The sequence below is a fragment of the Phocoena sinus genome, chromosome 17 (assembly GCF_008692025.1).
Source record: "Phocoena sinus isolate mPhoSin1 chromosome 17, mPhoSin1.pri, whole genome shotgun sequence".
Classification (NCBI taxonomy): Eukaryota; Metazoa; Chordata; class Mammalia; order Artiodactyla; family Phocoenidae; genus Phocoena; species Phocoena sinus.
Genome location: NC_045779.1, coordinates 28,827,041 through 28,899,129, shown reverse-complemented (window position 1 = coordinate 28,899,129; position 72,089 = coordinate 28,827,041). Strand labels below are relative to the sequence as shown.

Below are 72,089 nucleotides of genomic sequence, written 5' to 3'. Positions count from 1 at the left end.
AAGATGATGATACAATTTTAACTATTAAATTGATTTGCACAACTAATACCTCAGAAATGTGAAAGTTCATGAGATTACTATGAATAATTATGTGCTAATAAATTGGACAACCTAGAAAAAATGGACAAATTCCTACAAACACATAATCTACCAAGATAGAATAATGAAGAAATAGAAAATCTGAACAGACCAATTATTAGTAAGGAGATTGAATTGGTAATCAAAAACCTCCCATCAAAGAAAAGCTTAGAACCAGTTGGTTTCACTGGTAAATTCTCCAAATATTTAAAGAAGAATTAATGTCAATTCTCAAACTCTTCCAAAAAATTGAAGAGGAGGCAACACTCCCAAACTCATTTTAAAGGCCTGATACCAAAGCCTGATAAAGACACTACAAGGAAAGAGCTAAAATCCAATATCTTTGATGAATATAGTTGCAAAACTTTCAACAAAATACAAGCAAAATGAATTCAATAGCACATTAAAAGGATCATTCACCATGATCAAGTGGGACTTATTCTTGGGTTACAAGGATGGTTCAACAAACACAAATCAATAAGTGTGATATACCATATTAATAGAAAGAAAGATAAAAATCATACGATCATCTCAATATATGCAGAAAAATATTTTTTACAAAATTCAACATCCTTTCATAATTAAAAATTCTCAACAAATTGTGTGCAGAAGGAACATACCTCAATATAATAAAGCTCATATATGACAAACCTACAGTTAACATCACACTCAATGGTGAAGAGTGAAAAGCTTTTTTACTAAGATCAGGAATAAGACAAGGATTCCCCCTCTCACCACTCCTACTCAGCATAGTATTGGAAGTCCTAGCCAGAGCAATCAGGCAAGAAAAATAAATAAATAAATAAAAGGTATACAAATCAGAAAGGAAGAAGTAAGATATCTTCAATCTGTGGTTAGTTGAATCCACAGCTGCAGAACTCCCTAAGACAGAGGGGTGACAGTAGGCAACTGATACTTGACAAAGAAGCAAAGGGAATACAATGGAGCAAAGATAGTCTCTTCAACAAATTGTGCTGGAACAAGTGGACATCACATGCAAATAAACAAATCTAGACACATAACTTACACTGTTCAAAAAAATTAACTCAAAATGGATCAGAGACTTAAGTGTAAAATGCAAAACTAGACAACTCCTAGAAGATAACATGGGCAAAAATCTACATGACCTTTGAAATGGCAATGACTTTAGATATAACACAGAAGTCACAATCTGTAAAAGAAATAATTGATATCTGGACTTCATTAAAATTAAATACTTGTGCTCTGTGAAAGACAGTGTCAAGAGAATCAGAAGTCAAGCCATGGACTGGGAGAAAATATTTGCAAAATACACATCTGATAAAATATGTACTGTTATCCAAAATATAAAAAGAACTCTTAAAACTCAACAATAAGAAAATAAACAGAAGGGAGGAGCTTCAAGATGGTGGAAGAGTAAGAGGTCGAGATCACCTTCCACCTCACAAATGCATCAGAAATACATCTACATGTGGAACAACTCCTACAGAACACCTACTGAACGATGGCAGAAGACCTCAGACCTCGCAAAAGGTAAGAAACTCCCCACGTATCTGGGTAGGGCAAAAGAAAAAAGAAAAAACAGAGACGAAAGAATAGGGATGGGACCTGCAGCAGTGGGAGGGAGCTGTGAAGGAGGAAAGGTTTCCACACACTAGGAAGCCCCTTCACTGGCAGAGACTGTGGGGGGTGGAGGGGGGGAGCTTTGGAGCCTCTGAGGAGAGCACAGCAACAGGTGTGTGGAGGGCAAAGCGGAGAGATCCCCGCACAGAGGGTGGGTGCCGACCAACACTCACCAGCCCAAGAGGCTTGTCTGCTCACACGCTGGGGTGGGTGGGGTGCGGGAGCTGAGACTTGGGCTTCAGAAGTCAGATTCCAGGGAGAGGACAGTGGTTGGCTGGGTGAACACAGCCTGAAGGGAGCTAGTGTGCCACATGTAGCTGAGAGGGAGTCCGGGAAAAAGTCTGGAGCTGCCGAAGAGACAAGAGGCATTTTCTTGCACAAGGAGAGGGGATTAAGAGTGACACTAAAATGAGCTCCAGAGAAGGGCGCAAGCCGCAGCTACCAACGTGGACCACAGAGATGGGAATGGGATGTTAAGTCTGCTGCTGCAGCCACCAGCCACCATGAAGCCTGTGTGCGAGCACAGGTCACTATCCACACCTTCCCTCCCGGGAGGCTGTGCATCCTGCCACTGCCAGGGTCCCGTGATCCAGGGACGAATTCCCCGGGAGAACGCATGGCGTGCCTCAGGCTGGTGCAGTGTCACGCTGGCCTCTGCCACTGCAGGCTCGCCCCGCACTCCGTACCCTTCCCTCCCCCCGGCCTGAGTGAGCCAGAGCACCCGAATCAGAGGCTCCTTTAACCCCGTCCTGTCTGAGCGAAGAATAGACACCCTCAGGCGACGTACAGGCAGAGGCTGGGGCCAATCCAAAGCTGAACCCCAGGAGCTGGGCGAACAAAGAAGAGAAAGGGAAATCTTCTTAATCAGCAGCCTCAGGAGCAGCGGATTAAATCTCCACACTCACTTGATGTATCCCGCATCTGTGGAACACCTGAATAGACAACGAATCATCCCAAATTGAGGAGGTGGACTTTGAGAGCAATGATACATATATTTATTTCCCTTTTTCTCTTTTTGTGAGTGAGTATGTGTATGCTTCTGTGTATGATATTGTCTGTATAGCTTTGCTTTTACCATTTGTCCTAGGTGCTGTCAGTCCGTTTTATTGTTTGCTTTTTTTTAGTATAGTTTTCAGTGCTTGTTAACAGTGGTGGATTTGATTTTTGACTTGGTTGCTCTCTTCTTTATTTTTTCTTTCATTTTTTTTATTACTTTAAAATGTTTTTAATAATTATTTTTTATTTTAATAACTTTTATTTTATTTTACTTTAACTTCTTTCTTTCTTTCTTTCTTTTTCTCCCTCTTATTCTGAGCCATGTGGATGACAGGCTCTTGGTGCTCCAGCGAGGTGTCAGGGTTGTGCCTCCGAGGTGGGCAAGCCAAGTTCAAGACATTGGTCTACAAGAGACCTCCCAGCTCCACGTAATTTCAAACAGTGAAAATCTCCCAGAGATCTCCATCTCAATGCCAAGACCCAGCTCCACTCAACGACCAGCAAGCTCAAGTGCTGAACAACCTATGCCAAACAACTAGCAAGAAAGGAACATAACCCCACCCATTAGCAGAAAGGCTGCCTAAAATCATAATAAGGCCACAGACACCCCAAAACACACCACCAGATGTGGACATGCCCACCAGAAAGATAAGATCCAGCCTCATCCACCAGAACACAGGCACTAATCACCTCCACCAGAAAGCCTACAGAACCCATTGAAGCAACCTCAACAACTGGGGGCAGACACCAAAAACAACAGAAACTATGAACCTGCAGCCTGAGTAAAGGAGACCTGAAACAAAGTAAGTGAAGCAAAATGAGAAGACAAAGAAACACACAACAGATGAAGGAGCAAGGTAAAAACCCACCAGACCTAACAAATGAAGAAGAAATAGGCAGTCTACCTGAAAAAGAATTCAGAATAATGATAGTAAAGATGATCCTAAATCTTGGAAATAAAATGGAGAAAATACAAGAGGACCTAGAAGAACTAAAGAGCAAACAAACAGTGATGAACAACACAATAAATGAAATTAAAAATTCTCTAGAAGGGATCAATAGCAGAATAACTGAGACAGAAGAATGGATAAGTGACCCCGAAGATAAAATAGTGCAAATAACTACTACAGAGCAGAATAAAGAAACAAAAGAAAACAATTGAGGACAGTCTCAGAGACCTCTGGGACAACATTAAATGCACCAACATTTCAATTATAGAGGTCCCAGAAGAGGAAGAGAAAAAGAAAGGGTCTGAGAAAAGAGATTATAGTTGAAAACTTCCCTAATATGGGAAAGGAAATAGTTAACCAAGTGCAGGAAGCACAGAGAGTCCCATACAGGATAAATCCAAGGAGAAATATGTCAGGGCACATATTAATCAAACTATCAAAAATTAAATACAAAGAAAAAAATATTAAAAGAAGCAAGGGAAAAACAACAAATAGCAGACAAGGGAATCTCCATAAGGTTAACAGCTGATCTTTCAGCAGAAACTCTGCAACCCAGGAGGGAGTGGCAGGACATATTTAAAATGATGAAAGGGAACAACCTACAACTGAGATTACTCTACCCAGCAAGGATCTCATTCAGATTTAATGGAGAAATTAAAACATTTGCAGACAATCAAAAGCTAAGAGAATTCAGCACCACAAAACCAGCTTTACAACAAATGCTAAAGGAACTTCTCTAGTCAGGAAGCACAGAGAAGGAAAAAACCAACAATAACAAACCCAGAACAATTAAGAAAATGGTAATAGGAACATACATATTGATAACTACCTTAAATATAAATGGATTAAATGCTCCTATCAAAAGACATAGACAGGCTGAGTGGATGCAAAAACAATACCCATATATATGCTGTCTACAAGACATCCACTTCAGACCGAGGGACACATACAGACTGAAAGTGAGGGGATGAAAAATGATATTCCATGCAAAAGGAAATCAAAAGAAAGCTGGAGTAGCAATTCTCATATCGCACAAAATAGACTTTAAAACAAAGACTATTACAAGAGACAAAGAAGAACACTACCTAATGATCAAGGGATTAATCCAAGAAGAAGATATAACATTTGTAAATATTTATGCACCCAACATAGGAGCTCCACTTTCACCAATGAACAGATCAACCAAAATGAAAATAAATAAAGAAACACAAGCTTTAAATGATACATTAAACAAGATGGACTTAATTGATATTTATAGGACATTCAATTCAAAAACAACAGAATACAGTTTCTTCTCAACTGCTCATGGAACATTCTCCAGGATAGATCAGATCATGGGTCACAAATCAAGCCTTGGTAAATTTAAGAAAATTGAAATTGTATGAAGTATCTTTTTTGACCACAACACTATGAGACTAGATATCAATTACAGGAAAATATCTGTAAAAAATACAAACATATGGAGGCTGAACAATACACTACTTTATAACCAAGATATCACTGAAGAAATCAAAGAGGAAATTTTAAAATGCCTAGAAAAAAATGACAATGAAAACACGATGACCCAAAACCTATGGGATGCAGCAAAAGCAGTTCTAAGAGGGAAGTTTATAGCAATACAACCGTACCTCAAGAAACAAGAAACATCTCAAACAAACAACCAAAACTTACACCTAAAACAATTAGAGAAAGAAGAACAAAAAAACCCATAGTTAGAAGAAGGAAAGAAATCACAAAGATCAGATCAGAAATAAATGAAGAAGAAATGAAGGAAATGAGAGCAAAGATCAATAAAACTAAAAGCTGGTTCTTTGAGAAGGTCAACAATATTGATAAACCATTAGCCAGAATCACCAAGAAAAAAAGGGAGAAGACTCAAATCAATAGAATTAGAAATGAAAAAGAAGTAACAACTGACACTGCAGAAATACAAAGTATCATGAGAGATTGCCACAAGCAACTGTATGCCAATAAAATGGGCAGCCTGGAAGAAATGGAGAAATTCTTAGAAATACACAACATTCCAAGACTGAAGCAGGAAGAAATAGAAACTATGAACAGATTAATCACAAGCACTATAATTGAAACTGTGATTAAAAATCTTCCAACAAACAAAAGCCCAGGACCAGGCGAACTCCATCAAACACTTAGAGAAGAGCTAACAGCTATCCTTCTCAAACTCTTCCAAAATATACCAGGGGGAGGAACACTCTCAAACTCACTCTACAAGGCCACAATCACCCTGATAGCAAAACCAGACAAAGATGTCACAAAGAAAGAAAAGTACAGGCCAATATCACTGATGAACATAGATGCAAAAATCCTCAACAAAATACTGACAAAGAGAATCCAACAGCACATTAAAAGGATCATACACCATGATCAAATGGGGTTTATCACAGGAATGCAGGATTCTACAGTATACATAAATCAATGTGATACACCATGTTAACAAATTGAAGGAGAAAAACCATATGATCATCTCAATATACAGAGAAAGCTTTTGACAAAATTCAACACCCATTTATGATAAAAACCCTGCAGAAAGTAGGCATAGAGGGAACTTACCTCAACATAATAAAGGCCATATATGGCAAACCCACAGCCAACATCGTCCTCGATGGTGAAAAACTGAAACCATTTCCCCTAAGATCAGGAACAAGGCAAGGTTGCCCAGTCTCACCACTATTATTCAACACAGTTTTGGAAGTTTTAGCCACAGCAATCAGAGAAGAAAAGGAAATAAAAGGAATCAAGTCAAAAAGAAAAAGTAAATCTGTCACTGTTTGCAGATGACATGATACTATACATAGAGAATCCTAAAGATGCTACCAGAAAATTACTAGAGCTAATCAATGAATTTGTAAAGTAGCAGGATACAAAATTAGTGCACAGAAATCTCTTGCATTCTTATACACTAATGATGAAAAAGCTGAAAGTGAAATCAAGAAAACACTCCCATTTACCATTGCAACAAAAAGAATAAAATATCTAGGAATAAACCTACCTAAGGAGACAAAAGGTCTGTATGCAGAAAATTATAAGACACTAATGAAAGAAATGAAAGATGATACAAAGAGATGGAGAGATTTACCAAGTTCTTGGATAGGCAGAATCAACATTGTGAAAATGACTATACTACCCAAAGCAATCTACAGGTTCAGTGTAATCCCTATCAAACTACCAATGGAGTTTTTCACAGAAGTAGAACAAAAAATTTCACAATTTATATGGAAACACAAAAGACCCCGAATAGCCAAAACTATCTTGAGAAAGAAAAACGGAGCTGGAGGAATCAGGCTCCCAGACTTCAGACTACACTGCAAAGCTAGAGTAATCAAGACAGTATGATACTGGCACAAAACAGAAATATAGATCAATGGAACAGGATAGAAAACCCAGAGATAAACCCACGCACATATGGTCACCTTATCTTAGATAAAGGACACAAGACTATACAGTAGAGAAAAAACAGCCTCTTCAATAATTGGTGCTGAGAAATCTGGACAGCTACATGTAAAAGAATGAAATTAGAACACTCGCTAACACCATACACAAAAATAAACTCAAAATTTATTAAAGACCTAAATGTAAGGTCAGACACTATTAAACTCAGAGGAAAGCATAGGCAGAACACTGCATGACATAAATCACAGCATGATCCTTTTTCACCTACCTCCTAGATAAATGGAAATAAAAACAAAAATAACAAATGGGATCTAATGAAACTTAAAAGCTTTTGCACAGCAAAGGAAACCATAAACAAAACAAAAAGACAACCCTCTGAATGGGAGAAAATATTTTCAAATGAAGCAACTGACAAAGCATTGATCTCCAAAATTTACAAGCAGCTCATGCAGCTCAATATCAAAAAAACAAACAACCGAATCTAAAAATGGGCGGAAGACCTAAATAGACATTTCTCCAAAGAAGATATACAGATTGCCAACAAACAGATGAAAGTATGCTCGGCATCATTAATCATTAGATAAATGGAAATCAAAACTACAATGAGATATCATCTCACACCATTCAGAATGGCCATCATCAAAAAATCTACAAACAATAAATACTGGAAAGGGTTTGGAGGAAAGGGAACCCTGTTGCATTGTTGGTGGGAATGTAAATTGATACAGCCACTATGGAGAACAGTATGGAGGTTCCTTAAAAATCTAAAAACAGAACTAACATACCACCCAGCAATCCCAGTACTGGGCATATACCCTGAGAAATCCATAATTCAAAAAAGTCATGTACCACAATGTTCACTGCAGCTCTATTTACAATAGCCAGGGCATGGGAGCAACCTAAGTGTCCATCAACAGATGAATGGATTAAGAAGATGTGGCACATATATACAATGGAATATTACTCAGCCATAAAAGGAAATGAAATTGAGTTATTTGTAGTGAGGTGGATGGACCTAGAGTCTGTCATACAGAGTGAAGTAAGTCAGAAAGAGAAATACAAATACCGTATGCTAACACATATATATGAAATCTAAAGAAAAGTGATAAAATGGTCATGAAAACCTAGGGGCAATTCGGGAATAAAGACACAGACCTACTAGAGAATGGAGTTGAGGACATGGGGAGGGGGAAGGTAAGCTGGGACAAAGTGAGAGAGTGGCATGGACATATATATATACACTACCAAAGTAAAATAGATAGCTAGTGGGAAGCAGCTGCATAGCACAGGGAGATCAGCTCTGTCTTTTTGACCCCCTAGAGGGGTGGAATAAGAGGGTGGGAGGGAGAGGGATGCAAGAGGGAAGAGATATGGGGATATATGTATATGTATATATATAACTGATTCACTTTGTTATAAAGCAGAAACTAACACACCATTGTAAAGCAATTATACTCCAATAAAGATGTTAAAAATAAAGAAGAGATAAGAAGGTAAAAGCCAAAAAAATAAAAATAAAAAATAAACTCTATTTAAAAATGTGCCATGGGACTTCCCTGGTATTCCAGTGGTTACAACTCTGCACTTCCACTGCAGGGGGCATCGGTTCAATCCCCGGTCAGGGATCTAAAATCCCACATGCTGCGTGGTGCAGCCAAAAAGAAAAAAAATGGGCCAAAGACCTTAGCTTACACCTCACTAAAGAAATATACAGATGGCAAAAAACATATGAAAAGATTCTTCACATAATATGTCATCAAGGAAATGCAAATTAAAACAACAATGAGATTTCACTACATATCTATTAGAAGAGCCAAACTCCATAACACTGACAACATCAATTGCTGGCAAGTAAGTGGATCAACAGCAACTCTCAATTATTACTGATGAGAATGCAAAATGATACAGCCACTTTGTAGGACAGTTCGGTAGTTTCTTATAAAACTAAACATACTCTTACCATTTTAACCAGCAATTGTGCTCCTTGATATTTGTTCAAATGAGTTAACTTACATCCACACAAAAACCTATGCATGGATATTTATAACAGCTTTATTCATAATTGCCATAACTTGGAAGCAATCAAGATGTCCTTCTTTACATAAATGCATAATTAAACTGTGATTCATCCAGACTATGGAATATTATTCAACACTAAAAAGAAATGAGTTATCAAGCCATGAAAAGATATGGAAGAATATATATATATATATATATATATATATATATATATATATTACTAAATGAAAGAAGCCAATGTGAAATGCTTAAATATATATTACTGTAAAGTGAAAGATATATATATATATATATATATATAACTAAGTGAAATATATATTAAATATATATTACTTAAATATATATTACTAAGTGAAAGAAGCCAATCTGAAATGCTACATACTGTCTGATTTCAACTATATGACTTTCTGGAGAAGGCAAAACTATGGATACAATAAAAAGATCAGTGGTTGCCAGGGGTTAGATGGGGGAGAGATGAATAAGCAGAGCACAGAGTATTTTTAAGACAGTGAAAATATTCTGTATGATACCATAATGATGGATATATGTCATTATATGTTTATCCAAACCCATCAAATGAACATAAACCCACAACATCAAGAGTGAACCCCAATGTAAACTGTGGACTTTGGGTGATTATGATGTGTCGATGTAGGTTCATCTATTGTAACAAAAGTACCACTCTGGTGAGAGACGTTAATAATGTGGGAGAGAGTATGTGTGTCTGGGTAGAGGATATATGGAAATTTCTGAATGTTCCCCTTAATTTTGCTGTGAGCCTAAAAGTCTCTTTAGAAAGTAAAATCTTAATGATAAAAAAATTAAAAGGGTCATTAAAAAAAATGGAGGCTTACCGTTGGTCATCATGATCTAAATGCTGTGGTTTCTCCCATCAAAGCACCCATATCCAATATTGTTGAGATGACTGAAGACAAAGGCACTTGGGAAATATTTTGCTGTCATTGACCTAGCCAATGTGTTTTATTCTGTTCTTATACTGAGGCTTCACAGACTCAATTTGCCTTCTTTCAAGGTACGCAATATACCTTTACTTATTTGTCTATGGGATATTTAAACAGCCTTGTCATGGCCCATAACCTTTGTCACCAAGACCTGGATAATGTACCTACTTTGTTTCTACTCACCGCTGTCATTATATATGTGATATTCTCTTAAAATCTCAATTACTAAAGGTCATCCAGGAAGACCTGGATGCCACGGTGACTTGGTTTCAAGTCAGAGGTTGGCTATCACCCCACGTAATGTTCAAAGACCAACAACTTTTATAAAATTCCTGAGTAATAGCCAAAGTTCTTGCTTTTGGTCTGGCCAATAGAAGAAGAACAATTTCATTATCCAGGATAATGAGCCATAGGGGCCATCCATTTGACAAGAGCTGATGAGTATTGTCTTAAAATCTGGGTCACCTATGTCCCTGCTCATAACAAGGCCAACAGTACTGAGGCTCTTTTCAATGAACAAGCTGACCCATCCATGATAGGTTGTCCTACAGGCTCAGCATGCATCCCCTTGCTAGGGGACCCATTTGAACCTAAATTTCCATCACCTAAAAATTTTCTATACTATTCAAGCTATAATGAATGGATGATTAATCCAGCCTTTCAGTCTCAACCCCTCAAGGAAATTGAAATTATTGCTCCAGGGCCATTTCCACAGATGATGTGGAATACCAAGAAGGGAGATGAGAAATTCCACTTGATAAATTAAAATCACACTTAAAAATAATGTTAGAACCAACACTCTACCCCATCATGATAAAACTAGAACCCCCTCCTTGGTAATAATTCATGCCAGACAGAAACACCAAGCAACAAAAAACCTTTAAGATGTAGCTGTACATCATTCTGTTGGATCTTGGTCTTATTATGGGTTTAGGTACTTTCATTGGTTTGCAATCCAGACACACAAACCCTCCAAATAAGCCATTATTTCAACCAAATATGGCAAATTCTGAGGCCCAATGCCATTGAATTTCAATAATGCAAATCCTGTAGCCCCAAATCTCAATGGTTTGCCCAACACCAACCAAGAAAAAAATAACTGAGACAAAAACCCCATAGTAATTGGTTAAATTGGGGGGCTTGTCTGAAGCTAATACTGGAGCTCCAACCTCAGCCATGGATATTTTAATTGTCAAACCATCTAAAAGCCTATTAACCACATGGACCCAAATCAGGCCTTATGATTTAAAACCTGTTTGCAGCAGAACTCCTCTCATCACCTATCTGGGCAAAACCTTGGACAACTGAGAATTTTTAGATTCAGCTACTTTTAAGTGGAGCTTTAATTATGCCTGTCATGTTCTGGCACTTTGCTCTAATGACAGCAGTATCATGGATGCCAGCATCATGCCAGCTCTGCACCCACAAAACTTTTGACTTAAAAGATATTTGAAAATGAAGCTTCCAGGGTCCAACACTATCTTCAAATTCTACAAGCTGCTCAGCCTCAGTTTAAAACCATAGAGCCACAAAGATATGACCCACCGCAACATGAGTGCATATCTACATGGGAAGGATACTGCAGTATCACAGTGCCCAAGAGATGACTTCACCTCTGCCTCTCAACCAACTACCAGGAGTTCCAACTACACCAGAACTGGGAAAGCCTCACCACCCACAGAAGACCCAGACTCTTGATTTTCCAATGATTTATTACTATTGAGTCCTGCTATAAAAGGTGGGACCCACCAGACTGGAGTGACTTTCCAGATATAGCAATTTGCTTGTTGCATGACCCAACTCTACATTTTGATACTTGTAAAACAATAAGTTCTATCCCTATGATTATAATTCAACCTATACCATGCTAAGCCCCTATGGGACCAAGTCCAATATCTTCACAATGCTCCCAAGATTCAGGTTGCTCTAATACCATCCACCGCTCCTTCCTAAAGGGCAGCCTTACCAAAGTATCCACACTGTGTGCTCTCCTAGCTTTAACAGGAGAATTCTGCTGGCCTCTCAGTGTTCAAACCATGCATTCCCCTTCATCCTCTTCCCCTCCCCCTCCACAGTTTTCAGCACCCACACCCACACCTTAGTCTGTCTATGCCTAAGTGTCTATGCCTCTTTCCCTCTAAAGGACTATAAGGCAAGTAAAATGCAAAACCAATACCCTAGACTCTTGAATATTTACACATCTAACATAGGCATACATTTGACTGAAATAGCCTCTCAGGCACTGACTACCCATAACTGTCAGACTTGCTATCAATCTGCTTCCACATATACCACACCACACATTTATTCAGGTGATATCTGGCCCAGAGAAGGAAAATATTGGGAAGTAGCCATCTCCCCTGATTCTGGAGCGCTCCCTCATGGCAAGTCACTGCTGTCATATTTCCTCAGTACATACCATGTAGGCGCTACTGACCCTCAACATATACTCAGCAAAAATTGCTGTCTTCCTCCAGTCCCATTCTTTGATAGTTACCATTTATCAAAATCAAGGTACAACTTTTCAATTTAAAGGCAACAGCACAGAACTACACTGTGGTCCTACGAACGAGGGCCTCATCTCCTCTACTTTGCCCTTCCATTACCTCCCAGCCAAAAGACACATGGATGAACTCCAACCTCTAAGGATCTTCAATTTATATAAACTTTAATAATTTTTCCTGACCCTGGCCAAGCATCATCGACGTGCAGCATTTATACCTGTAATATTGGGATTCGCCACTACTCTGGGACTTGCTGGAATGGCCACATGGTTAAGCCATTGCTCTAACCCAACAGTCAAAAATCATTGAAACTAATCTACCAATGTCTGAAACTCTAGTATTTCATATTTCTAAAGTACAACAAATATTAAGCCTGCTTAATCAAGACCAGAGAACCCTGGCAAAAATAGTTTTTGACAATAGATTTGCCCTAGCTTGTCAAGAAGAAGTTTGTGATGTTATTAATACTTCCCTTTGTACATGGGGTAAGAACACTAATCTAGTGTCCACTCAACAGAAAGCCTGGACCACAAAATCAACATCCTAAAAAGCATAACTTGTGCCTTTAGCGTACTCTGTAATTCAACCAAAATATTACTGGAGGCCTCTTTCATGACTGATTTATTCTTCTGGTTAACGTCAAACAAACGTGGAGCCTGGCTGCAAACCAGCCTTTAGGGACTCTTCATATTTTTCTTGCTTCTGCTTTCATTTCCTCCTTTTTACTGTCATAATGAAATGTTTTCTGTGCTGTTTAGGGCAACTTATATCCTACTCTCTAGAGGTCTCCTCTGCTATTCAGGCCACTCAAATACCCAAAATAATTGAGCTCAAAACTGATGTCAATCAATATATTTTTTCATTTACTCAGTCCTATAAAACACACAATGCAGTGTCAGAATTATTACACCCCTATCACTGTGAACAACAAGCTTACTAATTAGGGCTCAATATTTTTTAAGTTCTTTTTACCCTTAGACTGAGGGAATATAGTCAAAGTGCTGTGTTCAAAATTATTTGTTTTTGTTTTCTTTTTCTATGTGAGGTGTTGTTCATTGGAAATACACTTGGGGTTTTTTATATTTACATTCAGTTTTACTTTTTTCTCCAGTTTTGTTGATTTAATTTATTTTATTAATATGCATATTTAAAAATTCCAAAATCAAAATTATGCAAAACACACATGTAAAGAAGTATCATTCACTCCTCACTCCTTTCTCCTTATCTACAAATCACCAACTGTTGGTAACCAATTTCTTATTATAATACCTTTCTAGTTTTCATTTGCAAAAATAAGGACTATATATGTATAAACAAACATGCGTACATGCATATTTCCTCTTAATTTCTGACATTAAAAAGCATGCTACGGCTTCCCTGGTGGCGCAGTGGTTGAGAGTCCGCCTGCCAATTCAGGGGACATGGGTTCGTGTCCCGGTCTGGAAGGATCCCACATGCCGCAGAGCGGCTAAGCCCGTGAGCCATGGCCACTGAGCCTGCGCTTCCAGAGCCTGTGCTCCGCAACGGGAGAGGCCACAACAGTGAGAGGCCCACCTATTGCAAAAAAAAAAAAAAAAACATGCTAACTTTACTTTTTAAAAGAAAAACAACAGTATATGCTGAAAATCACAAATAATTAATAATTCATACACATCATGCTCTTTTTTTGTATAGCTTCATAATATAACATCTCAAGTATGGGATTCAGATTATTTTTGATGTTTTGCAGTTAAAAATAATGCTACAATTTCAAAAAAAAGAAAACTGATGTCAAAACATTAAGGGCTCAACTGAGATATATATAGGTATAGACAAAATTTTAAATTTTAGTTTAATAAACTTTTAATTTATTGTGCTGTCTTGACTCAGTTTTGAGGCCCTGGCTAGAGACTAGACAGCTCCCCTTCTTGAACAACTGATTAAGTCCACACATCAACCACTTTCCTTATCAGGCTCACACACTCTGGGGCCACTATACACTTATCCTAATCTCTACCAGGCCAGGTACCAGACAACTAGGGGACAAGCCCATGCCCCAGGGCCCACCAAACTTATTAAAATTAGCCAATCCATAGAGAGCCCGGGAAACCTAGCTAACCCCACCCTGCTTGTCATACATTACCTGCACCTACAGCTCAAGCTTGCTGTTACATTGTCTCCAGGTACAACCCACTGTGCCACCCTGCCTGGCAGCCTTCCCTCCTTCGGAGCTGTAAGTAACAGAAAGTTCTGCCTTTCAGTGTGTTGTGCCCCACCACCAAAGGAATCTTTAAATCTTATAAAATATAGTTCTACATAGGCTTTAATTACCATTTAATATATTAAAGCTGCCAAGTTTAAAAACTACTTTTTCTAAAGCTTTTGTATTTTTAGGTGGAAAATACAAATTATACTTAATCCTTGATGAATATTCAATCTAATGTTAATTCCCCTAAACATACAGTGGAATTGATAGGCCTGGTTAACTAAAAGTTGCTTTAAATATTTTAAAATATATGAATTATAAATTTAGTTTATTGGAGTCTCTCAAATATTTCAAATGCCTGACATGTTAGTCTTTTACACACTTGACAAGTTAAAGGCCAGGGTAGGGGTGGGGGGAAGACTTTTCTAATAATTAAAGTAACTCTGGTAAAAGTAATAAATCAAATGTATGCATTAGTAAATTATGTTCTCTTAAATGTTTAAACACTGTAGAAACTTAAGAAAGTTCTCTTATACCTTTGAAATAAAATGGCTCTTATATATAATATTCTAAAATGTCAAGTTCTATTAACTGTTTTGAGCACCTTAAAAATAATATTTCATAGATTATTCCAATGGTTAAAGTATTCCTAAACTCAATACAAACATGTTAATACTGTAGGTTTTATTAATTTCAACTTTACTGTTTTCACTGTTTTGCATAGTTGCTGACTAAAATAGAGAGTAGAGACATATGATCTCATTGGGCTGAGGTTACTGTATCAGAAAATCAGGGTCAAGGTTGAAATGTCAATTAAAGAATTTGAGGGCTTCCCTGGTGGTGCAGTGGTTGAGATTCCGCCTGTCGATGCAGGGGACACGCGTTCGTGCCCCGGTCCGGTAAGATCCCACATGCTGCTGAGCAGCTGGGCCTGTGAGCCATGGCCGCTGAGCCTGCGCGTCCAGAGCCTGTGCTCCACAATGGGAGAGGCCATAACAGTGAGAGGCCCGTGTACAGCAAAAAAAAAGAATCTGAGAGAGGAGCAGGGACACAGTTAGGTATTACCCAGGGCCAGGGGTCCTCCTCATGAACCAAAGGTCAACATGTGGGTGTGTCCTTGAGGCAATGGAACTTTTCAAGCTCACACCATTTTGTACAACCTTGTACATTATATGTATCTTTCCCCAGTTTTTAACGTTAATCTCTTTTACAACTTTTAATTGTCTGATTTGTTAGTCGATACTCCCTCTACAGGCTAATATTCTTCATCACTTGGCTAAATTTATCTCTTTATTGCATGATTGGAGTCTGCATGTTTTTATACTTTACGTATCTTATTCATTATCAATAACCCTATTGTCATTTTATTGACTATTCCCTACCTGATTAACACAATCAATTTGATACTTATTTTAGAATATTACCTCTAGGGTTGCATCAAGCTCACGATCTGTAGCTCACCTACATACATCCTTCCGTCTCTGCGGTTTGGGCTAGCAGGTGCCAGGATACAGTCATCGTACGGGAGTCTCCACTGTACCTTGGAGTTCCTGGCTGCAGTTCATCCATCTTATCCAAACATCCCCTCAATACCATGCATCTTATACCTCTTGAAAAGACATAAATCCATTGAAAGCATGGAGCTCTTGCCTTGGGAACTTTTGCCTATTTTATTCTTTGCTTCTGTCATGCCAACATTTGTTTTAATCTTTTAATTTGTTGTAAATATGTGTTCTAAACATAAATCTTTCTTTAAAAAAAGAGGAGTAAACAGATCTTTTATGGCACCATTGGGCAGGATAAGGCAGGTGGGCAAGATGTGGAATTAGAGGTGCTTAGTGTTAATTTTCTGAAAGTGGAGATGAAAGTCTTGAAATACAACAGTGCTATCCTAGTAAAGGTCAGCACAAGGTAGGTGAATTCCTCCAAAGCCTTCCTTGACCCAGGCTGTTCTATGTGTCCTTTGTTGGTGTGACTTTAACATCTAGTTAGGTTTCTCTTGTTGCCTTTGCCTCACTACTTTATAACTGTCTGCGGTGGAATAGTATTGTTTTGAGAAGCAAAAATGTTGAGACTTGGGTAGAGGTGGTGTTAATGTGAAAATATGATGCTTAAGCTTCAGGGCACTCCACTTGCTTGAACCCACTTCCAAGATCCTGGAAAAGCCCTAGAAATGTCTATAGGTGGACATATGTTTACATAAAATTTACAAAAGATATTTAACCACAATTATACTTTGACATCTCACTATCGTCAGATTTCCTGTGTCAGATGTTGTTAGAGAGGCTGCAGGTATTTTGAGATCCAGATGAGGGAATGTTGAATTTTAGTTTGGGTTTAATGTGATATATTTATGTGGTTCACAGTCATTTCTGTATATTGATAATTTATTGCTAGCCCTTATGGTAGCATCCACTATGCCAAAACAAACATACAGAGCCCAAAGTCTTATCAAAATGCAAAAGTGTTCTAACAGCTCCCAGCTCTGGAAATTGGTAGACTGTGGAAGAGAGACTGTGAAATGTAGAGACAGAGCAGACTGTCGGAAAAAAATTTCAATCACCAAATATATAAAATTGTAGACAGAGAATTTGGTTCTCATCCTAGTCAAGGCAGAAATTCTTTCCACTTAGGAATAGATCTGATAGTGCTTTATATACAACTAAAACCACATCATATTTTTTGATGGGAATAATACAAAATTAAATTTATGAGAATCCTGCTTGTAAGGCACAAGTGTGAAGCAGAACTTCAAATGTGTGTGAAGTTTTATGCATTCCATTATCAATAACCAAAAAATTTAATCAACCAGTCTGGAAGACTAAATTATCTTTCTATTCTCTCTATAGAAAATGATATACTTTTTGTCATATGAAGAGGTAACTGAAGGTTATGAAACAAAAATGTAAAGAAAAGGTATTACAGAGTTGTATCAGGCAGTTTAATATAAAATACTCTATTATTTTTCTGGATTTTGTGATGTTTTGATATTTGCTAAATTTTTTAATGTTTGTTATGATTTTTTTTGTCCTGAGTACATATTCACCTTAGTAACTAATTTTTATTATTAATTTTGTATTCTTTTTTGTGAAAAAATTAAATTTACCATTTTAAGTGCACAGTTCTGTGGCATTAAGTACATCGCATTATTGTACAACTGTCACTACTGTATCCATCTCCAGACCTTTTTCATCTTCTCAACCTGAAACTCCATATCCATTAAACAGTAACTCCCCAGTTGCTCTTCTCTCAGCCCCTGGTACCACTATTGTACTTTCCAGCTCTGTGAATTTGACTATTCTATGTACCTCTTATTAGTGGAATTATATTTGTATTATTCCTTTGTCCTTTTGTGTCTGGCTTTTTTCACTTAGCATAGTCTTCAAGGTTCACCTATGTTGTATCATTCCTTTTAAAGGATGAATAATAATCTATTGTACGTATATACTATGTTTTGCTTACCTACTCATCTGTCAACAGACATGTGGGTTGTTTCTACCTTTCGGCTATTGTGAATAAAGCTGCTATGAACATGGGTGTACAAATATCTGTTCAAGTTCCTGCTTTCAACTCTTTTAGGTTTATACCCAGAAGTGGAATTGCTAGATCATATGGTAGCTCTATATTTAATATTTTAGGAACCACCATACCATTTTCTACAGTGGCTGCACATTTTATATTCCCATAAACAATGCACAGAGGTTCCAATTTCTCCACATCATTGCCAACACTTGTTATTTTCTGTTCTTTTGGTTTTGTTTTGCTTGGCTTTTGATAATAGCCAACTAATGGGTATGAAGGGTATTCCATATTTCAGAGGGTCCCCAAAACTTGGGTCTTCCTTGGACTCAGGTCTGAATTTCAGTTCCACCATGGTATATGGTCCATTTACTCAATTTCTCTATGTTTTTTTTTCCTCATTTATAAAATGAGGGTAATAATAAGCCAGACTCTAGAATTGTTTTGAAGATTTGGTGAAGTAATATATGTGACACCATTAACACAGTGCCTACACTTAGAAAGTAGCAGTACTTTTACTATTATTTATTTACACATCTTTCTCCTGTACTATATTTGAGCTCCTCACTCATATTTTTATCTATAAAACCTAGCTTGGGGCCTGACACACAGTCAGCATTTAACAAATATTTCATGGTTGAGCTTATATTAGTCTGTAGAACACAGGTCACAATTCTTTTAGCCACTGTGAATATAGGAGTTCAAAAATTCCTTAGTGCAGAACTGAAAGTACATATCAGAATTTTGCTACTCTGTAATTCACTCTATGCAATTAAGGTCTTATCAATATAGTAAACTCTGTATTGTTCTCCTTCTGTAATGCTCACTCATGCTCAGCAAATAGTTTTATTTTTCTCATAAAGTTATAAGTCAAAGAGCCTCTCTGTGTATTACTTTAGACAAATATTTGTCCTGGGTGGACTCTACCTGACTATTGCTCACAAGATTTTGGTGCCCCAAGGGCAGATGAGATCAGTAGCATGTGTTTTAGGGTACCACTTCAGCTGAGCTGATTTCTGCTTAGGTGCACTATATGTGATACAAAACCCTACAAGATTTGGGGATCCCATTCCTAGGTGGGCCTTAGAGTTCAAAAAAACCCTAAAACTGTATTTGAAATTGAGGAGGGTATGTGAGTCTGAGAATATGTGCAGACATAGATAGGACTTTTATCAGAATCTCAAAGGAGTTCATGACCAAAAAGGATTAAAAATGACAAATCTAGAAGGCCTGGGGCACCTGACCCATTATCAAGTCAGAGTCTGAAGTTTAGGGAAAAAAATAGAGCTCTTCATACAAATTGTGATTTAGGTTCAGGCCTTAGGCAAGATAGGACTAAGCCACAGAATCAGCTCCCAGCCCCAAGTGTCATTGAAACTGGAGGGATAATTTAAATCTCCTTTAAACTTCCTCTACCTACACGTGGGATTGGTCCAGAGCCTGTAGATCGATGCTAAAGATGGTAATAAAGTCATAATAGTTGGGGGCTATTCAAAGAACATGCAGGGATCACACAAGTAAACATAACTTCCAATCAGTAAGGAACATAATAACATGAGTAATGGGTGGAGGGTGAATGGAGGACGTTGAGATCAATTCATCACAGTGCCAGGGTGCCCATTCATTTCCTCTTCAGGTAGAGGCTGAGAGTATGTTTTTTAAAAAGAGCATTGTTCACTTGTTTCCTGTCAAGTACAACCTTTGCAGCATCTCAAATTGGGGTACCTATTACAATGTGAGGGACCCTGAGAAGCGGCTGTGGCCAAAGATCTCTCCTTTGCTAGCCTGTGCTAGTCCATGAAAATGTTGTTGAAAATATATTCTTTCACTTGAGTTTAAAATCACTATATAAAATGCAGATGTGACTGAAAGAAGTTAACATATAAAACCATTTTCTGCCATTAACACACTGATGTGAATTTATTTCAAGATGGTTAACTTGCTAAAGTTAGACAAACTTGGATACAGTGTTGGAAGGTAGAGAGATGTGTCCTAGGCAGTCCAATGTCCAAAGTAGGATAGACAAGAGGTAGTATTAGAAAACCATAAACTTGGAAAAGAGAGAATACCATGACAGATAAAGTGGAAGTGAACAAGGAAGTAGGACGGCAAAGCCATTTCACAAATGTGTCAACAAGCTGCAATCTTGACCTCTGGTTTCCCTAAAGTAAGAGCTTTCACAAAGTAAACATGTTATTTTAAAGTGTATCTGAGATGGCCTTGCAATTATGATGTACAGTTTAATTGGAACAGGGGAGAACCTCAGAGGGAAGAGCACAGAGAACAGGGTACATACAAGGCTGTGAGAGGAGAAGAAAAGTGGCTACTTGCTTCAAAATATTCTTAGCTGTCCTGGTCTGCCACTGAGCTGCAGCCTTCAAACTCCAACTGCAAGGGAAGCATTTTCTGAGCCTCCTTGGAGAAAACCCATGACCTCAAATCCTCCCATTAAAGCTCTGTCCAGAGACTTGGTACTGGCTCAAGGAGAAAGTCAGATTTAGTTTCTGGGAGGCAGGACTTTGTTGGGAAAGTTGTAAGATTGACATGATGGTGACGAGCCTGGAACTTCCTGGTTTGATGCATAGCTATTAGACCTTTTAAGGAATAGGACACTACCCTTCCCCCTCCAGATATTACATAATTATATCTATCTGGAGTTTTCTAACATGTTTCTCTTTTTCAAAAATATTTAAATTTTAAGAAAGACAGAGGGTGAGTCTTGAAAAAATTATAAGGAAACCCAAAAGAGCTTACTGTGCATGTCAACTGCCTCAGTTAGAATAAAACACAATCATCAAAAGGGTATTTATGTTTGTTTTATAGAAATAAAATGGAAAAAATACTTCCATATGCTTAAAGCAGTTATGTACCACAACTAAAGATAGAAAGGATTTTTTTAATTGCAAATGCAATTCACAAATAATCTGCCTTCTTTTCCCTCCAATACTCTGTGTTTTTATTTATTTTCTAATGTGAGTAGCTGTAAAAGTTAAGTCCTTCATCTCCTGTTCTTTCCAATCATATTCCCTTCAAGGTAACAAATGTTACCAGGTTGGTGTTTTTCCACTCACTCTTCAATGAATGCATAAGCATGTATACATGCAAAACATGTGTTATATACAAAATCAGGATCATATTATGCTGTTGCTCTGCAATTCACGTTTTTATTTTTACATCTTTATTGGAGTATAATTGCTTTACAATGGTGTGTTAGTTTCTGCTTTATAACAAAGTGAATCAGTTATACATATACATATGTTCCCATATCTCTTCCCTCTTGCATCTCCCTCCCTCCCACCCTCCCTAACCCACCCCTCTAGGTGGTCACAAAGCACCGAGTTGATCTCCCCCGTGCTATGCGGCTGCTTCCCACTAGCTATCTACTTTACGTTTGGAGAGAGTGGCATGGACATATATGCAATTCACTTTTTACACTTAAAATATTACAAGCACGGTTGCCTAGGAACATTATTTCAGTCTTTAGGCTACTTTGAAATGCCTTCTCTCACAAACTCTGATTCAATTAGTGTCCTTATACTTCAAATTATTTTGGTCAATTCTTCAGTAGCATAGAGTTCTAAACATGAGATTCAGGGACCCAAGTCTATATCCATTTATAATTCAAATGAGTATACAAACTAATGACTGTACCACTTTATGCTTCCATAAGAAATATTATCAATGCTTTGCATTTTACCCCCCATTCTGTTGGTTTCTCATTGCTTTGAATTTCATTTTCCTACACAATGGTCACATAGTCTTTTCACACACTATTGCCTATTGGTGAGCAGAGTCTAAAAACTCTTCTTTTGGATGCAAAAGGCAAAAAACACCTCTTTGTGTTTCGTGAGAAAGGGAATGGTGGGCTTCTCCCCTCCTCAACTCTGTGTATTTGCAAATTCTGCACAAAGTTGCAGTTCTTCCCCAGAGCTTCTAGAGTTGATCTCCAAGAAGCAGGCTGCACACTGGAAACTGGCTGATCAAATTTTCTCCAAAGACCAAGGGGGATCCACTGGGCTTAACTGGTTGTCTGCACTCTGGGAGCCAAAGTTTCTGAGTTTTTCACCCTAGTACATCACGCCTGTTTCCAGCCAGAAGCCACTGCCTTCCCCAGTTCTGTAAACACTGATGCCCACGTTTGTGTGTGTTCTTAAGACTTTGTATTTTGGAGACCCACATACATTTCTCATCAACTGGTTGAATCTTGCCAGCAAGGCATTGACAAGGAGAGGGGGTCATGGATTTGAAATCAGATTTTCATCTTTCCCAATTTTTTGTTTCTTCTTCATCTGTGTGTTAAGAGATTATGGCCACAGTTGTTCTCCATGAACTTAAAAACAAATTAACAAGTCCAGGCTATACTGAAGGTGAAAAGGAGAAAATGTTTTAAATATTAAAAGTGGATCAACCCTTTATATATTTATCTAGAATAAAACCCACACAAAGTCTATTAAGTGATTTACCAATTCTTGCAAATGCTAATCTTAAAGTAATATCCTGTGTATGGATGGGTGCAGGACACTGTGATATGAAGACCATATTTGGCTTCCCCGACCTGCAATGTAAAAAATTCCTTTTACCATAATAATATTAGGGAGGCTGTGTCCAACTGAGCAGGGTTCACTTTCTTTTTGTTGCAGTACGCGGGCCTCTCACTGTTGTGGCCTCTCCCGTTGAGGAGCACAGGCTCAACGGCCATGGCTCACGGGCCCAGCCGCTCCACGGCATGTGGGATCTTCCCGGACCAGGACACAAACCCGTGTCCCCTGCATCGGCAGGCGGACGCTCAACCACTGCACCACCAGGGAAGCCCCAGGGTTCACTTTCTTAAGTGATAGAGGTTTATCATGTCAGGTAAAGTTTCAGAATCATTTAATCTCACTTTTCATCATCCATTATGGTGGAGCCGAAGCTATCTATTTCTAGATTTATGTGCCTTTAATTTTTTCACATTGCTACAAAATGAGGCACCTGTAAGTTTACACCCCAGATAATCCTCTGTTTCTGGAATGTAGAAGTTATTCTTTTTCATAACAGATGCAATATAGTCTGTCAAGCAGATATTATGACTCAATTTAGAGATCGTCACCATTGCATAGGCTGAAGACGATCTAACGAATCATCCTGCTTCATGCAGCTCAGCTGCACTTCTGAGGCTAGAATCTTCCTGGAGCCCCTGCCCCATCTGTACACCCACCTCCCCATCACTTCTTTGATCTCTTAGCTGTTGTGACTTTTCTCATCCACCTCTTAGCCAAAGAGGGAGGGCAGAAGGCTGCCTTCAGAGCCAAGTAGCAGCTGTTGCTGCCAGTACCATGACCAGAAGCTGAGGACCCACCCTCCCCAGCCTTCTCTAGCTGCTCTGTCACCACATACCCCTTGGCTGGCACAGTGGGGTGGCCAATATTCAGGCTAATATGATACTTTCACCTCTGTCACAATTTATGACATATTAAAAATTGAAACATTTATTCTCCAGTTAGGAGGTTTCAGGTTTCTGGTACTAAGATTAGACCAAGTCTTAGGTAAAGAAACAGTATCCCTTTCCTGAAAATGGAGTGCTAAAATTCTGGCCAATTTTCCTGAGACGAGATGATTCTTAGCTTAGTGTATATTACAACAGTCTCCCTCAATTGAAAATGCTGTCATTCCAGCTCCAGGCACATATTCTGGTGGCCTGACATTGCTTGTTCCCAGCATCACACACATCCCATGGAAATAAATGAACAAACTCAACTTCCTTGTTTATCCATCCAACATCTGACAAATATTTATTGAGGATCTGTTAAGGATAGTGGAAGATTCCTAGCCATCCTATCATCTAGTGGAGAGACAAGTATACACATAAATGTAACCAAGGTTTGAATATGAGAAGTGTCATAAGAAAGATACAAAACAGGGCTTCCCTGGTGATGCAGTGGTTAAGAATTCACCTGCCAATGCAGGGGACATGGGTTTGAGCCCTAGTCCAGGAAGATCCCACATGCCGCGGAGCAACTAAGCCAGTGCGTCTCAACTACTGAGCCTGCGCTCTAGAGCCCACGCACCACAACTAATGAAGCCCACACGCCTAGAGCCCGTGCTCCACAAGAGAAGCCACCGCAATGAGAAGCACGGGCACCGCAATGAAGAGCAGCTCCCGCTCACTGCAACTAGAGAAAGCCCACGCGCAGCAACAAAGACCCAATGCAGCCAAAAAACTTGGGAGAGTATGAATTTCATGAAAGTCTTCATTAAGGAAATACTTATCATCTGAGATGCACTTTGAATAATAGGTTGGATTTTCACAAGTGGATATGTGTGTTTGGGCTGAGAAGCTGGGTGTTTCACATGAAAGAGCTGCACGTGGCAAAGCCTGAAGGTGGAGAGAGACACAGAATCAACTTGGGAATAACATATAATCCTCTTTGACTGAAACATAAACAATATGAAGGGAACTAGCAAGATACAAGACTAGAAAAATAAATTTGCAGCCCTTGAATGCCAGGCTGTGCTATTCACGTTTTATGCAAAGTATTGGGAAGCTGCTGCAATTTAACAGACCAGGAGTGAGCTGATTGGTACTAGGCTTCAGGGCCATTATTCTCACAGGAGGACTTGAGCTGGATTGGAGGGGAGAGAGGCTCAGGCAGTGAGGCCAGGTAGGATGCAATTTTATGTCAGCAGGTGAGAGGCAGTGGCAATGAAAAGGAAGTGGAAGGGAGGAATGCCAGAGGTGTTGTGGAGATAAAATGGACAGCATTCACATGAGGAAGCTTAAGGAAAGGGAGGGAGAATGTGAGAAGTCCAGGCCTGTGGGCTTAGACTCTGACCCTGGGCTTTGGTGGCAACATTAACCAACATACTGGAGGCAGGAGAACGAGCATATCATCTGGAGGCAGGAAGAGATCAGAGTGAGGGCAAATCATTCAGTTAGTGCTGATCTTTTAGCAGAAAGATCAAGTAGATAACTTTTTAGTTAAAGAAGTAACATTTTCATAGCTATGCCTCGCAAGTATGTAAGTCTACACTTCTTAAATGATTAACAGATGGAACACTTGACAACATTCATCACCTGCATGAACAGAAATATTTATTGTGCTGTGCTCCTGTGTGTGGCACTCCACCAGGAGCGGGAAAGATATGGGTAAAAGTTAGTGTTTATGGGGAGGGGGAAGGGTAAGCTGGGACAAAGTGAGAGAGTGGCATGGACATATATACATTACCAAATGTAAAATAGATAGCTAGTGGGAAGCAGCTGCATAGCACAGGGAGATCAGCTCAGTGCTTTGTGACCATCTAGAGGGGTGGGATAGGAGGGTGGGAGGGAGAAGCAAGAGGGAGGAGATATGGAGATACATGTTTATGTATAGCTGATTCACTTTGTTATAAAGCAGAAACTAACTCACAATTGTAAAGCAATTATACTCCAATAAAGATGTTTTAAAAAAAAAGTTAGTGTTTAAATTAACTACTAAGAAATTGGAGTTTCTCCCATTAGTAGTAAAAGTAACAAGGGGCAACCTGAAGCCAAAGTGTTGAAAAAGAAAAGTGTTCCCTTTACTTTTTCCTTAAACTGTGAGGGGATGAACATGCCACAAAACACCAACCATGATGATTAAGGAAAGCTGTGTAGACTTAACAGCCCTTATAAAATAAAACTCACATTAAAATCAATCTGACTTACCTTCGTGCTATTGTGCCGCAGGGGAATTAAAGGTGAACAGTGCACATAAATGACTTTATTGATAATCATTTTGCCAAAACATACATTTTCAGCTCTCCTTAACCACTTCCTCTTATGTGTCTCTTATTGATATTTTCTTCAAATATCAGCACTGATATTTTCTTCAAAATAATATATGATATGTTATCTGCCTAGAAAATCTGATAGAATCAATGGGTGACCAAGTAGAACTTAGAAAATCCAGTAAGATCACCAGACGAAATAGCAATGTAGAAAAATCTACTCCTTTCTGCTATATCAACCACAGTCGATTAAAAAATATCCAAAGAACAATACTTTTTACAGTAGTAATGAAACTATTACTTTATCATATTATTTCAAGCACCCCTATCCCCGCCCCCAACACACCCAAAACACACACAATTATACCTGCATTTTAGAAAGCAAAATCCCTGGATCATTTTAAGCTCAAGATGAAGCTAATTTCCCTGACTCTCCTTCCCTAAATGTGCCAAGCCCATCATGCCCAGGGCTGAAATTCATCTCTTTTCCCCATTTAGCCACTTTCCTCCACCACCACCACCACCACCACCACCACCAATCTCTGCCACTATTCAATGAATCTTTGAGAAGCTCCTCTCTGCTCCCTAACTGTGGTGGGCTGAATAACGGCCCCCAAAGATACCCATGTCCTAATCCTCAGAACCATTGAATTTGTTACTTTACTGGGACTTTGCAGAAGCAAGTAAATTAATGATCCTGAGATGGGAAGGTTATTCTGAATTATCCAGGTGGGCCTGATATAATCACAAGGTTCCTTATAAGAGGGAAGCAGAAGAGCAGAAAGAAAAAAGATGCTAAGCTGCTGGCTTTAAAGATAGAAGGGGCCATGAGACAAGAAATCCTGGCAGTATCTAGAATCTAGAAAAGGCAAGGAATCAGATCTCCCCTAGAGCCTCGAGAAGGAATGCAGCCCTGCTAACATCTTGATTTTAGCCCCTAAGACTCATTTCAGACTTCTGACCACATGAAGTGTTAAGAGAATAAATTTGCATTGTTTTAAGCTATTAAATTTTGGGTAATTTGTTACAGCAGCAGTAGGAAACTACTATATTACCTCCATGCATCTTTTGCCATGAACCCCGAACCATGAAACTGTGGACTGCCTGCTCAGAGTGAGGTAACTTATATGATCAGTGCATAGCTCAGGATGACAGTAGCTGGAGAACCAGTGCTGAGAGCACTGGTTCAGAGAAGAAAGGAAGAAGTGAGATCCAAATAGAGCTTCTAGTAAGGAGCCCCCACTGCATTTCAGACATTGTGCTAAATGCTTTACATATATTACCTCTTTGACTTTTTCTCCTTTATTACCTTTTTAAATGTCTTTGAGATATACAGTGCTTGTCTTCTTGAGTATATGTAGTCTTTGATTGTAGTAAGCTCATCATCTGATCATTATTTGTGGGAGTCCTAAATTCTAAATTGGGCAATCTTTCCTTCAAAGAGGTCAGTATACAGTGGCTATCACCCCCGACATGGGCCAGTTCAGTTCCCTTGAGTCTTGGCTCAGCAGGAGAGTCATGGGTTCAGATTCAAGTGGCCCAAGCCTCAGAATTGTCATTGGTACCGATTCTAAGGGTGAAGCCATGCCTGTCCCTAAGACCCAGTTCTCAATTTAGGGGTTTGTTTAGGAGACAGAGTGTGAATTTCCTGAAAGGATCAATTACCTCTTGCATGACCGGAATTTTCTCCAAGAGTGAAATCTCTCCAGACCTGGTAGTTCTGCAAGAGAGAACTCGTGGCAAAGGGGTAGGTGCTATGAAGTTGGGCAAAAGTAGATGGACTTAATATTTAAAAGGAAGAAAATATTAAACCTGCTAGTGTTTTTTTAATAGGTTTTATGAAAGGAAATGCTCAAAAAAGTCTCCCAGGGTTCTTCCTCAAGAAATAGGGAAGGTAGTAGTGCCACTTATAGGTGGAATACTGAGAGGAAGCATTGTGAGGGATGGGAGATTAGAGTTACATTTTGAACATGTTAACTTTGCTAGCTTCTGTTACATTCTAAAAAGAGCTTTAATGTTGAGTGTCCAGGCCGAATTTTTAGTTATATATGTTTCAGGTGAACAGTGTTATAGTTCAACACCTATACACATTACAGGGTCATCATCACCACAAGTCTGGTTACCATCCATCACCATACAGTTGACCCGTATCACCCACTTTGCCCACCCTCCAACCCTTTTCCCCTCTGGCAACCACTAATCCATTCTCTGTATCTATGAGTTTGTTTTTTGTTTTGTTTTATTTTATTTGTGAAGTTTGTTTTGTTTTGTTTTTAGACTCCACATAGGAGTAAAATCATATAGTAATCAATACTTATCTTTCTCTGTCTTATTTCACTACCATAATATCTTCAAGGTTCATCCATGTTGTCACAAATGTCAGAATTTCATTCTTCTATATAGCTGAGTAGTATTTCATTGTGTGTGTGTGTGTATATATATACATATATATATATATATATATATATATATATATATATGTATATATATACCACATCTTCTTTATCCATTCATCCATTGATGGACACTTAGGTTGTTTCCATATCTTGGCTATTGTAAATAATGCTGCAATGAACATAGGTGTATATATCTTTTTGAATTATTGTTTTCATGTTCTTTGGATAAATACCCAGAAGTGAAATAGCTTGGTCATATGGTATTTTTATTTTTAATTTTTTGAGGAATCTTGGTATTGTTTTCCATAGTGGCTGTACCAGTTTAAAGTCCCATAAACAGTGTACAAGTGTTCCATTTCCTCCACATCCTCTCCAACACTTGTTATTCCTTGACTTTTTTAGAACAGCCATTCTAACAGGTGTGAGGTGACACCTCATTAAAGTTTTGATTTGCACTTCCCCGAGAGGAATGTTGAACTTTTCATGTGCCTGTTGGCCATCTCTATGGCTTCTTTGGGAAAAATGTCTTTTCACATCCTCTGTCCATTTTAAAATCAGGTTGTTTTGGGATTTTTGTTGAATTGTATGAAGCCTTCATATATTTTTGATATTACCACCTTATTGAATACATGATTTGCAAATATCTTCTTGCATTCAGTAGGTTGCCTTTTCATTTTTTTTTTTACATCTTTATTGGAGTATAATTGCTTTACAATGGTGTGTTAGTTTCTGCTTTATATCAAAGTGAATCAGTTATACATATACATATGTTCCCATATCTCTTCCCTCTTGCATCTCCCTCCCATCCTCCCTATCCCACCCCTCTAGGTGATCACAAAGCACCGAGCTGATCTCCCTGTGCTATGTGGCTGCTTCCCACTAACTGTCTATTTTACATTTTGTAGTGTATATGTGTCCATGCCACTCTCTCACTTCATACTAGCTTACTCTTCCACCCACCATGTCCTCAAGTCCATTCTCTAAGTCTGCGTCTTTATTCCTGTCGGACCCCTAGGTTCTTCAGAACCTTTTTTTCTCTTAGATTCCATATACATGTGTTAGCATATGGTATTTGTTTTTCTCTTTCTGACTTAACTTCACTCTATATGACAGACTCTACGTCCATCCACTTCACTACAAATAACTAAATTTCATTTATTTGTATGGCTGAGTAATATTCCATTGTATATATGTGCCACATCTTCTTTATCCATTCATCTGTCAATGGACACTTAGGTTGCTTCCATATCTTGGCTATCAAAAAGAGTCATGTACCACAATATTCACTGTAGATCTATTTATGATTGCCTTTTCATTTTGATGATGGTTTCCTTCACTCAACAAAAGTCTTCTATTTCGATGTAATCTTGTTTGTTTATTTTGGCTTTTGCCCCCTTGCCTTTGGAGTCAGATCCACAAAAACATAACTAAAACTGATGTCATTGAAGTTACCACTTATGTTTTCTTTTAGGAATTTGATTGTTTCTGGTCTTACATTCAAGGTTTTAATCCACTTTGAGTTAATGTTTGTGTATGGTGTGAGATAGCAGTCTACTTTCATTCTTTTGCATGTAGCTGTCCAGTTTTCCCAGCACTATTTATTGAAGAGACTGTCCTTTCTCCATTGTATGTTCATTTCTCCTTTGTGTAGATTAATTGTCCATATTAGTTGTCCATGTGTGTTGTTTTATTTTGGGACTCTCAATTCTGTTCCATGGATCTATATGTCTGCTATTGGGTCAGTACTATATTGTTTTGATTGCTATAGCTTTGTAGTATGATTTGAAATCCAGGAGCTTGATACCTCTGGTTTTGTTCTTCTTTCTCAAGATTGTTTTGGCTATTTGGAGTCCTTTATGTTTTCATACAAATTTTAGAATTGTTTGTTCTAGTTCTGTGAAATATGCCATTGGCATTTTGATAGATATTGCTTTGGGTAGTTTGGACATTTTAGCAATATTAATTTTTCTTATCCATGAGCACAGAATATCTTTGCATTTTCTGATATCTTCTTTAATTTCTTTCATCAGTGTTTAATAGTTTTTAATATACAAGTCTTTCATCTCCTTGGTTAAATTTATTCCTAGATATTCTATTCTTTTTGTTGCAATTGTACGGGGGATTATTTTCTTAATTTCTCTTTCTGTTAGTTCATTATTAATGTACAGAAACCCTACAGATTTCTGTATATTGATTGTGTATCCTGCAACTTTCCTGAATTCATTAGTCCTAACAAGTTTTGGGTGAAGTTTTTAAGGTTTTTCTATATATGGTATCGTGTCATCTGCAAATAGTGACAGCTTTGTTTCTTCTTTTCTGATTTGGATGTCTTTTATTTCTAGCCTAATTGCTGCGACTAGGACTTCCAATACTATTTTGAATAACAGTGGCAAGAGTGGGAATTTTTGTCTTGTCCCTGATCTTAAAAGGAAAAGCTTTCAGCTTTTTGCTGTTGAATGTGATGTTATCTGTGGGTTTGTCATATATGGCCTTTATTATGTTGAGTTATGGTCCTTCTATACCCATTTTGTTGAGAGTTTTTATCATAAATAGCTGATAAATTTTGTCAAAAGTTTTCTCTGTATCTATTGAGATAATAGTATAATTTTCATTCTTCGTTTTGTTAATGTCATGTATCACATTTGATTGGTTTGCAAATGTTGAACCATCCTTGCATCTGTGGAATAAATTCCAGTTATTCATGGTGTATGATCCTTTTAATGTATTGAATTCAGTTTGCTAATATTTTATTGAGGATTTTTGCATCAATGCTTGTCAAGAATATTGGTCTATAATTTTCTTTTCTGTGTTGTCCTTGTCTGCTTTTGGTAATAGGGTAATGCTGGCTTTGTAAAATGTGTTTGGAAGTTTTCCCTCATCTTCAATTTTTTGGAAGAGTTTGAGGATAGTTCTTAAATCTTCTTTGAATGTTTTGTAGAATTTGCCAGTGAAAATTCTGGTTCTGGTCTTTTGTTTCTTGTGTGCCTTTTGATTACCATTTCAATCTCCTGATTAGTAATCGGTCAATTTAGATTTTCTATTCCTTCATGGTCCAGTCCTGGAAGACCATATGTTTCTGGAAATTTATCTATTTCTTCTAGGTTGTGCAATTTGTTAGCATATAACTGTTCATAGTAGTCTATTCTGTGGTATCAGTTGTAACTTCTCTTTTATTTCTGATTTTATTTGAGCCCTCTCTTCTTTTCTTGACTTAGTTTTATTGATCTTTTCTATTGTAGTTTTGGCCTCTATTTCACTTATTCCTCTCTGACATTTATTATTTTCTTCCTTCTACTAATTTTGGTCTTTGTTCTTTTTCCAGTTCCTCTAGGTGTATAAAGTCAGATCATTTATTTGGAAATTATTTGTTTGCTTCTTTCTTGAGGTAGCCTGTATTGCTATGAACTTCCCTCTCAGAACCACTTTGCTGCATTCCTTAAATTTTGGTATGTTGTATTTCTGTTTTCATTTCTCTATAGGTATTTTTTAAATTTCTTCTTTGATTTCTTTGACTCACTGGTTATTCAGTAGCGTGTTGTCTAATCTCCATGTTTTTGTGGTTTTTCCAATTCTTTCCCTTGTGATCGATTTCTAGTTTCATACCATTGTGGTTGGAAAAGATGCTTGATGTGACTTTAATTTTCTTGAAATTATTGAGACTTGTTTTGTGACCTAACATGTGATCTATCCTGGAGAATGTTCCATGTGCACCCATGAAAAATGTGCATTCTTCTGCTTTTGGATGTAATGTTCTATATCTATATATATATCTATTAAGTGCATCTGATAATGTGTTATTTTAGTCTGCTCTTTCCTTATTGATTTTCTGTCTGGATGGTCAATCTATTGATGTAAGTGTGGTGTTAAAGTCTCCTACTATTATTGTAATGGACCCTTTAGGTCTATTAATATCTGCTTTATATATGTTGGTACTCCTATGTTGGCAGCATATATATTTATAAATGTTATATCTTCTTGCTTATTGACCATTTTATCATTATGTAATGCTTTTGTTTTTTATTATAGTCTTTAAAGTCTATTTTGTCTGATATGTGTATAACTACTGTAGCTTTCTTTTATTTGTGTTTGCATGGAATATCTTTTTCTAACCCTTCACTTTCAGTCTGTGTGTCCCCACTTCTGAAGTGAGTCTCTTGTAGGCAGCATATAGATTTTTTTAAATCTATTCATCCATTCTGTGTCTTTTGATTGGAGAATTTTGTCCACTTACATTTAGAGTAATTATTGAGAGGTATGTACTTATTGCAAATTTGTTCACTGTTTTCTGGTTGTTTTGTGGTACCTCTCTGTTTCTTTCTGCTTCTCTTGCTCTCTTCCCTTGTGTCTTGGTAGCTTTCTGCAGTGTTATGTTTAGATTCCTTTTTCATTTCTTTTTGAGTATTTACTATAAGATTTTTCCCTGTAGTCAACCATGAGGCTCACATATAACATCTTATGTAAGTAGTTTATAGCAACTTAAATTTGAATACATTCCAAAGCTTTATTTTCCCCCCTATTATACTTTTGATGATACACTTTACATCTTTTTAGTTTATGTACCTCTTAGCTAATTCTTGTAATTTTAGTTAATTTTACTAGTTTTGTCTTTAACTTGTATGCCTGCTTTATAAGTGATTGATACACTACCTTTATTATATATTTACCTTTTCCAGTGAGATTTTTACTTTCATACATTTTCTTATTATTAATTAGTACCATTTCTTTCAGCTTAAAGAGCCCCTTTTAACATTGTCGGGCCAATATAGTGGTGGTGAACTCCCTTAGCTTTTGTTTGTCTGAGAAACTTTTAAACTTTCCTTCAGTTATGAGTGATAACATTGTTGGGTAGAGAATTCTTGATTTGAAAGATGCTTTTTTCCTTTTAGCACTTTGAATATGTCATGTTACTGTCTCTGGCCTGTAAGCTTTCTGCTGAAAAATCTGCTGATAGCCTTACAGGGTTTCCTGTGTATATAACAAATTGTTTTTCTCTTGCTGCTTTTAGGATTGTCTCTTTATACTTCATTTTTACCATTTTAATTATAATGTGTCTTGGTGTGTGTCTCTTTGAGTTCATCACATTTGAAACACTCTGGGCTTCTTGGGCCTGAATATCTGTTTCTTTTACAGATTAAGGAAGTTTTCAGCCACTATATCTTCAAATAATTTTTCTTCTCTCTTGTCCTTCAGGGACCCCCTATAATGTGAATGTTATTCTGTTTGATGTTGTACCAAAAGTCCCTTAAAGTATCTTCCCTATTTTAAATTCTGTTTTTGTTTTGCTGCTCTGTCTGGGTGAGTTCCATTGCTTTGTCTTCCAGCTCATTGATTCATTCCTCTACTTCATCCCATCTGCTGTTGAATTCCTCTGGTGTATTTTTCAGTTCAATTATAACTTGTTTGGCATTTTCTTATATTTTCTGTCTCTTTGTTGAAGTTCTCACTGTGTGCTCCATTCATTTCCTAAGTTCAGTGAACATCTTTATGACCAATTACTTTTAGCATTTTACCAGGTAGATTGCTTATCTATGTTTTCTTTAGATCATTTTCTGAGGTTTTGTCTTGTTGTTTTGATAGGAACATATTTCTGTGTCTCCTCATTTTGCCTAATTCTCTGTTTTTGTTTTTATGTACTGAGTAAATCTGCTGCCTCTCCCAGTCTTAAAGGAGTACACTTATGTAGGATATGTCCTGTGAGGCTCAGAAGTGCACTCCCAACTATCCACCAGAGCCAGATGCTCAAGTGATGTCTCCTATGTGGGCTGCATACACTCTCCTGTTGTGGTAAGGCTGAAGCTGCTGCTGCAGTGCACTGGATAGCCCCTGGAATGGCTCTGGAACCCAGCCATGACAGCTGCTGGGCATTGGTGGGCAGAGCTGGACCTCAGAACTGCTATGGGGCCTGGCCATGGATGCTGCCAGGTGCTGGTGGATGTGGTTATTGCCCAATCAGCTGTAAGTCCTGGCTAGGTTGCAGGGGTGAGCAAGACTCTCTGCAGGTGTGCCCACTGGGGCTAATATGTTAGATGGAGATTTCCAAAATGCCACCTGTGCTGACATTAACAAGGTGGCTCCTGTCAGTGTCTCAGTCCCCAGAGAGAGCATTCCAACTGGTCCCTGCCTCTCCAGCAGATACTTCAAAGTTAGTAAGTGGATCTCCTTTACCTATGGTCCATGCAATTTTCAATCTAATGCTTTTGTGCTGGTTTTGGGGTCAAGTCTGTGTGCAAGCCCTTTAAGAGTGAGTTTCCCATTCCCTGTAGTTTTAATAGTTTTCCTGGATTTCCCATTGATCTTCAAAGCCAGGTGTTTTGGAAGCTCATCTCTTCTGTGCAAGATCTAAGGGTTGGGATGCCTGATGTGGAGTTCAAATCTCTTTCTTCTCAGGGAAAATAATCTTACCTTTGTGATCCTTCCTGACTGTGGATCACCAAGGCTGGGATATGGTTTTTTCCTCAGCATGACCATATCTCAATTTTTCCTACCTATCTCAATGATACCGTTTTACCCTTTGTTGTGGAGACTCTGTTCATCTAATTTTCATGTCCTATTCAGAGGGAATTATTCCATATGTAGTTGCAGATTTGTTGTGTCTTTGGGAGAAGATGACTTCAGGATCTTTGTAGGCCACCATCTTGAACCCACCTCCTGGGCCAATTTTGATATTTAATTTTCACCTGATAGGTTGACAAGTAAAGGTGAGTAGTGTCTTTAAAACACATGTATGCCTACTTTCAGGGGATGCTGGTATTTCAACTTATAAATAAAATCTGGTTGGCTTAATTTTCTATTTAATATATGAAAAAGTGACTATTTCATGCATGTAGGGTTGCAGGTGATTAAAAAAACCTATAAAATCTCATATTTTTTATTTTCCTGGAAGAAGTTATAGGAAAAGGACTATGTAATTTGTTCCCAAAGACTGGCTGACAAAAATTTAATGGAGCTTAAACTGTTCTTTCTGTATCTTTATGTCTTTTGTTTTTTAATTTCTTCCATTTAACCAAATGCTACAACCAAGAAACATAATCTGTCTGGAACATTACCACAAGCTCTCTGGTTCCTCCAAGGAATTTGGTCTCCTCATTGGTATGTCATATATAACACTAGTAAATGTTTTTTTAGCCAGTTGTGCTTACTTTAGGGCTCAGTTTTCAGAGAATCTGGGTATTCCAGAGTAACTGAAGGAGGCCAGTGTTCATCATGGGCCATGGTAAAATGAGCTTTACTATAACTTTCACTAAGTTGTCAACTAGATGTAAAGTACCACTGTAAGCAGCTTCCACTGGGTTCTTGCAAAGCTGAAGAGAAAAGAAAATAATCTTCAACAAAATTGGTCTTCTGTTTCTCCAGCAACACTTTCTGCCTCACTTTTATCTCCATGTTAACCTTTCTTTTAGTTTGAGGCCCTTTGTTTTTCTCCTTTCAAACCCTCTCCACCAATTATAATTAAAATTCAAAAGGTCCTGATGTTATCATTTGCATTTGGTCAAACCTCATTTTTCTTTATGTTAACTAATCCAGGTTTTTCTATTTTTAAGTATAACTTATATTTCCCTAGGCCTCACCCACCAACCTATAAGGCAAATTAAATCACTGATTTCTTGATCTGACCTGCTAGAATAAGATTCTCTATACTCCCACCTCATTCAAAACCTCACCCCATTTTCACCCTTGGAGTCTTTCAGGATGTTTTGTATGTTTAGAGGCAAGTCTGCTCATGTTCCTTCATCTGTCTTCCTGTTATATTCTTACTTACCTCAAAAGCAGTTTGAGAGGTGTCATCCCACTACCTTGGCTGCTGAAAACCTTTGTGGGAATGCTACATCCCTGACTAGGGTAAAATCCATGCATTTTTTTCCCCCAACTGCACTACTTCAAGGTATCAAGGTATCAAGTTACAGTTTACTTCTTTCAGTTCCCACTGTGTTCAAGGTACTATGTGGTATTTTGTGAACTAATGGGTCGAATGTCTCCCAAGTTTTGTGAACTAATGGGTCGAATGTCTCCCAAGTTGTCGCAATTTGTCAGCTGGGCCCTTAGACAATTTTGCTTTGGCCTCTGATCTTACAAAATCCATTTTAAAGATAGTTTCTTTGGCTTCTACCTGTCATTTTGCTTTTTTTTTTTTTTTAAGGAAATAAGAACTTATTGATACAATTAAAGCTCTTAATCTATACCTCCTGTTCTTTTTCTATTTTTTCCTTCCTAGAGGTGACCATGATCACCTGAAATTCATGGTTACTTTCCTCAATTATATTGTTTGTTATTACTACATAGTATAAATCCATAAATAATATTTTGCATTGTTATGTATATTTTACACTTTATGTAATTGGTGTTATACTATATCCATTGTTATCCAATTTAACTTTTTTTGCTTAGTTTGCTTACATTTTTGAGATTTATCTGTGTTGATGCATATAGTTCTGTTTATACTCCATTGTAGGGCAATGTCACAATGTATTTGCCCATTTCTCTGTTAGATGATATTTGTTTCCAGCTTTTAGCTATTAACTACTGCAAAAAAATGTTTTAATAATTCTGTTTTCCTTCTAAAGGGATTTGAAGCAATTGTAGTGTGGAAAACTTAGAAGGAGGTATTCTTCAGCGATTGTGGTTATAGCTGTCACTGAAGGTACTTGGGGTGGGGTATAGTTTGGGAAAAGAGCGGTGAGAAGAAAGAGTTGCTTTCCTAGAATATTCCTTCCTTTTCTCTTATCTTCTCCCTGACTGTAACAATGTTTGCCTCTCCTCTTTCTGCCATTAAGGTTCTCGTATATTACCAATCCAGATCCTATCTAATCTCTTATAGTAGAAATAGTCTGCTTTTGGAATTTCTACCTCTATGAAAGTTTAAACAAAGTGGTATAACCCAACTAAACTTTATTTTTCTGATCCATAAAAATTAAAATGATATTAATGACTTAAGAGTGTTATTGTGAGGAATGAAAGATAATATCTGGGGCCTTATGGCAGACTGGACTCTTCCCAAAGATAGCTAGAGTAGATCCCATCCTGTTGAACCTGGGGGGCTCTGTGACTTAGGACCTCTTAACATGATTTCTACAGCAGAGGATCAACTTTTTAAATGGAGGCTCAGGCCTCCAAGAGATTATTTCTGGAGAAAGAAAGTAGAAGGTGTCAGTCTCGAGGCCTGAGCCTGGAAATCAGTAAAGATTCTTTCACCATATTCCATTAGTCAAAACATCAATAGATGACTGGAATAGCCCCCTAAATGATCCCTTCAATCATAAATTCTTTCTTTCTTTCAAGCCTATTAATAATTTCCCATCACATTTAATATAAAATAACTTTACATGTTTAAGGCTCTGAATGATTGTTTCCCTGTCTACTTCTCTAAACCCATTTCATATCACTTTTCCCTGCTCACTGTGCTTCAGCTTTGGTCCAGTTCTTTTGCAGGTAACAGATCACCCAAAAACTCTGTGATTTAAAGCAACTATTTTTTATCTCACATTTCTGTGGTGTGGGCGTTCAGGGGATTAGGAGGGTTGTTCTTCTGGTTTTGCCACTCATGCAGCTGTATTTAACCAGAAGATCAGCAGGAAGAAAAGTTTAACTGGGACTCTGGGATGACAGGGCTTTGCTCTCCAAGTGGTATTTCCATTTGAAGGAGGCAAGACCAGACAGGGCTCTCTCTCATGGCTCATCTGTGTTCCGAATAAGCACTTATCAAACTTATGTTGTTCATGGATGCCCCATTGGCCAAAGAAGTCATGTGGCCAAGCCCAAAGTCAATGTGGGAGACAGCTTCATAAGAGCATGGATGCCAGGAGGCAAGATTCATTGGGGGCCATTAATGTGACAAGACCCAAAGGCCTGATTTCATTTCCTAGAATACACCAAGTTCTTTTATACTTTAGGGTCTTTCCATAGTTTCTTTTTTTAGGCATTCAACAAATATTTAGATACCCACAGGTACTAGACAAAGTGCTCAGGACTCTTATGAGGTTTTCCTTCTAAGGAGGGGAGACACACAGTAAGCAAGTGCAACGACAAACAAGATAATTTTAGATGGTGATAAGAGCTCTGAAGAAATAAATCAGGGTAATGGGTAGAAAGTGACTGGCAAAAGTGAAGAAGTTAAGTTTAGAAAGGTCAGGAAGATCTGAGTGGATGGCACTGAATCTGAAATCCGAATGATGAGAAGGAGCCAGCAACAGGGCGTTACAGGCAAGGAGTATTTCAAGCAGAAGAAACAGCTCCTGTATTTCCACCACTACCCCCCCCCCCCCCCCCCCCCCCCGCCACCTCCTGACTTCCTCTTTACACAGCTGGTGCTTTCTCATCTCAGCTTGAAGATCACTATTTTCAATAGGCTTTCTTTGTCTGCCTAATCTAAAGCATCCTATTCTTGCCCTCACTACTCCCTACCCAGTTTACTCAAAGAATTTACGATTTTCAGTAATTTTCTTGTTGTTTACTTATTTATTATAAGTCCCCAATAAGCTATAATACCCTAGGGTCATGTCCCAACATTTCCTGAATATTTTCGTACAACAATGATTATTCAGCATTCAAATATAATTGCTAAATGAATAAATAAATGAATTAACATAGTAAGTCCCAGTCTGAAAGTGTGACCACAAATGCCTGGAGTAGGACATCTTCATATGTCCGATTCCTGATGGGTCCAGACTACTGTTGTCCTTCTCGTTCCAGGTTAGTTTGGGACTATCCACTTTCTGGGGATTTCATTTTCCGAAGCTCTTTGGAACTTCCAGGACTCTGAGCTTAGGTCAGCACTGCCCTGTCTACCCTAACAGGTTTCTATAAATTTAAATTCCAGAAAGGAAGCTTTGGGGTATTGATCCTTATTCCTTAAGGAACTCTCCTGGGATTCTTATACTAAATTCCTACCTCTCTCTCCTGCTACTTTCAAATTCTTCATGAAAAATAAAAGATTTAAATTCTATTTCATTAGACTTCACCTCCATAAATAATGATAACAGCTGTCATCCTAGTTTGCTTACCAGGTACCAGATACTTGAAACATAATTTAGCCCTCACTACAGTCCTGCAAGGTAGGAATTATTTTCCTCATTTTTCAGATGAGGTAACAGAGACTTACAGAGGTCAAGAAACTTCCACAGTGTCATCTAAGGATTAAATGGTAGAGCAGGTATTTAGACCCTTGAGTCTAGATCTGACTGTTTTCCTACCACTCACATTGCTGTTGTGTTGACCCGCTCAACATAGGAGAGGGAAATACAGGTCCACTATGACTTGCTTCCAACCCTGAAATCCCAAACTTTCTGAAAACCAAGTTTTTCTGCAAAAATCTGACCCGACTTGACCTGAACTCATTTGTGAACAAAACTTGACCTGAACTGATATGAAGCTAATTATAGTCCTTATTTATTCCACTTATTATGACTGCTTATACATTTTGTTATAAAAATAGTAATGTGTTAAATTACAGGGTGCTCCACCAGGCACCACTGAGGGCATTACTTATATAATATTTGCATTGTAATGCTCTTATAAGATCTGAAACATTCTACAGTCTGAAGCACATGTGGTCCCAAATGTTTCAGATGAGCAACTGGTAATCTGTTATATTTGTGAATGACTCTATAGTCCACAAAGCTTTTTCAAAGTTGAAGTAATTTTATATTATTTTCCTCTCGTGCACAAAGAGGAATTTAGGAAATTTTCTAATGTGCCTTATCTTCTTGCTTTCTTTAAAGTAACTTCATTCTGTGATTCCAAGGTATTATCTGTACTTGATCCCAAGAGAAGTGTGGGGTTATTTGTTCAAGCAAAAAGACATTTAATTTTAAAATTAAATAATATGTTAAGGGGGAAAGGTGAGGGCCAAAAAGGTATACCAAGAATACTATCTGTATTTTTTTGAAAGAGAAAATATATGCAGTTATTTTCATGTATATGCATCAACTAGAAGAGTATGAGCAAAACTGATAGCTTTATTTCTCTCTGGGATGATGGGAGGGAGATTTTTTTACTTTGTACCCTTTCATAAGTTTAGAACAAAATGAACTTATTATCCATTCAAAAAATTAAAGTCATAAATAAATATATCCATGAATGATTTTTCACAATGTGTGAGAGACTTAAGACACAAATGCTACCCAAGTCAGCTGAGTTACAAGTGCACAGCCTGGCATTAGTCATTAGTGTGGCACATAATAAATGGCTCATGTTCTTCTTGCTTTCACCTTTTTCCCATTTAGGCCAGATGTTTTTCCACACATTTTTGACCACTGAAGAGCACACACTGGCCTTTGTTTTTGGCTCATGCCTGGCTGCACTATCCCTCGGTCGCTTAGGTCCCCAGACAGTATTCTTCTCTGGCAAGTACTCTCAGCCTGTGGCCTAAGTGGTTATCTGAGCCTGAATTCAACTAATGGTCACAGAACAGGATAGAATAAAAGGATTCTGGATGAGAAGCTGGGCTAAGCTGGCAGGCAGGGGATGGGCAGAGAAGACACATGGGTCCTGAGGCAGGCAGCAGTCCATCTGTGATGGCCATCCCCAGACAAAGGCAAGGTCAGAGTCCAGGTGGGAGGTCCAGAGAGCAAAGCTTCTCTGGATGGCATTGGATAGAACTGAACCTGGGCGTACAAGTGTAGGTTTGACATTCAAGCCAGGCACTAAAAACAGAGTTAAACTTCCAGAAAAGACAGGTTCACACATGTTTACTCCAGAATGGAACTATGACATCCCCTCTGGACTGGTTTTAAGCACTTTTCCTCCTGAGGACAAATCAGAGAGAGGCAGGAATCTGTAAGTGTTACTTGTCACATGTAGTGAATGTGATTCTCTCCCTCCCACATGCAGTGCTGTCCAGCCCAATTTTATACCCTAAGAAGTGATGGATCACCGAAGTCCCAACAAACTTTCACTGTCCATTGCCTGGAGTTGGGTTGAATGATCTGGGGGCAGCCCTGATGATTAAGGAGGCAGGCTGGTGACCTTAATTGATGTGTGTGAGTAATTGTGAGTCACGAAGTCAATCCATAGCTCATTTCGACAACCATAATTTGTGGTGCCCGACTGCCGTGGTACCATTTGTCTTATGTTTTGTTCATATTATGATGAGGGGATTAAGTTGTGCTCAATGTAGCTTTCTCTAGACACTGCAATTCAAGTCTTCGGTGAGTAGCTGCATTTCAATCCTACTAAATTTAATAGATTTAAATATTTTTTCAGGTGCATGCATTTATCATCAATCTTTGCATTGGCTCAAGCAGCCTTACCAGTAACAAAAATAATATATCACTACCTTAACTCTAGGTTCTCTGAAGAGGTAGTGGAAAGAATTGGATTTTCAAGCTCACTTTGGAAGAGGCAAGTAGGAAGGAGACTGAAAGCAGATCGTAAATCAGTTGGTTTAGGCAGGACACCTGCCCCGTCAGTCTCAGCTACATCCAAATGGAAAAATGGGTGATCTAGGATTACCCTCGCGCAATGCCAATGGCCAAGGCACTGAAAGGTCACGTCTATTATGGTTGGCATTTCTCTCCCCACTGGGCTGTTTTTTGAGTGGATGTCATACTCATCTCATATAGAAGGCATGTTCATCATGCCAGAACATTGCTGCTAATATTTGATCTAGTAAAAGTCACCTTATCTTTTCTTCAAGCTTTATGATATTTAACGGCTGCTAAATGATGATTTCCTTTCTTCCTCACCACTCCAACTTTATGTTTTAATGCCTTGAATCCTTAAGCAAAGTTTTATTTGCCACCTCTTATTTTAAACTTAGAATGATTCTTTTAAAAATGTAGTAACCAAAATAAATGGCACAGTCAGCCTTATTTCCAGGAGTGATTTTATGTTAATAGTTGATGCTCCTTTGAAAGGAGCCACTGGCCTTTATTAATAATATCATGCTCACCAGCAAACAACTTGGCACTATATTTGTAGTATCAGAAGTTGGGGGAGGACTAGAAACACAATCTTAAGCAAAAAACAAAATTAGGATTGAAAAGTGTAGCAACAGCTGGTGCCAACTGCAAGCAACCGCACAGTTGAATCTTGTCCAACTCTGAGGGAGATCTCTGAGAACTCTTGGAGCCTGCAACAGGAGCAACAAAAGACCACATTGTAAGAACGTCAAATGTAAACCCAGCTAGCTAGCACCCCCAAAAATTACCAACAGGAGGAACTGATAACATTGCCAGGATTTCATCTTCCCCAGATCAAATCACTGCATAAAATCAGCCCTATTTGTTCTAGGAAGTTTATGCTCATAAGCTTCATTCTAACTGGAGATTTGTTCATAGCCGCTAAGGCCCTTAAGGAGTCCTTTGGACTCTGTGGGTCTCCATTTTAAAAGCATTACTGACATGAACCTGGGGAAGTGTTTTTCCTGGAGTTCTTTCTCACCGGACTGGTTCCGGCTGCCTCCTGGGTGATGACGGAAAACTGAGGCACTAACCTACATGTCATTGCCTCATTTTGTAATCCTCAGGCAGTTGCACAAAGGTTGTGTGGAACTTTACCAAGTAGTTAAAGGCACAGTCTGGGACAGTCTTAAAGGACTTAGGATTGTTACTGAACTACCTAACTATTGCATACTAAGGAGCTCCACCACAGACCAGATAAATGAGGTGTAAGGGAATGCAATCAACACCTTTTCACTCTCAACCCTGAAGTTTGGAAACCCAAGGCCTCTCAAGTCACAGTTGAGAACTGTTGCCCAAGTAGCCTCCCCAAAGTTTTCTGATTCCAGAAAGAAGCCCTAAGAAACTATAGGAAAAGACCCTGTGCACTCTCACTATGTGAGTCAGTGCTAAAGGAAGAGTTATATTTTATCAGAGATCTTCAAGAATTCTTAATATTCTTCACTTACTTGTAGCCAAGTCTATCTTTGAGATCAGCTTAGTATAAGTTATATAGTTAGGTAGCTCTCATTTGCCTAGAGCAACATTTTTTTTTTTTTTTTTTTGCGGTACACGGGCCTCTCACTGTTGTGGCCTCTCCCGTTACGGAGCACAGACTCCAGACGCGCAGGCTCAGTGGCCATGGCTCACAGGCCCAGCCGCTCTGCGGCATGTGGGATCCTCCCAGACCGGGGCATGAACCCATGTCCCCTGCATCAGCAGGCGGACTCTCAACCACTGTGCCACCAGGGATGCCCCCTAGAGCAACTTTTTTAAAAATTTAAAGAAAAGCAGAGAAAAGTCAGAATAAGACATATGGCCTTTAGCAACTAAATTACACAAGTAATCTCTTTACAGGAGACAGGATCTGGAAGGACTTTCATTAAAATCTTGCTATTTAGCCTTTAGCTAAAAGCAATGATTGTTTTTGAAATCTTGTTGTAGGGAGAATTTAATATAAATTTACTTTTTCTTCCTCCAGCCCTAGAAATATAAGGGAGGAGGATCTCTTATGTTCCATCCTGTGCTCTGATCCTTCACCCTAGGACTAGAAGAAATAAAGTAGATTTTTGTGGAAATGTGGAGATATATGTTCATGAGTTACACTGCAACCAGGGAGTTGAAATCATGTGTAGCTTGGTTTCTCTACAGAAATATTAGAAGGGTAGACACCGAAAGAACATCAAGAAGGATGTGTGATAGCTCTGTGGGCCTGGACAGCCTGGCTGTGGAGATGCAAAAACCCACAGCAGCCATCATTCAGGAAAGATGATGGCCCATATAGCACCCTGACCCCTTCCATGGACAAAAAACCAAGCCCTGTCTGTGTTGACATTAAGAAGTCTATTTTAAGGAAAATACAAAGACTGTTTGGGAGGTAATAACTAACCATATCACTGAACTCTTTTTTATTTTTTATTTATTTTTTTTTTTTTAAACATCTTTATTGGGGTATAATTGCTTTACAATGGTGTGTTAGTTTCTGCTTTACAACAAAGTGAATCAGCTATACATATACATATGTTCCCATATGTCTTCCCTCTTGCGTCTCCCTCCCTCCCACTCTCCCCATCCCACCCTTCCAGGCTGTCACAAAGCACCGAGCTAATATCCCTGTGCCTTGCGGCTGCTTCCCCCCAGCTATCTACCTTACTACGTTTGTTAGTGTGTATATGTCCATGACTCTCTCTCGCCCTGTCAAAACTCACCCTTCCCCCTCCCCATATCCTTAAGTCCGTTCTCCAGTAGGTCTGCGTCTTTATTCCTATCTTACCCCTAGGTTCTTCATGACATTTTTTTCCCTTAAATTCCATATATATGTGTTAGCATACGGTATTTGTCTTTGTCTTTCTGACTTACTTCACTCTGTATGACAGATTCTAGGTCTATCCATCTCATTACAAATAGCTCAATTTCATTTCTTTTTAAGGCTGAGTAATATTCCATTGTGTATATGTGCCACATCTTCTTTATCCATTCATCCGATGATGGGCGCTTAGGTTGTTTCCATGTCCTGGCTATTGTAAATAGAGCTGCAATGAACATTTTGGTACATGACTCTCTTTGAATTTTGGTTTTCTCAGGGTATATGCCAAGTAGTGGGATTGCTGGGTCATATGGTAATTCTATTTGTAGTTTTTTAAGGAACCTCCATACTGTTCTCCACAGTGGCTGAACCAATTCACATTCCCACCAGCAGTGCAAGAGTGTCCCCTTTTCTCCACACCCTCTCCAGCATTTATTGTTTCTTGATTTTTTGATGATGGCTATTCTGACTGGTGTGAGATGATATCTCATTGTAGTTTTGATTTGCATTTCTCTAATGATTAATGATGTTGAGCATTCTTTCATGTGTTTGTTGGCATTCTGTATATCTTCTTTGGAGAACTGTCTATTTAGGTCTTCTGCCCATTTTTGGATGGGGTTGTTTGTTTTTTTGTTATTGAGCTGCATGAGCTGCTTGTAAATTTTGGAGATTAATCCTTTGTCAGTTGCTTCATTTGCAAATGTTTTCTCCCATTCTGAGGGTTGTCTTTTGGTCTTGGTTATGGTTTCCTTTGCTGTGCAAAAGCTTTGAAGTTTCATTAGGTCCCATTTGTTTATTTTTGTTTTTATTTCCATTACTCTAGGAGGTGGGTCAGAAAGGATCTTGCTGTGATTTATGTCATAGAGTGTTCTTCCTATGTTTTCTTCTAAGAGTTTGATAGTTTCTGGCCTTACATTTAGGTCTTTAATCCATTTTGAGCTTATTTTTGTGTATGGTGTTAGGGAGTGATCTAATCTCATACTTTTACATGTACCTGTCCAGTTTTCCCAGCACCATTTATTGAAGAGGCTGTCCTTTCTCCACTGTACATTCCTGCCTCCTTTATCAAAGATAAGGTGTCCATATGTGCGTGAGTTTATCTCTGGGCTTTCTATCCTGTTCCACTGATCTGTCTTTCTGTTTTTGTGCCAGTACCATACTGTCTTGATTACTGTTGCTTTGTAATATAGTCTGAAGTCAGGGAGCCTGATTCCTCCAGCTCCTTTTTTCGTTCTCAAGATTGCTTTGGCTATTCGGGGTCTTTTGTGTTTCCATACAAATTGCGAAATTTTTTGTTCTAGTTCTGTGAAAAATGCCAGTGGTAGTTTGATAGGGATTGCATTGAATCTGTAGATTGCTTTGGGTAGTAGAGTCATTTTCACAATGTTGATTCTTCCCATCCAAGAACATGGTATATCTCTCCATCTATTTGTATCATCTTTAATTTCTTTCATCAGTGTCTTATAATTTTCTGCATACAGGTCTTTCGTATCCTTAGGTAGGTTTATTCCTAGATATTTTATTCTTTTTGTTGCAATGGTAAATGGGAGTGTTTTCTTGATTTCACTTTCAGATTTTTCATCATTAGTATATAGGAATGCCAGAGATTTCTGTGCATTAATTTTGTATCCTGCTACTTTACCAAATTCATTGATTAGCTCTAGTAGTTTTCTGGTAGCATCTTTAGGATTCTCTATGTATAGTATCATGTCATCTGCAAACAGTGACAGCTTTACTTCTTCTTGTCCAATTTGGATTCCTTTTATTTCCTTTTCTTCTCTGATTGCTGTGGCTAAAACTTCCAAAACTATGTTGAATAAGAGTGGTGAGAGTGGGCAACCTTGTCTTGTTCCTGATCTTAGTGGAAATGCTTTCAGTTTTTCACCATTGAGGATGATGTTTGCTGTGGGCTTGTCATATATGGCTTTTATTATGTTTAGGAAAGTTCCCTCTATGCCTACTTTCTGGAGGGTTTTTATCATAAATGGGTGTTGAATTTTGTCGAAAGCTTTCTCTGCATCTATTGAGATGATCATATGGTTTTTCTCCTTCAATTTGTTAATATAGTTTATCACATTGATAGATTTGCGTATATTGAAGAATCCTTGCATTCCTGGAATAAACCCCACTTGATCATGGTGTATGATCCTTTTAATGTGCTGTTGGATTCTGTTTGCTAGTATTTTGTTGAGGATTTTTGCATCTATGTTCATCAGTGATATTGGCCTGTAGTTTTCTTTCTTTGTGACATCCTTGTCTGGTTTTGGTATCAAGGTGATGGTGGCTTCGTAGAAGGAATTTGGGAGTGTTCCTCCCTCTGCTATATTTTGGAAGAGTTTGAGAAGGATAGGTGTTAGCTCTTCTCTAAACGTTTGATAGAATTCACCTGTGAAGCCATCTGGTCCTGGGCTTTTGTTTGTTGGAAGGTTTTTAATCACAGTTTCAATTTCAGTGCTTGTGATTGGTCTGTTCATATTTTCTATTTCTTCCTGATTCAGTCTTGGCAGGTTGTGCATTTCTAAGAATTTGTCCATTTCTTCCAGATTGTCCATTTTATTGGCATAGAGTTGCTTGTAGTAATCTCTCATGATTTTTTTTATTTCTGCAGTGTCAGTTGTTACTTCTCCTTTGTCATTTCTAATTCTATTGATTTGAGTCTTCTCCCTTTTTTTCTTGATGAGTCTGGCTAGTGGTTTATCTATTTTGTTTATCTTCTCAAAGAACCAGCTTTTAGTTTTATTGATCTTTGCTATTGTTTCCTTCATTTCTTTTTCATTTATTTCTGATCTGATTTTTATGATTTCTTTCCTTCTGCTAGCTTTGGGGTTTTTTTGTTCTTCTTTCTCTAATTGCTTGAGGTGCAAGGTTAGGTTGTTTATTCGAGATGTTTCCTGCTTCTTAAGGTGGGCTTGTATTGCTATAAACTTCCCCCTTAGAACTGCTTTTGCTGCATCCCATAGGTTTTGGGTCGTTGTGTCTCCATTGTCATTTGTTTCTAGGTATTTTTTTATTTCCTCTTTGATTTCTTCAGTGATCACTTCATTATTAAGTAGTGTATTGTTTAGCCTCCATGTGTTTGTATTTTTTACAGATCTTTTCCTGTAATTGATATCTAGTCTCATGGCGTTGTGGTCGGAAAAGATACTTGATACAATTTCAGTTTTCTTAAATTTACCAAGGCTTGATTTGTGACCCAAGATATGATCTATCCTGGAGAATGTTCCATGAGCACTTGAGAAAAATGTGTATTCTGTTGTTTTTGGATGGAGTGTCCTATAAACATCAATTAAGTCCATCTTGTTTAATGTATCATTTAAAGCTTGTGTTTCCTTATTTATTTTCATTTTGGATGATCTGTCCATGGGTGAAAGTGGGGTGTTAAAGTCCCCTACTATGAATGTGTTACTGTTGATCTCCCCTTTTATGGTTGTTAGTATTTGCCTTATGTATTGAGGTGCTCCTATGTTGGGTGCATAAATATTTACAATTGTTATATCTTCTTCTTGGATCGATCCCTTGATCATTATGTAGTGTCCTTCTTTGTCCCTTTTAATAGTCCTTATTTTAAAGTCTATTTTGTCTGATATGAGAATTGCTACTCCAGCTTTCTTTTGGTTTCCATTTGCATGGAATATCTTTTTCCATCCCCTTACTTTCAGTCTGTATGTGTCTCTAGTTCTGAAGTGGGTCTCTTGTAGACAGCATATATAAGGGTCTTGTTTTTGTATCCATTCAGCCAATCTGTGTCTTTTGGTGGGAGCATTTAGTCCATTTACATTTAAGGTAATTATTGATATGTATGTTCCTATTTCCATTTTATATATTGTTTTGGGTTCGCTACTATAGGTCATTTCCTTCTCTTGTGTTTCGTGTCTAGAGAAGTTCCTTTAGCATTTGTTGTAAAGCTGGTTTGGTGGTGCTGAACTCTCTCAGCTTTTGCTTGTCTGTAAAGGTTTTAATTTCTCCATCAAATGTGAATGAGATCCTTGCTGGGTAGAGTAGTCTTGGTTTCAGGCTATTCTCCTTCATCACTTTCAGTATGTCCTGCCACTCCCTTCTGGCTTGTAGGGTTTCTGCTGAGAGATCAGCTGTTAACCTTATGGGGATTCCCTTGTGTGTTATTTGTTGTTTTTCCCTTGCTGCTTTTAATATGCTTTCTTTGTATTTAATTTTTGACAGTTTGATTAATATGTGTCTTGGCGTGTTTCTCCTTGTATTTATCCTGTATGGGACCCTCTGTGCTTCCTGGACTTGATTAACTATTTCCTTTCCCATATTAGGGAAGTTTTCAACTATGATCTCTTCAAATATTTTCTCAGTCCCTTTCTTTCTTTCTTCTTCTTCTGGAACCCCTATAATTCGAATGTTGGTGCGTTTCATGTTGTCCCAGAGGTCTCTGAGACTGTCCTCAGTTCTTTTCATTCTTTTTTCTTTATTCTGCTCTGCAGTAGTTATTTCCACTACTTTATCTTCCAGGTCACTTATCCGTTCTTCTGCCTCAGTTATTCTGCTATTGATCCTATCTAGAGTGATTTTAATTTCATTTATTGCATTGTTCATCGTTGCTTGTTTCATCTTTAGTTCTTGTAGGTCCTTGTTAACTGTTTCTTGCATTTTGTCCATTCTACTTCCAAGATTTCGGATCATCCTTACTATCATTATTCTGAATTCTTTTTCAGGTAGATTGCCTATTTCCTCTTCATTTGTTAGGTCTGGTGGGTTTTTATCCTGCTCCTTCATCTGCTGTGTGTTTTTCTGTCTTCTCATTTTGCTTATCTTACTGTGTTTGGGGTCTCCTTTTTGCAGGCTGCACTTTCGTAGTTCCCGTTGTTTTTGATGTCTGTCTCCAGTGGCTAAGGTTGTTTCAGTGGGTTGTGTAGGCTTCCTGGTGGAGGGGACTAGTGCCTGTGTTGTGCTGGATGAGGCTGGATCTTGTCTCTCTAGTGGGCAGGTTCACGTCTGGTGGTGTGTTTTGGGGTGTCTGTGGCCTTATTATGATTTTAGGCAGCCTCTCTGCTAAAGGGTGGGGTTGTGTTCCTGTTTTGCTAGTTGTTTGGCATAGGTTGTCCAGCACTGTGGCTTGCTGGTCGTTGAGTGAAGCTGGGTGCTGGTGTTAAGATGGAGGTCTCTGGGATATTTCCACTGTTTAATATTATGTGGAGCTGGGAGGTCTCTTGTTGACCAGTGTCCTGAAGTTGGCTCTCCTACCTCAGAGGCAGAGCCCTGACTCCTGGCTGGAGCACCAAGAGCCTTTCATCCACACAGCTCAGAATAAAAGGGAGAAAAAGTAGGGAGAATTAGTAGAAGTATGAGTAAAGAAAGAAGGAAAGGAGGAAAGGAAGGAAGGAAGAAAGAAGCAAAGAAGGAAAGAAAGGAGGGAGGGAGGGAGGGAGGGAGGAAGGAAGGAAGGAGGGAAAGAAGGAAAAAAGACAGAAAGAAAGATGATACAGTAAAAATAAAATAAAGTATAATATAGTTATTGAATTAAAAAATATTTAGAAAAAAAAAAAAAAAAGGGACGGATAGAACCTTAGGACAAATGTTGGAAGCAAAGCTATACAGAGAAAATCTTACACAGAAGCATACACATACACCTTCACAAAAAGAGGTAAAGGGGGAAAAATCATAAATCCTGCTCCCTGAGACCACCTCCTCAATTTGGGGTGATTCGTTGTCTAAAGGAGGGAGGGAAGGAAGGAAAGAAAGAAAGAACGAAGGTAAAGTATAATAAAGTTATTACAATTAAACTTAATTATTAAGAAAAAGAATTTTTAAAAAAAAGTCATGGACGGATAGAGCCCTAGGACAAATGGTGGAAGCTAGAGTATACAGACTAGATGTCACACAGGAGCATACACGTACACCTTCACAAAAAGAGGAAAAGGGAAAAAAATCATAGATTTCGCTCCTAAATTCCACCTCTTCAATTTGGGATCATTCCTTGTCTATTCAGGTATTCCACAGATGCAGGGTATATCAAGTTGATTGTGGAGCTTTAATCCGCTGCTTCTGTGGCTGCTGGGAGAGATTTCCCTTTCTCTTCTTTGTTTTCACAGCTCACAGGAGCTCAGCTTTGGATTTGGCCCTGCCTCTGCGTGTAGGTCGCTGGAGGGCGTCTGTTTTTTCGCTCAGACAGGACGGGGTTAAAGGAGCCGCTGATTCGGGGCCTCCGGCTCACTCAGGCCGGGGGTTGGGGGATGGGGGAAGGAGGGGCACTGCGTGCGGGGCCGGCCTGCGGCGGCAGAGGCAGCGTGACGTTGCGGCAGAGGCCGGCGTGACGTTGCACCAGCCTGAGGCCCGCCGTGCGCTGTCCCGGGGAAGTTGTCCCTGGATCCCGGGAACCTGGCAGTGGCGGGCTGCACAGGCTCCGCGGAAGAGGGGTGTGGAGAGTGACCTGTGCTCGCACACAGGCCCCTTGGTGGCGGCAGCAGCAGCCTTAGCGTCTCCCGCCCGTCTCTGGGGTCCGCGGTTTTAGCCGCGGCTCGCGCCCGTCTCTGGGGTTTGCGCTTTCAGCCGCGGCTTGCGCCCGTCTCGGGGGCTTGCGCCCTCAGCCGCGGCTCGCGCCCGTCTCTGGGGTTTGTGCTTTCAGCCGCGGCTCGCGCCCGTCTCGGGGGCTCGCGCCCTCAGCCGCGGCTCGCGCCCGTCTCTGGGGTTCGCGCTTTTAGCCGCGGCTCGCGCCCGTCTCTGGAGTTCCTTTAAGCAGCGCTCTTAGACCCCTCTCCTCGCGCACCAGGAGACAAAGAGGGAAGAAAAAGTCTCTTGCCTCTTCGGCCGGTGCAGGCTTTTCCCCGAACTCCCTCCGGGCTAGTCGTGGTGCACTAACCCCTTCAGGCTATGTTCAAGCCGCCAACCCCAGTCCTCTCCCTGAGCTCCGTCCAAAACCAAAACCCGAGCCTCAGCTCGCAGCCCCGCCCGCCCCGGTGGGTGAGCAGACAAGCCACTCGGGCTGGTGAGTGCCGGTCAGCACCGATCGTCTGTGCAGGAGTCTCCCCGCTTTGCCCTCCGCACCCGTCGCTGTGCACTACTCCGCGGTCCCGAAACTCCCCCCTCTGCCTCCCGCAGTCTCCGCCCGCGGAGGGGCTTCCTAGTGTGTGGAAACTTTTCCTCCTTCACAGCTCCCTCCCACTGGTGCAGGTGCCGTCCTTATTCTTTTGTCTCTGTTTTTTCTTTTGCCCTACCCAGTTACGTGGGGAGTTTCTTGCCTTTTGGGAGGTCTGAGGTCTTCTGCCAGCCTTCAGTAGGAGTTCTGTAGGAGTTGTTCCACGTGTGGATGTATTTCTGGTGTATCCGTGGGGAGGAAGGCGATCTCCGCGTCTTACTCTTCCGCCATCTTCAAGGTCCCCCCTCTGAACTCTTTTTTAATAATGAAGTACAAAGTGATGAAACACTATTTTTAGTTTGATTTTATAATTCGTCACTGGAAAGGATGCTTGATACAGAGCTTGAAGACACTGTTCTAACACTTACATCTAACTTTGGTTAAGTACCTTAACTTTCTCATCTGTGAAAGCCTCTTTCTTCATTTTGAAAGAGGGATACTAACATTTGTTCTACTCAGCTCACAATCTTCTTAAAAGTTATAAGTAAGATCATGTGAGTATAATTACAGTGAGTAAAAACCCCTTTCTATGGGCCTGTTCTAGAAGAAAGGGTTTTTTCTTGAAAAGCATCTATAATCATTTCATTTATTTCTTACCCATTTCTTAGAGAAAAAAAAAACAAACCCTAGGGAGGATTATGTCCCATGGTTTTAAGGCTGATTAGCTAATATACTTCATCAGTCAAAGTCCTGGAAGTTCTGACACAGACCTGTGTCCTCAACTCTCAGGGTCATTTAACTCTCCCATCCAATTTAACCACAACCCATACAGTTTTCTATTATTAGTAGTACACTCAGTGAAAATATAATAGCTATGTTTTACTGTGCATCTGCTATGTGCCTTTATCTCTAATCCTCATAAAAAAGCAAAACCTTCAAGGTAAGTACAATCATTAACCCGCTTCACAATAAAGAAATAGAATGACTCAGAGAAATTAGGTTAGACAGACAAATTTTGGTTAATGCTAACACCTGAAAATAGCTGTGACTCTAAAGAAAGTCTTTAGAGACCAAAGGAGCATTGTAGCTATGGCTTCATCCACATAGGTGTCTGTATTCACTCTTTTTTTTGTTTTTAACATCTTTATTGGAGTATAATTGCTTTACAATGGTGTGTTAGTTTCTGCTTTATAACAAAGTAAATCACTCTTTTAAGATCAGTAAAGGGGTTCACTGTAATGTACTTCTTCTGTACACTCTGAGTCATTTTGCAAACCAGTATTTCAATTACTGGTCTTGCCGCTTTTCTTTGGTAGCCCTACTAGGACAGGAATCAGTTAAGAGAGAACTAAAATGGCAACCTCTTGCATGTAGGCATGGATATTTCCACTACTAAAAGGCATTTGGTTATTATGCTTGTCTTCACTTAACCATGTATCCGACTTGAGCATTTGATTCAAAAACCCCTGCAGAGAACGTCACCACCCTGTTGTTAGCACATTGACCCAACAGATAAAAAAGCATCAAAAAAAAAAAAAAAAGAATGAAAAAAAGATTTTCTCCTCTGGAGTCAGGTACTAGTAAAAGCATTAAAGGATTTTTAAAATCTTATGAGGATAAAAACTAGTAAAACAGTAAATAATTTTTCAAGTGGCTGCTAATATTTGGTATTCTTCCTAAAAGAGGAAGGCATGTGAGGAAAATGACATTCCACTTAAAAGAGTGTTTGTAAAACTGTCCAGATGTGTTTTAAAATGTCACCTTGGAATGTTCGTTAAAACAGATTCTCAGGCCTCCTGTGAAGAGATTTTGATTCAGTAGTTGTTACTTCAGTATTAATAATGTCTTTGTTAATATAATCTAATGCTTAATAGGAATGCATAATAGCATCCTAATCAGGACCTAGGATCTTCAGAATGACTACTTATCATATCTACAGCTAACGCAACACTGAAAGGTTAGTTATATACTATAAAGGATGTTAGAAATAATTTTGTGCTCATGAAATTAGTGGTATCAAGAGTAATAAGTGACTAGAGAAAATTTGCTAGAACATGAACAAGATATATGAGTGGACAAGTACAACACTTGAATGCCATTGATGTAGTATGTAAGTCTAGGCCCCATTGGGTCTCAGTGGACCCAGCTGCCTGAACCAACAACAAAGATCACCAGTCCTGATATCATCAAAGCGTGTTTGAAGTGAGTCCTTCATTCAAGGTGCTGGGTGGTGAGCCTCACTTGCAGCAAGCCCTCCTGAAACTGCAGACAAGTCACATGACTATTTTGTGCCAATTTGCTACTAATGAATGTACAATGGAGGGGGTCTGATCAGAGACTTGCTTTCATTGAAACATATCTTTAGTAATTAGATTGTGAAGGCAGATTCCTATAGCCCCCGGATACGTCTAAAAAGGCTACCAATACCTACCAGCAGAGCTTGATATACGTTAGCAATCTAAATTGCACCAGGTCATCTCACAAAAGTAAGGGAGTGGATGAGACATGCATGTGTATTTTAATTCACATATATGTGAATCTGAGGCAGGTGATCTACAGATTGTACATTAAGAAACACGGGATTAAGAGAGGACATATTCAGTTGCAAATGTGTTTTAGAAATCTAGTCTTTGACAAAAGGGTTTGAGAGCTAACAGAATTATTTGGGGGAGTCAACAGAAAATGTTTTTAAATCTTCGGATAACTTTTAGGTAGATGGACTCCAACAAAGGTTGCATGAAACATCTTAAGATAAGGTGACTGATGTGACGGACCTTCACCTCCCTTAATATTTACATTTGAGAATTTATCTCCTTTCATGTTTACATGTGGGATTTAGTTTAATCTGTGGCAAGCAGATGTCTTTTACTCAATTGTTTGAATTTCAGGCCACATGCAATGACTTGAACTATTTTATTTTATTTCATGTATTTATATTATGTATTTACCTGAGAATTAAAATCAAACTTTTTTTTGAGGCTGAAGTTAATCATTTACATTTGTGTAGTATTGTAAGGTTTATTAAGGATTATGCATGTTATTTTCTTTTGAGATGAAAAATATTGCTTAATTATGTCATCTGTTATAGAGGAGCTCATCAATTCCCTGAACAGTTATAGGAGATAAGACAAATATTATTTTGTCTGTTTTAAAAATAAATATAAAGATGGTACAATTAATCTGCACAAGTTACCCATTCATCCAGTAGAAGAGACTCCTAACAATTAGCTTAAAAGTGCACAAGCCATAAGAACCTGCTGTATAAAAAAAATAAATTAAATAAAATTCAAAAAAAATTTTTAATAAATATATTTTTTTAAAGTACACAGCCTATATTTTCAGTGTGTTCAGTATATATCACTCCAACCAGTAATTTCAATACATATGACAATCAACTAGGTATATTTAAAATGTAATGTTTTCAAAAGCAAGAAATTGTAAGAAATTGAATGCCTCTATGCTGTGGATTAAAATAGTTACCTATGTAGAGTTGACTAGGTTAATAAAAAATATTCATTAGTGAATTTTAGAACTGCCTTCAAAAATAAAAATAAAATGTTCCAAGGCAGGAAATATAAGGTTGAAAGTTTTTCTTTTATTACAGTAATAAAATCCATGAGTTATGGATCTGTGAAATTTCTATGTCAAAATTTCAAACCACATTTCAAGAGTTAAGTTTTGATACTTACAAAGTGTCAAAAAAGTTGACACTTATAAAGACCAACATTCTCACTCTCCCAGCAATGACTGACAGACACAAACGGGTCTCTTCATTCCTCCATTAATAGAACTGAGATAGGAAAGGCTCTTTTTCCTTAGTTCCAAATACGAACATGAGTTCACCTCCAGCAAAACTCATTCACACACCCCTGAGTTCAGACCAGTACGTTTGGGTGGGTGCAGTCCCTGATGAGTGTTTTTTCTTCTAAGTCTTTATAGAAATACAATAATTGAAGTTTAAAATGACCAATTAATTGTTCTCTCTAAAGTATTTATTGAACACCACTGTTTTCCATGCAGTGATTTAAAAAAATAAAATGCTCCATCATTATCCAGGTGTCATTATAGAGATGGTTATAGATATTAAGCAAGTAAACAAATGAATTTCAGTATGCAAAAAATATTAATAATTTCAGGATGCAACAAATGCTATGAAAGAAAGAAGACAGACTGAATTAATAGAGTGACTGAGAAGCAGGGGTATATTAAATTTAGACATCAGGAAACTTGTCTCTGAGGAGGTGAAATGTGAGCCTGTGTAAAGATCTGGATACAGAGGCATCCAGACAGAGGGGACAGCAAGTGCAAAAGTCCTAAAATGGGAACAAGCTTGGTATGGATGGAAACAAAGACATCCACTGGAAAGAATAAAGTTGGTAAGACATCTTGTTACAAGTGGAGAGAAAGACCAGTTTGGAAGAAATAATAACTGTGAAATCCTGATAAACCATCCTGCCATTTAAACTGATTCAGCAGAATTTCCAATTGTCTTACTGCAGAAATGTACAAGATAATATAACCATTTTCCATGACCCACTTCTCCACTAGAAATAAGCTTTCTCTTGTCACCCTAAACAATATCAATTCTGGGGAAGCAGGGAAATTAGGGAGCAAAGTGAGAGTTATGCCAAATTTAATAAACATGACACTTGATTTTCACTATGTATATTTCCTTATTTTAGGGCAAATATGGGTCCCAGGGAAACCACCTATCCTTATGGAATGCTAAGGATTATAGAAATGTATTGCCTTTTGGAATTTCTTTTCAGTGGTTAGACACAGCACTCTTTCACATTCCTAGTTCCTTCCATACCAAAGAATTATTTTTTAATTATAAATTTAAATTTGAAACTCATCATAATTTACTTGCCTGCATAAGAGTTCATGCTTTCAGTTTTAAAAGACTGAAGTAGGAATCAGAGGAAAATGTTCATTTAAGAGATTAGGAGGAAAAAAATTCATATAAGAAATGCTTAATATAATTTAAAATTAGCTAAACATGGTTTTCAAATTTTGTAAAACACTGAGAAAATGTCTCTGCTTTTTTGAAAACATTTCAGGGCCCTAAGAAATCTTCAACAAAGTTAGTTGATGCTACTCAATAAATAAATGTAATAAGCTATTAAGTAACTTTATGTATTTGTGTATTTATGTATGTATGTATTTATTTATTTTATTGGCCACAGGCCCATGTGGGATCTTAGTTCCCCAACCAGGGATTGAACCCTCAGCCCCTGCATTGGGAGAGCAGAGTCCCAACCACTGGACTGCCAGGGAAGTCCTATTAAGTAACTTTAAAGCAAATGTTTTATAGACAGCCTGTTAAAATGGTGGTGTAATAAAATAGAGAAGAGGATGTATTTATGGGTTTTAGAGATAACCAGAAATGGATTCAAATCCTGACTCTTCTCCTTGAATTTTCTGAGCCTCAGTTATTCCTCTTTAAAAGTGGGGTGAGACTAACCTAACCTTTAGGTCTACTGTGAGAACTGAATTAAGTTATTATTTTAAAGGATCTGACAGATGGTAATTATTCAATGAACAAAAGTCTTTTCTAGCCTTCTTCAGTACCCCTAGATGAGTGCACAGTGAAATAGCTCTTCTTAATAATAATAGTAAATCTTTTATCACTTTTCATAATTCTTTTTGCTTGTGTGTTTGTTGCAAGAATTTTATGTATTGTGAAAGAAGGTCAAGAGATAAAATTATGGCATATGGTTAAAGGGAAAGTTAATATTAACATTTTATCTTTAAATATTTTTTTCAGTAAATATTTGGCCTCTTAAAATTCCATTTCATAAGGTAAAGGAAGAAATCTTTCTTTCCCTTCTACCCTCAGCCCATTAATACATTTTCATCAAATTTGCAAATTAAACCAATGTAATTATTAAAATTAAACATTCTGCACATCATTCTTTCGACATTTAAAAATCTCTATTTAAAGTACTACAATTGTTTTCTCCATATTATTGACATATAATTGGCATATAACTTGATACTTCTAAGAGTTACCAATTAGCCAATTCTCTAGCAAAATTATTTACGTAGTTTTACATTACTTTTTTAAAAACTATAGGTTTTTCCATCAGCCTACTTGCTCCTGATTCAATTCCATGTACATACGGATTTATTTGGAATATTCTAACAGGGAAAAAAAAACCTTCTTCAATATGTGTTTATATACTTGATGGTTTTAGGGAATAAACTGTTTAGATTAGAAGAGCAGAGGCTGTATAGACTGAACTCCTTGGTATGCAAAAGCAGTCCAAAGATCACAGGCCTAGAAAAGTATACTGTGAGGAGACTACAGGTGAAAGTAAAGAGAACACAAAGTGAGACATATTGGATTTAGTACAGATATTAAGCTGAAAGAGGCAAAGTTTGTAAGCAGAAAAAGAGGGATAAAAGTAAATGGGAGGAGTGTTATGTTAGGACTTAAACCATAGGTGCTCATTAAATTTTACATCCTTTCTCTATATAGTTTTCTGCTTGTAGATGTACACAAACACACCCTGGGTACATAATGGAATAAAGGGTCATAATGGTTAGGGTTCAAGGTAATTTAGTACCTAAAACTTTAAATAAAATACAATCCCATATGTATGTTAAAATATTCATGTGATGAATTATCACATAATCATGTAATGAAAAGGAAGTTGTCCTTTTTTCCAAATAGGTTGATTAATATAGTAGTTAGATTTAAAGTTACTTTTAACAAAGTAGCAATTAGGAGGCATCTGGCAAAGAGTTGCCTGTTTCTATCACTCCATGAGCTTCTGGCCAACCTGAGACTCTGGGTCTAGAATGAAGTAGCCCAAGGGTCAAGTCTGACTACTGGTCATCTTAAGCCAGACCAGACCAGATTAACCAATCCAATCCTCCAGAAAACAGAATCAAGTTGAGGTCAATGGGCATTTGTTGATAGTGGAAGGTTAAGAAAGAGTACAAGCTTTGGAGTTAGACAGATCTAAGTTTAAACCCTAGGCTTGTAAGATATAAGCAGCCACTTACAAGCTTTGCATAGCCCTGAGGAATTGCCTTCAATTTCCTCTTATGTGGAATACACATTCTAATGCCTAATTTGGTTATTGTGAGAATTAAATGAATTACTGCATATAAACTGTTTAGCCTAGCATTTGAGTAATACTGGACCTTTAATAAATGGTACCTTTAAAAAAAGTTCCCTTTTAAGTAATAGTTTCTTCTGCCTACTAAAGTGTGGAATGGAAGCTTGGGCCTCTTCCAACTTTGTTCAAGAGCCATACATAGTCCATCTGCATCTGAGCTAGTTGGCTATCATTAGCCAAAAGGGACAAACAATGTGCCTCTGGTCAGCCTTGCTAAAAATTGTGCCAGATTCACTTATTTCAGAAAGCCTAGGTAACTCAGAAAATTCCAGAGTGTGAAAGGAAGTATGACTACCAAGGCATGGAAATCAGTCATTACTATGGAAGCTTATATTTTCTGATTGTGTTTCCTCTGAGCACATTAAGAGCCTTGGAAATATGGACCTAGGCAGTCTGACACATACTAATTTGTTTTCTTTGCCTCCTTGAAAAGTCCTGTAGATCTTTTCATCACTCAACAGGTGGCAAGTCTCACCTTGGTCCAAGCTTAAATTGGACTTAAGAGAATTGTGGGCATAGAAAGAGAATTAGGGATCATCCACCTCATAGCTCACCCAGTGTGGCATTCAGCAGAGGTGTAGTAAAGAAAACAACTGGACTTGGAGGCTCAAGTCTTGGCTTCTTGGCTTCTTGCTAGTTGTGGTGAAGACCCTCAACATCTCTCAGCCACAAGATGATAATTCTCACTGTATAGGATTTATGAGTGTAGTGGTGATGGTAAAATAACATAATATGAAAGTGCTCTATAAATTGTATAGAACTATACAGAAGAAAGCCTTCTATTCCAGTAGACCTGTATTTGATGTGTAAAATAAATATTGGAACATATTTAATTTCAATATTAATAAAATCTTCTCCATTTATGAATCCCAACTCCTTTAAAAATGGACTTTATTCTCATCATGTGTCTTTGAAATGTACCATTATGAATAATATATATTACAAATAATTAGTGATTCTGTTACCTGATTTTAAATTAACATCATGATACTTGTTCTGATCAGCCTGTAAACACGCAAATTATTCTTCTTACTAAATTACTGTTGCTAGTATTGCTTAAGTGTCCAGCAAGGGTAAAAATTAGAAATCTCAAGTGCACAGTCATTTTCAGTTAGAAATTCAAAGAATCATATATGATAATAGTCAGCCATATCTTCTACTAACATGAGAGAAACAGCGCTTGGCTTTATAAAAGCTAAGATTTCCATATTTCTCTCTTACAATATAAGAAAATAAAACAATTGGAACTGACCTTGCCCTTGTGGGCTTCTTTTACAATATCTTTTTTTTTTTACATGCATATACTTCCTGATAGGTAGAGATGATGAAATAGTAACCTATTAAGGACAGAGACGGTTCTATAAAAACCCACAAGTTGTGGTTTCAGTTGTCTACTGCACATTCAGTTGCAGTTAGTTATTTCCGGTATTATCTTTGTTTTCAGAAAAAGAAAACTAAGTAGAAGATAATGGCAAGTCCTGACTGGGGATATGATGGTGAAAATGGTAAACATTCTTCTGTTCATGTAGATCAAATAACAGCCTCTTCCCTTTTCCAATAAAAGAGATTTTGAGCACTTAAAGTACCTATGTAGTCATAGATTAATGGTTTGGTTTGCCTGACTTTGAATTATAATAGCTCTGCATGTATTTTTAGCAGTTGTCCTTTGGGTCATTGTTGTCTACAAAATGCATTCTGTCTCTCTTCCTCTCTCTCCCTCTGTCTCTCTCTCCATATGTGTATATGAAAAATCTATTGCTATAACGGTAAAATATGTATAGTCTGATCCCACAGACTATGAGCATATTATTTGTATTGACAAATACACCATTTTATAGTATAGCATAGAAAAGGGGCATTCTCAAACACTGAAGTTCCATTAAGTTAAACAGAATATCATTTAAGATCCTCAGTAAATCCTAATCTAATAAACAAAGTTATATTCCTAAAACATTGGATTTGATCAAGTTTTGATTGTAAGTGTATGTTTGTCCTGGTAGGTCCTGAACAGTGGGGCAAGCTGTACCCCATCGCAAATGGAAATAACCAATCTCCCATCGACATCAAAACCAGTGAAACCAAACATGATGCCTCTCTCAAACCTATCAGTGTCTCCTACAGTCCAGACACAGCCAAAGAAATCATCAATGTGGGACATTCCTTCCATGTAAACTTTGAGGACAATGATAATCGATCAGGTGAGCCAAAAGACCCTTCTAATTTTTCTTCGACTTTACTGGGGAAATTAAAACAATAGGGCTTTAAGAAACACAAACGACCATCTGCAGTCTTTTGTGCACATGTGTAACGTTGCTGGAATCTGGTAAGGCATCTTGAATATCTAGAAAATTTACAAGTGGTAAAGATGATTTTGGGGACTCCCAGATCTGTCTTTTTTCAGTCCTTCTCCTTTTCAGGGACACTATTCCATTTCTTCTTGTTTCCATTGTCTTTTTGCTCACTTCACACCCTCTGAATAAACAGTAGCTTTTCAAAAAGGTCTATGGACCATCATGAATATAAAAACTGAAAAGGTAAATATTTTCTAATCGAGATGAGGGTGGAGGAGCCTAGTAGGGAAGAAAAACAGAGGTGAAGAATATATTTATTTGTGTGACCAGAAAAATGGCTCCGTAACTGTGAAGTGACAGTAAGAAAATGGTCTTGTGTGCATCTTGCATGGAACAATTCTGTGCATAAGTATACTTGTCTATATTCCCCTCTCCTTACTAGGCCATAGTACTGAATTATCTTCATATCTCAGAATCTAGCACATAGTAAAATTTTCAAAACTGTTTACTGAATAATTTATTAAATGACAATTCCATAAAACAACTCTACTGACAAAAGGCAAAATCTGTTTTAGCACTTTCCTACAAGGTTATGAGCCTAAATTTTAGACACCTTGCAGCTATGTCCATTGTTAGGATTAGGTCTTGTATTATGTGTGTTTTATTAATCATATGATTGGATAGACTCTCTAAAGAAACATGGTCATTCAATGTTAGAATTTTAAAAGTGACCTTACTGTTCTGCTGGAATATTCTTTTGGTCCCTGGCTAGGGATTCTCAACAAAGCTGTCAAGATACCCTCTTGTGTCCTGATCAGTTACAAGGTATGTGTTGAGTAATTTGTTACTAAAAATAAATTACTAAAGATTTTGATGCATACTGCCCACTACTGTCTTTGTTAAAAGAATGAATGAATGAACTTGCAAATTAAAGCAGATTCAAGGAAAGCCATGTAATCATATAATTCACTCATTTTCCAATATGCTTTCTTGAAGGCAGAAAAAGGTAAAATTACAGCTCATGTGCTGAGAATTATATATAATTCATGCACTATCGTAGGGTGCACCATACATATGAAGACCATCATTGTGGATGTGGGGAAAAAAACCAACAAGATGGAAACTTTGGTGCTACTGTTTGTTTTCATTTCTACTCAATCCAATTTAATGTTAGTTTATATTAAATGCAAAGATAAGCTGGAGCTTATGATTGTAACACTAACAGTAGTTTCCTTTTTCTTCTAGTGCTGAAAGGCGGTCCTCTCTCTGAAAGCTATAGGCTCCATCAGTTCCATTTTCACTGGGGTGTCAAAGATGACTATGGTTCTGAGCACTTGGTGGATGGAGTCAAATATTCTGCAGAGGTAAGGTAGCTTAACGAGTGAGCGAGAACTACACTGAGAGTCCTCCCAGAAGCAGCTCCCTTATAACATGAGACTCCATTCTAATGGCTCCAAAGGAATGAGCATTCTGGTCCCTGAAAAGCACTCCCAGGCTCCATTAAAATAAAATACAGACACACTGTGTTTGGCAATAGAGGGAAATTTTCATGTGAAAGAGGCAGGTGAACTTGGAGTCAGACTCATGAACCCCAGAATACTCTTTCATTTCAGAATGCCTTGAAAAGTTATCTTGATGTCAGGCTAGCCTCAAGGGGAAATGCTGCTCTCCTTTTAAAACTCCGACCTCCAAATGGAACACACCATCATTCTCTTCTTATTTAAATGTTCAAGTTTGGACACACCAGTAGCATAGGTGTAGCTAGGCTGGAACACTTCAGTAAGACTCTACTAAGAGTGCAAATTTAATCACAGGAGTCATCACAGAGTAGCATACTCTAGATGAGGGTTTGAGGTTCCCTGGCTCAGGCCACTACCCTCTGGCCTCTTGATTCATCCCCACATGGAAGTTTGTGATCCAATTCAAGACATTCTGTCTGTATATCCATAGGAAAATAAAGAACATTTGCATCAAACTGTCAACAGAGGGTATGGGAGACTAAAAACAAAGAACTTTTGCTCTTCATATGTATGAATATACAATACATTTGTACCAATATAGACTGGTTGGCTTTTTTATTTTACTTTTATAAAATGAGTTCGTAATACATATAGTTTTCCAACATGCTTTTTTTTCACTTACCAATTTATCATGATCATTTTTTCAAGTCTGTAGGTTTAATTGTACCTCTTCTTTTACTGTCTGTACAATATTTCAGTGTATGCATATGTTAGAATTTATTAACTGAGCCTTACATATGGACAATTACAATGCCTTTTCCTTTTTGTTCTGTTCTTTTTGCTTTTACCAAAAAAAAAAAAATGCTGCAATAAATACATCTGTACATGTATCTTACACCCTAGTGAAAGCAATTATGTAGGGCAGATTTTCATAAGAGGGATTGTTAGGTACAGGGTTATGCATTTTTCATTTTAATAGAGGATTTGGGAATAGTATACAAATATAACTTACTTTATGTTACATTGTAAAGCCAGGCTAATGACTTTCAATGTTGCAGAAATCCATTAAATGTATTTTTCCTATTTCTCCTCCATAAAATTGAAGGTGGACTAAAATCAAATGGGCTGAAAGCCTAAATTAGTATTAGTAGCATCTTTGGGGGAGGACATTTGGTTGTATTTAATTAAGAAATATAAACTGGTGATTCTCTCATTTAATTTGAGAAAAATAAAATTAATCCAGGGTAGAGACGACAGGCACTTAGCCACAAAGTTCAACATATGACAGGTGGTGGGATGGAGGATGGAAGGGAGAGCAGGAGAGAGGGAGACGTGGGGAGAAAGAGAGAGAGAAGAGACAAAGAAGAGGGGAAGAGGGGAGGGGCGGGGAGGGTAGGGGAAGAGAGGGCAAGGGAGGGGAGGCAAGAGAAGGAAAGGGAAGGGAAGGGAGGAGAAGGGAAGGGAAGGGAAAGGAAGGGAAGGGAAGGTCAGGAAAAGATTTTTTCAGAACTGGTATTTGAGTTCAGCCTTAATTCAAGTCAAAATACTGCTGTTGAAAGATTATGGGGAAGGACACCCCAGAGAAAATCAGCAGCTAATGCAAAGACTCAAAGTTGTGAACCAAGTGAAGGGGTATAATCTATGAGATGTGCTGAAAGATGGATGTTGATAAATGGAGAAAAGTATGAAATTAATGACAACTGTTGTATTTTTTGGTTGAGCAATTAGATGGTGGTGCCTTTTCCTAAGAAGGGAAAATGAAACAGGTCTGGCAAGGAGGAAGTCAAGAGTTCTAGTTTGGCCATATTAAGTTTGAGACTCATATTAAACATCCATCTGGAGATATCAAGAAAGTATCAAGAAGACATACACACATACTTGGGTATACAAGTCTAGAGTTCCACAGAGAGGTTAGGCTGGAGATGTTGGCTTGAGATGTGTCTGGATATGCCCAAGAGAATCTGTCCTTGGCCAAGACTCCAGATACTTCAGGAACCCCTTCTCATAAAGTTACTAAGTACCTCAAGTGAGAGAAAATTAAGTTTTTGTCCCCAAACTAGTTAGCCAGAATTCCTGATCTTCTTATATCAAAGTTTTTTTGAAAAAAGGAGTAATATTGAATAGTTATGATATTGTGAGAAAAGACATTTTACTTACTGGTTCCAGTATGTGCACTTGCCCACTCTGTTCAGCAAACAGATAACTCTTCTTAAGAGTGAGGACATAGCCCTTTCCATGCCCTGGATGAAGGGTCACATAAGTTTTATCTATCAAAGCCAAGATATATCTTTATATATTAACAAGTTAATGTCTAACTTACTTTTTACTTTCACAATGGTATAAATAACTACTCAACCACATTGTCATTTTTAGCTTCATATAGTTCACTGGAATTCTGCGAAGTACTCCAGCTTTGCTGAAGCTGCCTCACAGGCTGATGGTTTGGCACTTATTGGTGTTTTGATGAAGGTGAGTTATAGAGAGTTACAGAGCTCTGCTAAAACTATTTCTTACCAATCAGACCTCAAAATAGGATGAAATAAGGCAAAAGAATATTTGAGCCCTTTTTTTTTTTGGAAAGTTCCCCTTCTACTAATGGCTGACCACAGGTGAACAAACAGTTCCCTAGTGTATTTTAGTTTGTTTTCTCTTGACTTTTCCCACTTGAAGAGAGAAATAAATTTCAGGTAGAGATGAAATGAGAAGGTGTTGAAGGTGAAGCTAATTTTTTTTTTTTCAGCTCTTCCAAAGTCCCTTTCTTCTAAACTTCCTACCTCATAGAGTCAGGAGTTTATCAGTTTAGTGTTTCATAAGAAAAATATATTAAGAGGATTTTTGTCCCATAAAGAAAGTTCAATTGATATTTAAAATGGAAGATTTGTTCACGTCCTCTGTAGGAGAGTCCCTGAAAAGTTCTATAGGGAAGTTATTATTAAAGTGGGTATATTTGGGTGACTAACTTTTGGAATTATAGTGATTCTAGTTAACCTTTATTGAATACTAACAACATGACATTCATTGTACTAATTATAATTAATAGAACAAAAAGTAGGTTTGTTTTTGTATTACAGTTTTGTTAAATTCCTATATTTTGACTTGCATATTTTTTCTTCAGTTACTGTTTTTAATTGAAAAAAATTAACTAAATAGGATTTGACTTGATAACAATTTTTATCTCACACTTTATTTTTTTTAATCTCCAGGTGGGTCAGGCCAACCCAAACCTGCAGAAAGTACTTGATGCCCTAAAAGCAGTTAAAACTAAGGTAAATAGACTAATTAAGTTAGTTTAAATCAGAGAACAAGAATCCGCAGAACTACAGAAGTCATTTAATTGCATATTTGATGTTAGGAGTAGGAAGGCCGAAGCACAAACTACCAATCTGAAAATCAAGGTACTACTTAGATGTTCCTTGCTTCTGAAAAGGTCTCTGACTCAGATATTTGTTTTATTTTAGTTTTGTTTTTCATAGTTATTGGTCATCTATTTTGGCAGGATGAAGCCTGTAGAAGAATGGGTTTCATAGCTGTTCAAATTTGTTTAAAAACTATAACCAACTAAAATGTGAACTTTTTACATCATGGGGAAAGACATCTTTATTTTTTATCAATACAAAAATACAGAAGTTAAGGGTATTGTTTTAAAATCCCTTTAATATGCAGTGTCTGATAACCATGATTCCCCCTGTCAGCTTAAAAAAAAAAATATGGATTTTATGATATATTTAACCTTAGCTTTACTATTTTAATAGTAAATAGTTAAATCATATGTCAGAGATATGTCATTTTCTTTCATTGTATTTTTATATAAAATAAATCTAGTTCATGTTGAGTCTAAAAAAATTAATCTTCAAATGGATATATTATAAAGTGGAAAGTCTGAAGATAAATAAGCACTCAACTCAGGAATATAAAAAATAATATATGAAAAGAAAATAGAAGGAAATAATTAATGAAGATGAAGCAAAACATTAATAAAATAAGAAAGAAAATGAATATATACAAGGTAAAATTTTATTACTAAAATGAAAAGTTGATTCTTTGGATAAAAACAACCAAAAAACACACTTTTGGCAAGTTTGATGATGGAAAAAAAGGTACACATACAAAAAATTTATTAGAATTAAGGAATTGGGTCATAATTAAAGATGTGGTAAAAAGTTTTAAAAGAGAAAAATTTGTACACTTGACCCTTGAACAACATGGGTTTGAACTGCACAGGTCCACTTATTCATGGATTTTTTTTTTATAAATACATGCTATAGCACTACAAAATTGGCACTTAATTGAATCTGCTGATGCACAACTGTGGTTCTGAGGGATGACCATAAAGTTATACGTGGATTTTTGACTGTGCAGGGGTTCAGCACTCCTAACCCCCACATTGTTTAAGGGTCAGCTGTATAATACTATACCAGTAAATTTGAAAATTTAGATTAAAAGGATGAATTTCTAGGAAAATGCAGAGAAACTGACTCAAAATGTGTTGAAAGCCTAAACAGATCAAGAATCTAAAAAGAAATTGAAAAAATCGTATCTAGTGAAAGAAAACTCTAGGCCCAGACCACTTTATGGGGAAGTGTTACACAACTTTTAAGAAACAATCATGCCACTGTTAACTAAACTGCTCAGATGAGGGGACAGAAATCTTTATTTTGATTTAATTAAATGAAACCTAATACCCAAACTGGGTAAGAACACCACAAAAAGGAAATCATAGGCTAATCTTTCTTAGGAATATAGCTAAAATAAATATTAAAATCAGTTACAGCAAATCATATTCAACAGTATATTAAAAGAGCAATGTTTCCAAACTAGTAGACTTTATTTCCAGGATGCAAGGATAGTTTGATATTAGACTATCTTCCAATATAAGTCACTACAGTAACAAATTAAAGATGAAAAACCATATTACAAACTTGTTAGATGCTTGAAAAGCATTTGATAAAAATTCAATGCCAATTCCTGAAGATAAAAAAAAAAGAAAGAAGTCTCTGAAAACTTATTGAGCTTAAGAAAGAATATCACATACCAACTTGGATCAAACATCAAACTTAGTAGTGAAATATTTGAAGCCTTTCAATTTCAATCAAGAACAAGACCAGGGTGTCAATTGTGACCACCACAACTGACCATTACAATAAATGTCCTAATCAATGTAATAAAGAAAGGAAATAAATAAGAGTACATTTTTGGATAAATATTAGGGAAACAAAGACAAGTCTATCCTCAAGTGCAGAAGATATGATCATTGACATCGACCTGGAAAATACAAATCAAACAGGTAAAAAACAGAATTAATACACAAGTTTAATAAAGTTGACTACATAAAATATTATTACAAATATCAATTCATTTTCTATACACCAATATAACCAATCAGAAAAGAAAATACGAATAAATAGAATGAAGATAAAACATACCAATATACATGTCAATAAATATCTTTACCACTGGAACAGTATCTGGTATCATTCCTAGAGAAGCAATAAATGTTTTATACTGGAAATTAACTATTTTTTTAAAGAATACAGATAATAAAAACTTTTTGAATCTTTGCTTATCTTCAACCAAATGAAGAAGGAGGCCGATTGCTCAGGCAAAATTCCAGTGTAGCATATTTTCAATCTTCTATTACTTTTATTGTTTATATCCACAAACACACCAGTCATGAAATACTATATAGTAGAAAAATTGATTAAAATTTTAGCTAAGATCTATCTACCAAATAATATAACATATATGTCATATATGTAATGATGCAAATAGTTTATATCATGATATAATAATATATTACTTTTCTTTTCCTTTCAGGGCAAAAAAGCCCCATTCACAAATTTTGACCCTTCTGTTCTCCTTCCTTCATCCCGGGATTACTGGACCTACCATGGCTCTCTGACTCATCCTCCTCTTTATGAGAGTATAATCTGGATCATCTTTAAGGGAAACATCAGTATTAGCTCAGAACAGGTAGAGTATCAAAGGTGAATGAGTGAGCATTAGAAGTGCAAAGCAGGAATACCATTTCAATTCATAGTATTATTGGGGGAAATTATTATTTCAATTAGATTTTGAAGAGTTCATTTTCCCTTCCAACTGAAAAAGATTTATTTGTGACATAAGGTCTATTGAATAATCAAAAATAAAAGTGTATTTATAAACACTTTTTTTACTTTATGTAGAAAAATTATATGAGATTCAGAACTCTTGCTATTCTTTTTGCCTTAATAAGGAAAAATCCAACTTTGTTAAATATCTTCCTAAGAGTTTCAAAAACAAGAAAAAACTGGCACTAGAAGTACTATTAAGACTTTGGGGAATTGTGACTCTCAAATGGCATATTTTGATAGCTGACATGGGTTTTTGTTCTTTTTTGAAACTTAAGCTCGTAAATATTCAACAAAATATCTCATTAATTATTGTTTATAATTATGAAAATAGTAACTACCAATGATTGAGCAACTACTTTTATTAGGTTACTTATGTACGTTTTGTCAGTCAATTCTCATAACAAGCCTTTAGGGCAGGTGGTGTGACCTATTGGTAACTAACACTTCTTGAGCATATGCCATATGCCAAACACCATTCTAAGAACTTTACATGTATTGACCCATTTAGTCTTCACAACAATGCAATGAAATAGTACTATATGGAAACTGAGGCACCAAGCAGGTAAGTCTCTTACCCAAGAGTGAGAAAGCTGGTATTCTAATCCAGTCAATCATCGATAATTTAAGCCAAATGCCTAGTGCAAAGAAATGTGAAGGAATTTTTGGCTTCCTCCCTTCGTATCTGTGAACCACTGCAGTCTTCAACCTGATTTTCTAAATATCAGTGCATCAATTATACTAGAAGCAAAGTGTTCTGTGTAAATTTAATAGCTTTTGACTATTTAAATATTTTATCCTCCCTCCAAGCTGGCACAGTTCCGCAGTCTTCTATCAAATGTCGAAGGTGATAAAGAAGTCCCCATTAAGCACAACAACCGACCACCCCAGCCTCTGAAGGGCAGAACAGTGAAAGCTTCATTCTGATGGGCACAAGAAGAAATTTATCCTCCCTCAAGGAGGGAGGCTCTGCTTCTGATGTAATCCAATAAAGCAAGTTTTAACAAGTTTATTTTAATACTAGTAAGACAGCCTACTTTCAAATTTAATCTGCAGAACTAAAAAGCTTTAATTTTTATTCTTAATGCTTAACTCAAATAGTAATCTGTAAGTTTACAAAACTTGTGCTTAAATTTAAGTCTATTTTGTTGAATTCTTTATAACACAATTAATTTCTTAGTGATTTGTACTTAATTTCTTAGTTATTTGTATCTCTTTCCATTTTATTCATTTTAATTGAACTAATAAAATAATTGTATCCTTGTCTTCTTGTCTATTATGTACTCTATTTTTAAAAGGCATTAGGTTTCTACCTCATTTACATTTAAGAATTTTAAATGCTTTATTTGCAACATTATTTTGCCTCAAATGTAATAACCTAAGAGTAGCTTGAGATGAAATGTTGAGAATTCATTTGCTTACTCTTGAAGACAAAGACAGCTAGGATGACAATGGATTTAATATTATTATGCTGGGCCCATGTTGCTACCATTTGTATACTCTGTGATAAAAATGATATATTTCATATAGGAAATGATGCTTCTGGTTATTGCTTCCACTCCCCACCCCCCAACATTAGCAAGTTCATTGTTTTTGTTGGGTTTTTTTTCCCATTATTATAACTAGTTAGCTAGCATGGAGAATCTGTACTTCAAATTTGGAAGAAAAGTTACCAGTGAATTATTTATAAAAATGGTAAAGGAATCATTTGGCTTAGAATCATATAGGAATATCACATATGCTTTTAGTCAGATGTGTACTTAACCTGAAGCCATTCTTTCTGAAGCCATATCTATATTCAGAATTCTGCAAATCTTGTGTCCATTGTTTAGTCTTGTGATTTACTTATTTTCTCTTCTCTGAGAAATCATATTAGAGATGAAAGAGCACATCCATTCCAATGTTCTAGTCTTGTCTAATGTCAGAGAATCAGTCAAAACCTCTCAATGACTGTAATCGTACATAGAAAGGTAGACAAAGCAGATTCTTCATAGCTCTGAGGTAGCTTTTGTGTAAAGGCTGTGTTTATTTTGTACCTTAAAATCCTAGGAGACATCTTTTGATATTTTTATTTGGAGCCCAGAATTTAAGTGAATCTTCTTTAATAAAAATGTAATGGACCCAAGTAACACTTCATTTAGCTCAACCCCCATAATCTGTCTATAAAAATAAAATACTTTCTTTGCAAAAGTAATTTGACTGTGTATATTAATATATATTTACCAGATATTGAGAAAGCATGAAACGGTTACACCTGTCCTATGACCATCTTATTTCACTTAAGTTACCTTGAAAGGATTTTAATCTAAATTTATCAGTGGTCATCATGAAGGCCAAAAGAGGAGTATGAGTTTAATTTAAGAAATATATTTGCAAAAGATGCTCTTGACCTACAATGTTTGCAAGTGTTTTCTGAAAAGAAATTGAGTGGAACACACAGGAATATGGCTTCTGTAGCTGGAGTGTGATCACTGCAGGGGGACCTTCAAGATGGCGGAAGAGTAAGACATGGAGATCACCTTCCTCCCGACAAGTACATCAGAAATACATCTACGTGAGGAACAACTCCTAAAGAACACCTACTGAACGCTGGCAGAAGACCTCAGACCTCCCAAAAGGCAAGAAACTCCCCACGTACCTGGGTAGGGCAAAAGAAAAACAGAAAAAACAGAGACAAAAGGATAGGGACGGGACCTGCACCAGTGGGAGGGAGCTGTGAAGGAGGAAAGGTTTCCACACACTAGGAAGCCCCTTCGCGGGCGGAGACTGTGGGTGGCGGAGGGGGAAGCTTCAGAGCCGCGGAGGAGAGCACAGCAATAGGGGTGCAGAGGGCAAAGGGGAGAGATTCCTGCACAGAGGGTCAGTGCCGACTGGCACTCACCAGCCCGAGGGGCTTGTCTGCTCACACACACGGGCGGGTGGGGGCTGGGAGCTGAGGCTCGGGCTTCGGAGGTCGGATCCCAGGGAGAAGACTGGGGTTGGCTACATGAACACAGCCTGAAGGGGACTAGTGCACCACAGGTAACCAGGAGAGAGACTGGGAAAATGTCTGAACCTGCCTAAGAGGTGGAGACCATTGTTTCGGGGTGCGTGAGGAGAGGGGATTCAGAGCACCACCTAAACGAGCTCCAGAGACGGGCGCAATCCGCAGCTATCAGCGCGGACAGCATAGATCGGCATGAAACGCTAAGGCTGCTGCTGCAGCCACCAAGAAGTCTGTGTGCAAGCACAGGACACTATCCATGCCTCCCCTCCCGGGACCCTGCGCAGCCTGCCACTGCCAGGGTCCCGTGATCCAGGAAAACTTCCCCGGGAGAACACACAGTGCACAGCAGGCTGGTGCAACTCACGCTGGCCTCTGCCACTGCAGGATCTCCCCGTGTTCTGTACCCCTCCCTCCCCCAGGCCTGAGTGAGCCACAGCCCCCTAATCATCTGCTCCATTAACCCCATCCTGTCTGAGCAAAGAACAGACGCCCTCAGGCGACCTACACACAGATGTGGGGCCAAATCCAAAGCTGAACCGCAGGAGCTGTGCAA

The 72,089-nt window shown here is 37.9% G+C and overlaps 1 protein-coding gene across 3 annotated transcripts; it reads left to right on the top strand.

The window, feature by feature from the left end:
• The first annotated feature begins 14,606 nt into the window (after positions 1-14,606).
• Positions 14,607-69,816, top strand: CA1 (carbonic anhydrase 1). Of its 3 annotated transcripts, none has more exons than XM_032610675.1 (9): positions 14,607-14,731; positions 53,440-53,522; positions 60,137-60,197; positions 60,693-60,890; positions 62,229-62,347; positions 64,817-64,912; positions 65,647-65,709; positions 68,258-68,413; positions 69,361-69,816. In XM_032610675.1, the coding sequence occupies exons 3-9, from the start codon at positions 60,161-60,163 to the stop codon at positions 69,475-69,477; spliced, it is 786 nt and encodes a 261-aa protein (XP_032466566.1). In that variant the 5' UTR covers positions 14,607-14,731; positions 53,440-53,522; positions 60,137-60,160; the 3' UTR covers positions 69,478-69,816. The 3 variants fall into 3 exon arrangements, with proteins under 3 accessions (XP_032466566.1, XP_032466564.1, XP_032466565.1); XM_032610674.1 differs by lacking the exon at positions 53,440-53,522 and adding an exon at positions 41,173-41,321 and having other exon boundaries at positions 14,611-14,731; XM_032610673.1 differs by lacking the exon at positions 53,440-53,522.
• The last annotated feature ends 2,273 nt before the right edge of the window (positions 69,817-72,089 follow it).

What these genes read in the sequence shown, in the direction of transcription:
- CA1 (XM_032610673.1), top strand. Translation starts at nt 60,161, where the DNA reads ATGGCAAGTCCTGACTGGGGATATGATGGTGAAAATG. An exon ending in GGACAATGATAATCGATCAG is followed by an intron (nt 60,891 to 62,228) that starts GTGAGCCAAAAG and finishes TTTTTCTTCTAG; the next exon opens with TGCTGAAAGGCGGTCCTCTC. An exon ending in GAGTCAAATATTCTGCAGAG is followed by an intron (nt 62,348 to 64,816) that starts GTAAGGTAGCTT and finishes TGTCATTTTTAG; the next exon opens with CTTCATATAGTTCACTGGAA.